The following is a 72,089-nucleotide window of genomic DNA, read 5'->3' as shown; positions in this document are numbered from 1 at the left end:
AGAATTTGTGATGGAAGTGGGTCTACTGTAGGCCAAGACAGTTCTTTATATAAGTACGAGATGCCCTTGCGGGTAGGGTCCTTTGTGGTGAAGTATGTAATCGTACTGTGCAGGATCCCGCGGTGGTTTTTCCATTCGAGTTTGTTGATTAAGGATCTGATCCTTAAGTAGATATAGAAGGATTTGGGAGAGATATTATAGGAGGCTTGGAGCTCCGCGAAAGATCTCAATTGTGAGCCAGAGAACAACTTTCCGACATCAGAGATGCCTGCGTCAATCCATGGCCGTATGGGGAGGTCAGGGAGAACAAGCGTGAGCGACTGAGTTGGGATAAAAGGCAGCATGGAGAGTGGTAGACCTTTCGACATTTGAGGAAGAGAGGTCCAAACTCTGAGGGAGGCAGAGATAGTGTCCAGAGGGTAATGTCGTATTCCAGGTGCGAGAAGTGAGGCAGATAGAAGTAGTTTAGGTTCGGTAGGCAATGTTGCTGCCTCTATCTGTGCCCAATTGGATGGGGTAGACGTATTCGACCAAAGTTTAAGTTGGTCCAGAAGGACTGCCTTGTAGTAAAGGGTAACGTTTGGGGCACCCAGACCTCCCATGCAGGTTGGAGCCATCAGATTCTGTTTTTTGATCCTAGGTTTTTTGTGATGCCAAATGAATGCGTGGAGGAGGGATTGAAGAGATCTCAGATGGACCGGAAGGAATGGTATCGGTAGAGTGCGGAAGACATATAAAATATGTGGTAGCAGAAACATTTTAACCAGAGCAATCCTGCCAGCCCATGATACAAATGGGTGGTTCATCTCAAGGGATAGCTTTTGAAGCTTCTCTACGAGGGCTGAAAAATTAGTGCGCAGAAGGTGTTTACTGGGAGAGGTCAGATGAATTCCTAAATAAGTCAGAGATGCGTTTTTAGACCAGAAAAAGGGGGAAGATGTAGATATTTGTTGGATAGTTAATTTATCTAGACCTAAAGCTAGCATCAAGGATTTGCTGTGATTTACTTTATATAAAGAAATCGCGCTAAATTGATCTAGGGTTCGTTGCACTGCAGTCAGTGACTGTTGTGGGTCAGAGAGCGAAATTATCACACCGCATATAAGCCTATTTTATGTTTCGATGTTCCGATGGGCCTATTGTGATGCCTTTAATTTTGGTATCAGAACGGATACGTTGGGCTAAGGGTTCCATGACCATGGCAAAAATCAGGGGGCTGCTGACTTGCTTTTAACCATTTGACCACCGGAAAATTTGACCCCCCCTCATGACCAGGCCATTTTTTGCTGTTTAGCACTGCGCTACTTTAGCTGGTAATTGTCATTTAAAGCGACGCAGTGCCGAATCGCAAAAAGTGCTCTGGTCTTTGGCCAGCCAAATGGTCCGGGGCTGAAGTGGTTATTAACCGGACACTTACCTGTCCTGGAGTCCAGCGATGTCGGCACCGCAGCTGTTGGGTGCATGTCACCTCCCATTGCGAATAAGGGAACCCTACTGAGCATGCGCGAGGCGCCGCTCTCCTCTCCTACTGGCCCGGCGGCTGGGGAAGGAGGAGGGAGGAGGAGGGAGCCCCGCGGCAACGTCAATACCGCGGGGCTCCCAGAAGTGGGAACAGCATGCCTGTGAAAGACAGGTATCTTGCTCCCCCCCCAAAGTCGCTAAATATGGCACCAGGGGGGGGGGGAGGAGTACAATGAGCAGAAGTTCCACTTTTGGGTGGAACTCCGCTTTAACTATTACTAGTTACAGTATTCAATTTATAAGTGTTGGAATTTCTTTTAAAATTTGGCTGTTAGTGAACGTAACGAATACGATGTATCCAAAGTTACAGATTATCCAAAATAACAATAACAAATCTAAACAAATGGAACGGAATTAATTAATAATAATAAATAATAATAATAAAACTTTTTTTTTTATTATTATTTATTATTAATTAATTCCATCCCTTTTGTTTAGATGCAGCATTTTGTAATTGTTAAAGAATACTTACAATAGTATAATGTTAGCTCAAATGATGACGCTCGTTCAATAAAGAGGTGCAAAAGATCATTGATGAAGTGCGAGTGGAGCAAAATCTAGCAATGAACAGATCTCAGTTAACAAACGATTTCAGGCGGGTTGCTATGAATTTCTGCTCTTGACATATCACCATTGCATTTTCTTTTACTGAATAAAGCCCTTTGTTTTTGTATTTGCCCGTGTTTTCTTTTTGCAGTTCAGTTTTCCTGGAAAGGTTCTTTCTATGTGCGTGAAAAAGTTGAAGGTTAAACACCGTGCTTTTTTATACACAAAGACTTAAAAAAAAAAAAAACTTTTGGAGCAAAAACTTTGATGGGTTTCATCTAAAATGACACCACCCGCTGTCAAGAGGTATACAGAATTGCAGAACTATTGTTAGGAATTATTATTATTATTATTATTAGAAAGGATTTTTGTAGTACCAACAGTTCACTCATCGCTTTAGAAAACAGTTACAATACGATTCAATACAGGAGGAATCAGATGGCCATCTATAGAGAGGGTCAAGTAGTAATATATAATAATAATATAGTATACTGTGTATATATATATATATATATATATATATATATAAATATATATACATACATAATAAAATAATATAGTAATACAGTCCAAGGTAGATATTTGCAGTACGTTTCGTTCCGAATAAATATTCAAACAACATTTTCGTTATCCGGAGATTCGGATATACAGTATCTCACAAAAGTGAGTACACCCCTCACATGTTTGTAAATGTTTTATTCTATCTTTTCATGTGACAACACTGAAGAAATGACACTTTTCTACAATGTAAAGTAGTGAGTGTACAACTTGTATAACAGTGTAAATTTGCTGCCCCCTCAAAATAACTCAACACACAGCCATTAATGTCTAAACCGCTGGCAACAAAAGTGAAAATTGTCCAAATTGGGCCCAATTAGCCATTTTTCCTGCCCGTGACTCGTTAGTGTTACAAGGTCTCAGGTGTGAATGGGGAGCAGGTGTGTTAAATTTGGTATTATCGTTCTAATGCCACGTACACCCGACCGGACTTTCCGGCAGAATAGGTCCGACGGAATCATTCCGATTGTGTGTGGGATAATCTGATAATTTTTCCTAGAAACCTAGACCTAGAAATAGAACATGTTTCAAATCTGTCCGACGGACTCAATTTCTATTGGGAAAACCGTTTGTCTGTATGCTGGTCCAACGGACCAAATACAACGCAAGTGCAGCTATTGGCTACTGGCTATTGAACTTCCTTGTTTAGTCCAGTCTTACGTCATCACGTTCAAAATGAACAGACTTTCAAAAAGACTTTAGTCCGTCGTAACTCAGTCGAAAGTCCATCGGGAAGACCGCCAGACCTTTTCTGCCGGAAAGTCCGGTTGTGTGTACGCGGCATAACTCTCTCATACTGGTCACTGGAAATTCAACATGGCACCTCAGGAAAAGAACTCTCTGAGGAAGATTGCCAAGACCCTGAAACTGAGCTGCACAGTGGATTAACAGGACAGGTTCCACTCAGAACAGGCCTCGTCATGGTTGACCAAAGAAGTTGAGTGCACATGCTCAGCGGTTGTCTTTGGAAAATAGATGTATGAGTGCTGCCAGCATTGCTGCAGAGATTAAAGGGGTGGGAGGTCAGCCTGTCAGTGCTCAGACCATATGCCGCACACTGCATCAAATTGGTCTGTATGGCTGTCATCCCAGAAGGAAGCCTCTTCTAAAGATGATGCACAAGAAAGACTGCAAACAGTTTGCTGAAGACAAGCAGGCTAAGGATATGAATTATTGGAACCATGTCCTGTGGTCTCATGAGACCAAGATAAACTTATTTGGTTCAGATGGTAACAAGCGTGTGTGGTTTGCAACCAGGTGAGGAGTACAAAGACAAGTCTGCCTTGCCTACAGTCAAGCATGGTGGTGGGAGTTTTTGTCCTCGAGGTAGTTTATGATGACACCCGCGGTGGCGACTGGGATAGGGAAATTTTAAAACGAGAAACCCTATGGATAGAACGTTTAGATGCCCTGGTCCCACCTGGCTTGAACGAAACAAAAACATACAAATATTTCCTTAAGTGAAACAGCCTCTTGTGTGTTTTTTTATATATATGTCCTTTACGGCAAACATGAACCAATTTCTCTCCCCCTTTTCTTCCTCCCTTCTTCATCCCTCTGTCCCCATGCTATCTGGTACCGTGTGAGCCCAATTTCTCGGTTTTTTTGATGCCACTGCGATTTCTAGGTACTAGCAAACAGTATATTCTGTGGACAGTAGTCCGTCTCTGACTTAGTACCCTAATTTATTTTTATTTGTTTCTTGTTTTGCTTTTTCTTCTAGATAAGCGCCACGTATGGTGAGAACTATAGATTAAAATATCTGTGAATAAATGTTGCCAAATTAAATGATTTAATATTTTATTTATTCTTGTTTACCCTTTTGCATGTATTGATGTTTGTAAAGTTAAGCGAAGTGTGAGACACTACACAGGCTTTTTGTTACCAGGCACTCTGACATCGCCATGGTGCTTAGATTGGAGTATGGGAGGAGACTCCCAGGGGCGGGCACGCGCCTCTCCGGCGGCCCTGTAAGCCTCTCATTTGTGGGCGGCATCAGGTCCGCTGTAGCAATGAGTCACCATGGGTTTCCATGGTGACTCAAGCTGATGTGCGTCGCGACGTTCTCGCGCATGCGCAGTAGGAGCGGCGGACCCGACGACGTCATAGCTCGGCGTCTGCGTCGGGCTTTTGACGTCGTCGGGCCGGAGGTTAAAGGTGCGCCAATATGGCGCATATTCACAGCAGCGGAACGGAGGACGAAGGACCTCCAGGCTAAGAGCGGTCGTGTTTGTATGTGGGGGGGATTCCGCCTACCGGTAAGTGCTTCCCTTCCCAAACGTCCCCTATGCTGGCTACCCAATATATATATATATTTTTCTGATCTATATCTATGCATATCTTTACTAGGTTAACTTTGCACATATAAATACCTATTGTGCATCTGGCAAAGATTTGGACCCCTCGCTGTACTCTCTATGGGCGCACTCCCTACTGTGCACCAGACCCATTACCACACCGTCCTGGGCATGTCTAATATCCTTATCTGGACCCCAGCGTTGATGAGTTGATGCATTTTTCCATGCTGCATTATTTAAAAAGCATCTGGTTATATCGGTATGTTTATGTTATACCCATAGTGAGATATAAATGATATGCTCCTTAATTAGATATATTTACCACTCAGATTCTCTGACTATTGTTTTATAGCTGACTCTGAACCTCCCGTGTCCGCCCCAAAGGGTGGTTAAAGCCTGGCTGGTTAGGACCACCCGAACTCCAAATGCTTTGTGACTTGATGCCTTTGTGGTGGTGAGCTGCACACTTCGTTTTCTACCCTCCCTTTTGTTTAGGGTCTTGTAAAATAATACATCAAATATGTTGAACTATGCTAATTCTGTTAAATAAACTGTTATAAACTTCGATTTCAGACAAACAAGGTCTCCTGAAGAAGCGACAGTAAAGTCGCGAAACTAGTAGAAACCAAAGACCGAATTGGACACCCAATATCGTTAGAATATCTCTTTTTGTCTATGTTATAGCTACATTGTGCAACCATTGAAATTTTATGTCTACACAATTTTTCTCTTTATTTTCTAAAAAAAACTTTTTATATATAATAATAAACATTTGTATTTTTTATAATATTGGTATCAAGACAGTCCGTTACTTTGCTGGGTGATCCTAAGGGAAACCATGGTTGTGATGTTCCATGTAAATCCCTTTTTTTCTCTCAAAACTTTCTTTGTAGTCATTATATAAGGATGAGGATACCATATACTTTTGTTTCATAACTTTAGGCACAACAATAGAACTATGGTGGTGGGAGTGTCATGGTCTGGGGCTGCATGAGTTCTGCCGGCACTGGGGGGCTACAGTTCATTGAGGGAACCATGAATGCCAACATGTACTGTGACATACTGAAGCAGAACATGATACCCTTCCGAAGACTGGGCCGCAGGGCAGTATTTCAACATGATAACGACACCAAACATACCTCCAAGATGACCACTGCCTTGCTAAAGAAGCTGAGGGTAAAGGTGATGGACTGGCCAAGCATGTCTCCAGACCTAAACCCTATTGAGCATCTGCGGGGCATCCTCAAATGGAGGATGGAGGAGCGTAAGGTCTCTGACATCCACTAGCTCTGTGATGTTATCATGGAGGAGGGGAAGAGGACTCCAGTGGCAACCTGTGAAGCTCTGGTGAACTCCATGCCCAAGAGGGTTAAGGTAGTACTGGAAAATAATGGTGGCCACACAAAATATTGACACTTTGGACCCAATTTGGACATTTTCACTTAGGGGTGTACTCACTTGTGTTTCCAGCGGTTTAGACATGAATGGCTGTGTGTTGAGATATTTTGAGGGGACAACAAATTTACACTGTTATACAAGCTGTACACTCACTACTTTACATTGTAGCAAAGTGTCATTTCTTCAGTGTTGTCACATAAAAAGATATAATAAAATAGTTACAAAAATGTGAGGGGTGTACTCACTTTTGTTAGATACTGTATATCCAAATCTCAGAATTACAGTACAAACAAATTTTACTGAATTCTCTCAAATTCAAACTGTATACATATTGCTGAAATCAAAGACTGTGTGTGTTATTAGAGTACCATTTTGGAATAATGCTATTTTTGTTAAGCTAAAGGTGATTTAACTAGTTCAATACAGGGCACTTACACCCCCTTCCTGCCCAGGCCATTTTTCGGCTTTCAGCACTGTCACACTTTGAATGACAAGTGCGCGGTCATGCAACGCTGTACCCATGTGAAATGTTGACCATTTCCTTCACACAAATAGAGCTTTCTTTTGGTGGTATTTAATCACTTCTGGGTTTTTCATTTTTTCCTAAAAAAAAAAATACAGAAAATTGTGAAAGAAATAAAAGTTTTTCTGAAGCCGCGTACACACGGGCGGATTGTATGGCCTACAATCCGACGGACAGTCCGTCCTACTTTCGAATGAACGGACTTGACCACACACGGATGCACAAACAGTCCGTCGAAAGCTTGCGCGATGACGTGTACAGCACGTACGACGGGACTAGAAATAGGAAGTCCAATACACAGCAATGCAACCTTTCGCCGTGTAAATCCTTTCTGAGCATGCGCCATTCTTAGTCCATCGAACTAGCCTACTGACGAGCGGATTGTCCGCTGAAACCAAAGTATGACGGACAGTATTTCGAAAAATCCGAAATACTTAGTACGCCAGACTGCATGCTGAAAAAGTCCACTGAAGCCCACACATGAGCGGACTGTCCGCTGAAATGTGTTTCGATGGACTAAGTTGGCCAGACAGTCCGCCCGTGTGTACGCGGCCTTAATTTCTGTCAGTAAATTTTGTAAATAAGTAATTTTTCCCCTTCACTGATGGACAATGATGAGGTGGCACTTATTAGGTGTCACTGATGAGGAGGCACGAATATGCCGCACTTATGGGCAATGATAGGTGGCCCTGATATGTGGCACCGATGAGTACCGATAGGCGGCACTGGTGGGCACTGATGGTTGGCACTGGTGGGCTGCACTGATGGGCACAGATAGGCGAGTTGGATAGGTGGCACTGATGGGCGGCACTGATAGGTATTGGTGGGCAGCAGTGATAGCCAGCACTGACTGGCATCATTAATGGGTACTGACTGCTGGTACTTGTGGGGACTCACTGCTGGCACTGGTGAGCACTCACTGCTGGCACTGGTGGGCGCACTGCTGGCACTGGTGGGCACTGAATTCTGGCACTTATTTTAATCAGGGCACTGATTATCAGTGCCCTAATTACAGTACATGCCTAAATGTCCTCTGTGAGGAGATGCCGCTGATCGGCTCTCCTCTCCTCACACGCTGTCAGTGCAAGGCGAGGAGAGCCGATTACCTGCATCTCTGTGTTTACATGTGACCAGCTGTGATTGGACACATGTTTATAGAGCTGCGGGGATGGTTAATGAGATCAGGTCGCACCGTGTTCTAGCAACACAGCGCGGCCACAATTTGTTTGTACCACTTGGTCCAGTTTGGTCCAATGTAACCATGAATATACCATACCTAACTGATGTTCCTGGAAGCTGGAAATCACTGAAGTAAAGGCCGCTACTCCAGTGATCTCAAAAAAATATTACTTGTGGGCACCTCAGTATGTTTTAACTGAATAGGTCTGAATTTAAGCAAATAAAATAAAAAAATACTCAGAGGCAGCATATAAGAATACAAATACACTTATTTGGGGGGGGGGGGGGGACACACAAGGTCCCCTTCTTGCTAGGGGTTCCCTAGAGTTGTGGGTAATTGAACTCCCATCTAATGGTGTCCACACCATTAGATGGGACCAACACTACTTGGAAGAATCAATAGCATAAGACCAATGATCTTTTTAATTACCTCTAATGCCGCGTACACATGACTGGACTTTTTGACAGCAAAGGTCCGACGGAACGAGTCTGTCTGACAATTCGATCGTGTGTGAGCTCCATCGGACCTTTGCTTGCCAAAAATCCAGCGGACTTTAGAAATAGAACATGTTTTAAATTTTTCCACCGGACCTCTGCCGGACCGAGAAATCCGTTCGTGTGTGTGCTAGTCCGACGGACAAAAAACGACGCTAGGGCAGCTATTGGCTACTGGCTATGAACTTCCTTATTCTAGTCCAGTCGTACGTCATCACCTTCGAATCCGTCGGACTTTGATGTGATTGTGTGTGGCCAAGTCCGTTTATTCGGAAAGTCCGTCGGAACTCAGCCGAAAGTCCGTCGGAAAGACCGTCGGACCTAGTCCCTCGAAAAGTCCGGTCGTGTGTACGCGGCATAAGAGTGGCATTCTGATCACCACCGTAAGGGGCATACTTTACACTAACCGCCAATGAATTAAGGTTAGTAGGGGTTCTGCAAGACCTGAAAGTTATTTCAAGTGGGCAGCACATTGGCTAAGTGGTTATGACTTCCACCCGGCAGCACTAGGGTTATTGGTTTGAATCCCAACCACGACACTACCTGTTTGTATGTTCTCCCTGTGCAGGTTTCCGCTGGGTCCTCCGGTTTCCTCCCACACGCCAAAGACATGCTGGTAGGTTAATTGGAGCCCACCTATTGTATATTGGCCCTAGTATGTGAATGTATAAATGCAATTTAGGGACCTTACATTGGAGAATGGTAAATAGGAGTGCTTCTGCTAGAAGGGTCCTCCAGGTGCTTAAATATATTTAAGATCATCTAGGATAACCGCTGAACAGGCACTCAAGCAGCACTTACAGGAGAGAATCAGGCTCTAGATAGACAAATATATGTAGAGAAGTGCAGTAAGTCAGCAATTTTATTGGGAAGCAACAGTTAAAAACACTTAGCCCTTGTACACACGATCGGAGATTCCGACGGAATGTGTCCGATCGGAGCGTTTTGTCGGATATTCCGACTGTGTGTGGTATGCATCGGACTGTTTTCGTCGGCATATCCATCGGACCAAATTTTCCAAGTTGCCGGAAATATTTTCTGACAAAATGCTCCGATCGGACATACTCCGATCATGTGTAGAGAATTCCGATCGGACAAAGTGCCACGCATGCTCAGATCAAATTCCTACATCAAAGCTATTGGCTACTAGCCTGAACATAGTCCCGTCGTATCGAATTAACGACATCACGTTCTGAACGATCATTTTTTCTGACAACTTTGTCCGACCGTGTGTATACAACAGTTTCGGACAAAATCCGTCGGACAAAATCTGACGGATTTGGTTGTCGGAATCTCTGACCGTGTGTACAAGGGCTTAGAGGATATTGAAGTAAAACAGGCTTATCAATCTGTGGTGGTATTCCCTGTCATTGTACCTGCAGCTGCAGGAATGATGGATCTGGAGGAGCAAGATGGCTGCCGCACTTCTGGGACAATCATGGAATGCAAGGGGATGCAAGTGACCTCAGCAAGGGGTTGCTGACTGGTTCAAATCATTTGAAGGAGGGGGGATTATGGTGTGGGGTTGTTTTTCATGGTTTGGGCTTGGCCCCTTAGTTCCAGTGAAGGGAACTCTTATGCCGCGTACACACGACCAGACTTATGTCCGACAGACTTTCGACGGAGTTCTGACGGAGTTCTGACAGAGTTCTGATGGACTTTCCGAATGAGTGGACTTGGCCACACACAATCACACCAAACTCCGACGGATTCGACCGTGATGACGTACGACTGGACTAGAATAAGGAAGTTCATAGCCAATAGCTGCCCTAGCGTCACTGTTTGTCCGTCGGACTAGCATACAGACGAGCGGATTTTTCGATAGGAACTGGATCCGGCGCAGTTCTGGCGGAAAAATTTGAAGCATGTTCCATTTCTAAAGTCTGTCAGACTTTTGTGAATCAAAAGTCCGTTGCAGCCCACACACGATCGAATAGTCTGCCGGAATCATTCCGTCAGACTTTTGATGTTGAAAAGTCCAGTCGTGTGTACGGGGCATAAAGGCATCCGCATACCAAGACATTTTGGACAATGTCATACTCCCAACTTTGTGGGAACAGTTTGGGGATGGCCCCTTCCTGTTCTAACATGACTGCACACCAGTGCACAAAGCAATGTCCATAAAGACATGGGTGAGCGAGTTTGGGGTGGAGAAATTTGACTGGCCTGCACCTCAACCCAATAGAACAACTTTGGGATGAATTAGAACGGAGACTGCGAGCCAGGCCTTCTCGTTCAACATCAGTGCCTGACCCCACAAATGCGCTTCTGGAAGAATGGTCAAACATTCCCATAGACACACTCCTAAACCCTGTGGACAGCCTTCCCAGAAGAGTTGAAGCTGTTATAGCTGCAAAGGGCGGGCCAACTCAATATTGAACCCTACGGACTAAGACTGGGATGCCATTAAAGTTCACGTGTGTGTAAAGGCAGGTGTACCAATACTTTTGGTAAAATAGTGTATGTGAAGCTCTGCGTAAATTAACAACCCTATAGAAGTACCAGTAATAAAAAGAATAATACAAGGGTTCCTCCATGGTTGTTCTGATGGTCTGCCCAATATACACATTATCAGCTCTTCCATTTTTTAGAAACTGAAAAAAAAAAACTGTAAACAGATCATCTTTAGAGATCTAAACGGTTGTCATTAAATTCTCCAAGAAAAAAATTAAAAAAATAAAATAGTTCAGACACAGAGCAGTCAGCAGGAACAACAGCAGAAATGAACCCGCGCTCCGTGATATTTAACATTTACAATATGTTCAACTGTTAACACTTGTGGTCCAGACTCGTCTCCCTGCTCGAGCTGCCGGAGACAAACTCCATCCGATTTCTGTTTAGATATTTGCTGCCCTACACATTCATTTTGTTATCATTGATATGTTGTCCTCCTGCAAAATGTCACAGAATGGCAAACGAGAGTTGTGCAGAAATTATGAGTGTTTAGATATGCAGGAAGGTAAGAGGATGGGTCTTCTCCGGGGTTATTATCAAGGATAAATAATACAGAGAAAAAACATTTGCTGTACTGTATCTGAGATCTGGTCAGTGAAAATTACATTAACCACTTCAACACTGGGCCAGTTCTGACATTTCTCACATATACACTATAATACCAAAAGTATTGGGACACCTGCCTTTACACACATGAACTTTAATGGCACCCAAGTCTTTGTCCGTAGGGTTCAATATTGAGTTGGCCCACCCTTTGCAGCTCTAACAGCTTCAACTCTTCTGGGAAGGCTGTCCGCAAGGTTTAGGAGTGTGTCTATGGGAATGTTTGACCATTCTTCTAGAAGTGCATTTGTGAGGTCAGGCACTGATGTAGACGAGAAGGCCTGGCTTGCAGTCTCCGCTCTAATTCATTCCAAAGGTGTTCTATCAGGTTGAGGTCAGGAGTCTGTGCAGGCCAGTCAAGTTCCTCCACCCCGAACTCTCTCATCCATGTCCAAGTCATGTTAGAACAGGAAGGAGCCATGCCCAAACTGTCCCCTCAAAGTTGGGAGCATTAAATTGTCCAATATGGTATGCTGATGCCTTAAGAGTTCTCTTCACTGAAACTAAGGGGCCAAACCCAGCCCCTGAAAAACAACCCACCACCATATTCCCCCCTTCACCAAATTATTTGAACCAATCAGCAACCCCTTGCTGATGTCACTTCCATCCCTTTGTTTTCCATGATGGTCCCAGAGGTGAGGCAGATCATCCATGTATTTATGGACCTTGCTTTGTGCACTGGTCCAAATCATTTGGTGGAGGGGGGATGATGGTGTGGGGTTGTTTTTCAGGGGTTGGGCTTGGCTCCTTAGTTCCAGTGAAAGGAACTCTTAAGGAGTCAGCATACCAAGACATTTTGGACAATTTCATGCAACCAACTTTGTAGGAACAGTTTGGGGGTGGGCCCCTTCCTGTTCCAGCATAACTGCACACAGTGGCGTAACTAGAACCTTCAGGGCCCCGATGCAAGAAACCATGAAGGGCCCCCCTGAACCCAAGCCAGGGCCCTTCCCTCCGAGTCCGGCGGTGGAACTCCAGGGCGTGGTCACAGGTATGACCTTTGTGAGCCCTCTAGTTCCACCACTAGCATCAGTAGTTTTTCTTTATTATTTTTATTTTTAGGTGCCCCATTGCGGGACTGTCCCTAGGCAGGATGGGGTCCCCGTCCCCAGAAGAGATGAGGTCCTTTTCTCCAGGGCAGATGAAGTTACTGCCCCCAGGTGAGAAGGGGTCCCTGTCCCCAGGGGAGATGAGGGTCCCTGTCCCCACGTGAGAGGGGGCCCCTGTCCCCATTGGGAGATGGAGGGGGTATGTAATGGTGTGTGGGGGATGGGGTCCTCTCACTCACCATGACCAAGCTGCAGGCCGCGCACTCATCCATGTTGGCCTGGGCTCCAATCCAGTGTGCTGGACGGGTGATCAGCATATCTCCCAGAAAGACCTTTCGTCATCTGTGTATGACGGGGAGAAGGGGGGCTGGCAGACAAGCCTGTAGTGTCCTCCGGGGGGCTCTCATAGGGCTGCACTGCATCTGGGTGCTTAAAGTTTGTTTACCCTGGAGAAGTATGCAGTGCAGTGTGGGCCGGACTCGGGGAGGGGAGGCGGGACTCTGGCTGGGGAGAACAGACATCGGACTGAGCGGCAATGCATGGAGCAGGAGAGGGGTACTCTGAGGAGCCAGCCGAGGACACAGGTCATGCGGGGAATGCACAACTAAAGAGCAGCCAGTGTGATAGTCGAGCATGGTGCTCTGCTAGTCACCCTCCACCCACCCGTGTGCATGGTGCACTGGTACCCCTAGCTGCCTGCCTATGCTGCTGCCGGCCATATGTAGAGGGGGTTGCATGGGCCCCGTGCAGCACAGGGCCCAGTTGGGGTCGCGACTGCTGCACCCCCTATAGTTACGCTCCTGACTGCACACCAGTGCACAAAGCATGGTCCATAAAAACATGGATAAGTGAGTTTCGGGTGACTGGCCTGCACAAAAGAGTCCTGACCTCAACCAAATAGAACACTGTTTTGATGAATTAGAGTGGAGATTCTGTAGCCAGGCTTTCTTGTCCACATACACTCCCCCTCCCCCCCCCCCCCCCCCCCAGTTCGGTTCGCAGCAGAACATGCGAACAGGCAAAACATTTGTTCGAACACGCAAAAGTCTATGGGACACGAACATGATAAATCAAAAGTGCTTATTTTAAAGGCTTATATGCAAGTTATTGTCATAAAAAGTGTTTGGGGACCTGGGTCCTGCCCCAGGGGACATGCATCAATACAAAAAAAGATTTAAAAACAGCCGTTTTTCAGGAGGAGTGATTTTAATAATGCTTAAAGTGAAACAATAAAAATGAAATATTCCTTTAAATATTGTGCTTGGGGGCGTGTCTATAGTATGCCTGTAAAGTGGCATTTTAGAACAGTGGCGCATATTAGACCACAGCAAAATTAAATTTCTAAAGGAAAAAATGTCATTTAAAACTACTCACGGCTCTAATGTATTGTGGGGTCCCGGCAATATAGATGAAAATCATTGAAAAAAACGGCATGGGTCTCCCCCCCCCCCCCCAGTCCATTACCTGGCCCTTTGGGTCTGGTATGAATATTAAGGGGAACTCTGCACCAAAATAAAAAAAAATTTAAACGACATGGGGGGCCCCCCAGGCACTATATGCTCTGAACAGAAGTATATATACTATACAGCCTGCCCTATATACTCTGCAGAAAATTGGGCATTAGGTGTTGGTGGTACTCTTGTTGGGCACAGTAACGGGCCCTGCTGTGAAATATTATATCAAGAATTGTAATTACATGCCCCTATTAATCATTTGCTGCAGCATTATACTGCGGTGGGTCGGTGCGATCCCGCAAACTGTTGTAGCTGTATTGGGGTGCTAATGATCGTGGCTGATGGTCACGCGTGAATGTGGGCATGAGAGGCAAAACAGGGACGTGTGTGTGTGAACACAAAAATCCCTGTTCTGTGAGGAGAGGTGAGGCAGATTGTGAGTTCATAATAGCTAGGAACCATGATCTGTCATCTCCTATAGTCAGTCACCTCCCCCCACAGTTAGAACACTCAGGGAACAGTTAATCCCTTGACCTGCCCCTAGTGTTAACCCATTCCCTGCCAGTGACATTTAAACAGTAATCAGTGCATTTTTATAGCATATAAAGAAGAATACATATCGACCTAAACTGAGGAAAAAATTAGCTTTTTGTAAATAAAAATTGGGGATATTTAGTATAGCAAAAAGTACAAAATATTATAAAATAAAAAATGCAGAGATGATCAAATACCGCCAAAAGAAAGCTCTATTTGTAGAAAAAAAGGACGACAATTTTGTTTGAATACAGCATCGTACAACTGTGCAATTGTCAGTTAAAGCAACTCAGTGCCGAATTGCAAAAAATGGCCTGGTCATTGAGCAGCCAAATCTTCCAGGGCTGAAGTGGTTAAACAGAGGCAGAAAAATTAGGCCATGGGTGGTGTTGCTGGTGGTGCCACAACACTGCAACTCCTCACAGATACTCTTGTTGGGCACAGGAATGATCCCTGCTGTAAAATATTAGTGCAAAAAGTGTAATGACATGCCCCTGTTAAACAGGGGCAGAAAAATTGGGCCTTGGGTGGTGGTGGTGGTGCCCTGAACCAAAAATATTGTTGGAAGCTAGCATCATCAAGATTGAGGAGGAATAGGATAGTCAGCATATGCAGTCTTCAAGGGATCCCACATCCATAGCAAATTCAATCAGTTACATCAGCATCGGGTGCTTGATAGCTGCTGACCCAAGGCTGATTCATTCTTTATGAATATCAGCGGAGTCTGTAGACAGGCGCACTCTTTGATCTGTTACAAACCCTCCAGCAGCACTGAATGTGCATTCGAAAAGCATTCTGGATGCAGGACAGCTAGTTCTGGCCAGTGGTTCGTTCTCAAGACCCAGTAACCCAGAGGATGCTCTGTTGAAAAGGTCTCCAAGTCTGCTCTTGCCCCTAGATATTCCTGCACCATGTAATGCAGACACTGGCAATGGTTCTTGAACCGATCAGACCTTGGCACTGAGGACTAAAAAATTGTTTAAAGGCATCGGTCAGCTGGCCACCTTCTCCACCGCACTTTCCTTGACTTAACGAAGCCTCAGCAACACGTTGTCCAGCACCAGGAAAATGTACAGGGTCTGGAAATGCTTTCTTCAAGGCCTCCTGAAGATGTTTCATCCTCTGTTCCTTCTGCGAAGGCAGGATGAGTTCTGCAACCTTACCCTTGTAACGTGGATCAAGAAAGGTTGCCAGCCAGTAATTATTCCTCTCCTTGATACCACGAATCCTAGGATCCTTTTGCAGGCATTGCAGAATCAGGAAGGACATGCAGAGTAAGTTTGCAAATGATTTTGCATACGATTTTGCGTCCTCTTGGTCACTAAGGATCACACGATCTGACCTTCACCCAGCCATGTACAACTCCTTTGGTTTCTGGGGACTGAAAACCATCCCTTAAAGACTGCTGTTGAGTGTTATCCTCTACATCCATGCTTACACAGTCCTCCACCTTATCTTCCTGTGTGCTTGGCGGGCCTGTAGGAATGCTATCTGGATAAAGGGAGCCTTGAGAGCAAACAATGTCCTCCTCTTCCTCAAGCTGTTCTGGCTCAAATTCCTTGTCCATGATTCCAAGAAGCATGTGCTCCAACAGGAAGACTAGAGGGACAGTGTCACTGATGCATGCATTGTCGCTACTCACCATCCTTGTGGCCTCCTCAAATAGTGACAGGACAGTGCATGCATCCTTGATCAGTGGCCACTGGTGTGGTGAAAAGTAGCCAAGCTCCTATGACCCTGTCCTGGTGCCATACTCGCTTTTGCTGTGTGTGCAGCCACTGCAGCATTGCCAACATTGAGTTCTACCTTGTGGACATGTCACAAAGGAGGCGATTGGTGGGCAGGTTGCATTCCCTTTGAATGTCAGCCAGCCGAGCACTGGTATTGTATGACAGGCGGAAATGACCACAGACTTTTCTGGTCTGCCTCCTGTAAGCAGAATGAGGCCAACAAAGAATAGAACACAGTACCTACAGTGAAATATGGTGGAGGTTCAATGATGTTTTGGGGTTCTATTGCTGCTTCTGGCACTGGGTGCCTTGAATGTGTGCAAGGCATCATGAAATCTGAGGATTACCAAAGGATTTTGGGTCACACTGTAGAGCTCAGTGTCAGAAAGCTGGGTTTGCGTTCCGAGATCTTGGGACTTCCAGCAGGACAATGACATCAAACATACGTCAAAAAGCACCCAGAAATGGATGGCAACAAAGCGCTGGACAGTTCTAAAGTGGCCAGCAATGAGTCTAGATCTAAACCCATTGAACACCTGTGGAGAGATCTTAAAATTGCTGCCCTTCCAATAAGAGAGACCTGGAGCAGTTTGCAAAGGAAGAGTGGTCCAAAATTCTGGGTGAGAGGTGTAAGAAACGTTTTACCGGCAAGTTGGAAAAATTGGTCCGTTTGATATTCCGATGCAGACCACACACAGTCGGAATATCTGACAAAACGGTCCGATAGGAAACATTCCGACAAAATTTCTGACCGTGTGTACAAGGGCTAAGGGAATAAATATGTGTATAGCAAAACATGTGTTCCTGCAATACTTTTCTGTGAGAAATACTTGATTTTCTGGAAAAATGTCTGGGGTGCCAACAAGTTCAGCCATGACTGTACCTTCATTCCTTTCAGTGCTAGTTTTTGAGAGGACTGGAGATAAAGTGGGGTTGGAGATCCCAGATGAGGAGCAAGGAGAAGTCTGCCTTTTTCCTTGTCTTTCAAGTGCTGTTGCCAACGGACTGCATGGCAGGTTGTCATATGTCTGGTCAAGCATGTGGTGCTCAAGCGGCTGCTGTTTTGGCCATGCTTGTTCCGCATAGGTTGGCATAGACATAGGTTGCAAACAGCAATGGTGCGATCTGCTGCACACGTGTCGAAAAAACAGCTCACACCAAGGAACTTATAAAAGTCAGCGGGGAGTCTGCAGCGCCCTGCACCTGCGGAACTCTGTGGTGTGATGCAATAGGGTGGCTGCCCTTAAGCTGCCCCCTAGAGGACATCCTGCCTCACTGGAGTTGTGCATCCTCTTCCTCCTCCTTTATTCTCTCAGGCACCCAAGTACAGTCAGTGACCTCATCATTCCCTCCTTCCTCATCACTGGAGCAAACTTGGCAGTATGCTGCAGCTGGGGGAACATGACTGCCAGTTTCTTGTCCTTCTTGGGCATCCCCTCTCTCTAGGCTCAGGCTCACGTTACTCCCCTCCCCAACCTGGAAACCAACATCGGAGCCTTCAAATCACCGCACATCCTTCAGCAGCATGCACCCAACACTTTGGTCGAATAATTCTGGGGACTTCTGCGTGCATGATGGTGCGGCTACAGAAGTGACTGTGGACAAGGAGCTGGTGGAACAGGCAGCTTTGGCAGCTGCATTGGAAGGCAAACTACTCTAAGCCTGGGTGACAGAGGATGAGGAGGATGAGGACGGCTTTGTTATCCACTCCACCAACTCTTCTGCATGTTCTTGCTCAATAACACAGCCAGCAGCAGCAAAAAAAGGACAAGCGTGCACCACAGCCACCTGCAGAGGATGCACCATGTCCACGACCAGCACTGTTGACTGTAGACACAGAGGCTGAACTGTATTAGCAACTGTACTATGGCTGCACTGTATTGTGTACTGTGTACACCACCAGAAGCGTAGTAGAAACTGTACACACTGTATTAGATACTGTGTACACCGCCTGTACTATTTTAGAAACTGTACACCACGGAATGCACTGAAGATATAGGCTACACTGGATGCAATTTTTAGGAAATACACTTACAGAAAAACACAATATAATACCAAATTGTTTGGTAATAAATAAAAGATGATGTTATGACGAGTAAATAGATACCTAATATGTCACACTTTAAAATTGCTCTCACTTGTGGTATGGCGCCAGACTACGTTACTTAAAAATTTCCATAGGTGATGCTTTATAAGCTTTTACAGGGCTCACTACCTGGTCGGAGGCCAGAGTGCTAAGAGGGCTTCCCTTGTGGCTGAGTGCAGAGCACCCCTGAAGGTGATAATAGAAGATGCAATGCCTAAAGAAGCACGTTGCCAGATGTGGTAGCCTGATGAGTCATGGAGATGATCACCAGATGATGGCAGGAACAAGCAGGATGCACTGCAGGGCCCCTCAGAAGTTCCAGGTGTACTTGGCAGCAGGGCGAGACAGGAAGCAGGATCAGGAGCCAGGCCAGTGGTCATGCATGGGTGATTAGTCAGGAGTAGGGTTGCCGCCACATCCCTTTAAACCCGAACAAATATTAATTACACAGGTTCTGTGGCTGATTAAGGTGGTAATTAAACTCACTTAGTGCCTTCAATTAGCCACAGAACCTATGTAATTAATATGTGTTTGGGTTTAAAGAGATGAGGTGGCAACTCTAGTCTGGAGCAGAGTGGTTAGCAGGAGCAGGAACAAGCCATGATCATACACAGAGAATCAGACAGCAGTGGAGTCAGTACTGCAAGCTGGGGTCATACACAGGTAATCAGGCAGCAGCAGAATCAGTAGCACAAGCCGGGTCAGAGCCAGGGATGGAGAGAAAACAGGACAAAGGCAAGGCATTTCAGTATTAGGAAATCCAATATCAGAATATACAGACGCACAGGAACACAGGGGGGCTGATGATCATCCAGCAAATAGTGGGCACCATCACACATGCACATTCACCAATTCGGGCTGCCGCACGCATGCTTGTGCCAGTGCGCCAATGCACATGGCAGTGCACAGGATGCGGCCATGCCTAGTATTGGTGACATCAACAGGCTACCAGTTTAGAGTTCCACAGGAGGTCTGGTGCTAGAATAATTGCTCTCATTAGGGATGAGCTTCGTGTTCGAGTCGAACGTACGTTCGACTCGAACATTGGCCGTTCGGCCGTTCGGCGAATTCCGAACGTTTTGGCCGTTCGCGTCAAAATTCGAGTGACGCGCGCGCGGACCACAATGCACTGCGTTGACGCAGTGCATTGCTGCCCGATGATTGGCCAAGCATGCACTGTGACCCCGCATGCTTGGCCAATCGCAGCGCCGGCAGCGAGGAGAGCCATGATTGGCCACAGGCATCCTGCCTGTGGCCAATCATAGCTCAGGCTGTGTAGTGCACGCCCCACACTATATAAGGCCGCCTTTAAGGCGGCCTCCTGTAGTGTGTTACTTTGCATCTGAAGCAGTGGGTGTTCTGTGTACCTTCAACACAGTACACACCAATCGTTTTTGGCTGATTTCCTATCTTGCTGCTGTGTAGTGGTTGTTGTCTGTGCCCTGACTGCAGTATACACCACTATATTCACCTCACCTATATAGCTAGTGATCTAGCTTTAACCACTTAACAACTGCCCATTGCCGATTAACGGCTTCAGGGCGGTTGTTTAACTCAGAGAGGCCGTTAATTAACGGCCTCCCAGAATTCTGCTCTCGCGTGCCCCGAGGTGTGCGCACTCGAGAGCATCCGTGACCGCCGGGTCCATAGGACCCGGCGCATCACGGTAAACGGCCGCTCATAGCGGCCGTTTACCACGTGATTGCTCCGTCAAATGACGGAGTGATCACTTGAAAACAAACCGGCGTCATGTTATGACGCCTGTTCCTACCTCCCCTTTCTGTACCGATCGGTACAGCGGAGGGGAAAGAGATCGGTGTCAGCAGCGATGTGGGCTGCATCTGCAGTGCCCACATCGCTGCTCACCGAATTTAACCCCTCAATTCCCTGCCAATACTCTGCAATACCAGTGCATACTCTGCAGTACCCTGCCATTACTCTGCAGTACCCCGCCATTACTCTGCAGTACCCCGCCATTACTCTGCAGTGCAGTACCCCGCCATTACTCTGCAGTGCAGTACCCTGCCATTACTCTGCAGTGCAGTACCCTGCCATTACTCTGTAGTACCCCGCCATTACTCTGCAGTGCAGTACCCCGCCATTACTCTGCAGTGCAGTACCCTGCCATTACTCTGCAGTGCAGTACCCCGCCATTACTCTGCAGTACCCCGCCATTACTCTGCAGTGCAGTACCCCGCCATTACTCTGCAGTGCAGTACCCCGCCATTACTCTGCAGTGCAGTACCCTGCCATTACTCTGCAGTGCAGTACCCTGCTATTACTCTGTAGTACCCCGCCAATACCCCGCCAATACTCTGTAATACCCTGCCATAAATTGCCATACCCAGCCATACTCAGAGATACCCAGCCATACTCGGTGATACCCTGAAATACCCAGCCATAGACGCCCCCCACCCCTCACCGCCCTCCGGTGCTTCTACCAACTCGCCAGTACGATCAAAGCCAGAATCTTTTTTTTATTTTTTATTTCAGGCTTCCCAGCCTAGAGGTGAGATGTGGGGTCATATTGACCCCCCAGATTTCACTGTAAAGAGGACCTGTCACCCCATATTCCTATTACAAGGGATGTTTACATTTCTTGTAATAGGAATAAAAGTGATCAAAAATATATTTTTGGGAAAAAAAATGTCAAACTAAAATAAATAAAGTAAAATGAACAATAAAAAAATAAAATAAAAATTAAAGCGCCCATGTCCCCATGTGCTCGCATGTGCCACACATGTGAGGTATCGCCGAGAATGTTAGAGCGAGAGCAATAATTCTAGTCCTAGACCTCCTCTGCAACTCAAAACATGTAACCAGTAAAAAAATATTTAAAGCGTCGCCTATGGGGATTTTTTAAGTAGCGACGTTTGGCGCCATTCCACGGGCATGTGCAATTTTGAAGAGTGACATGTTTGATATCTATTTACTCAGCATAACTTCATCTTTCACTTTATGCAAACATTGGGCTAACAAGTGGTTAATAATAGAGCTTGCAGTCAGTAGTGTTAGGAGTGCGTGCTGTCTGCGTGCTCTGTACCCAGTACATACCGCTATAATATAGGGCAGGCCCCTACTTTCAAACATCCAACTTACAAACATCTCCTACTTGCAAACGCAAGGAGACAGCAGCAAGTGAGATGAAAAAAGATGGACGACAAAACAAATTATACAGGGGTGATAACCCTTCCCTATGTTTTCCAAAAAGCTTAAAGATAGTTTTTTTGACTGGAGCTACACTTTAAAAATGTACCGGTTGAAAATGACAAACAGATTCAACTTAACACAACAAACCTACACAGTCCCTGTCTTGTTTGCACCGCCTGTATACTGCTGTTCTGAGTATATAGGGCCTGGGGGCCACACGCATTTCCTTTTTTTAATATGGGTACGGGGTTCCCCTTAATATGCGTACAAGACCCAAATAGGCTGGTAATGGGCAGGGAGGGCTACCCATGCCATGTTTCTCAATGATTTTCAACCATATTGCAGGAACCAGATATAACATTAAAACCGCAAGCAGTTTTAAATGGTGTTATTTCCGTTTAATGTCATTTTGTGCAGGGACTGTTCTAAACACGGGAAACACGTGGCACTTCACAGGCATACTACAGACACCCCGCAGGCACCATATTTAAAGGAATATTTCACTTTTTTTTTTTCACTTTAATCGTCATTAAAATCAGTGCTCCCGCCAAAACGGTAGTTTTTAAAACTTTTTTTTGCAGTGACCCATGTCCCCTGAGGCAGGAGGCAGGTCCCCAAACCCTTTTTAGGACACTATCTTGCATATTAGCCGTTAAAATGAGCACTTTCCAATTCGAACGTTCGAGTCCCATAGACTTCAATGGGGTTCTAACGTTCGTACCGAACGCGGGGGTCGTTCGCAAGTTCTGGTGCGAACCGAACCGGGGGGGTGTTCGGCTCATCCCTAGCTCTCATTATAACATTTGCAGGGATACCTCACATGTGTGGTGCGAACACCGTTTACATATGCATGCACAATCTACATTTCATTACTTTATTTATTTTTTATCTTTTTAAAAAAATAATAAAATATATATTCAGTGTGCATCTTTATGTGTAGTTAAATAAGATAAAAATAATAATGATAATTGCAAGCTGAACACTATAAGCTCAACACACAATACATCGATAAGATTAAAAGACAGGAACAGTGCAACGCAAAAACCAAATCAATAATATATAATTAAAAAGGCCATTTATCAGAAAAGTTCATAATTGTCAGAATCCACATGATATCTGCCACTGTGAGGAAGCGCGTCCAAATACAGGCATGCAGGTGTCAGAGTGAATCCAATCCCTCCATCAAAGACATTAGCAGCTGCTCACCTCCTTTATGTGATCAGAATGGTCTCAATGCACTTTCCTCAATGTGGGGAAACAAATCCTCCCATGGACAATCAGCAGCAAAGATAATGATCCCTCCATATATTTAAAGGATAAAATAAGACAACATCTAGTGCTCTGTGCTAGATTCAGATTTTTTTTTAAAAAGGTTAAAAAAAAATGTACAAGTTAAGCACTTATATCAAGTGCATATAAGGAGTACTTGAGATACAAATGGTCAACCAAAAATATGACCGTCGTATTCTGTTTTAAGAGCTGTGCGATATGATGTTAACCTGTTATTTGAAATGTAATAAAAAATAAAAATGAAAAAAATAAAAAATATATGATCATCGGTGACATCATACATCGTCCCCCATACGCATTACGTCCTGGGCAGGACTTCATCAGAGGAAACCTTTTTTTTAAATCAACTTTATTGCTATAATAGCATGGGCAGTGACAGGTACTTTTTACTTAGTCATCTTTTAGACACCAGATCTCTCCTCTGCCCTTAACAGCATCTGATCAAAACGAGATTGGTTTATCAGATGTTTTGACAGGCTGGTAACGGCTTGTTTACAATAAACCAAAAACAGAAGTAGCCAAATACTCATCGCTTCTGGTTTCTTTGACCATAGAGATGATTGGAGAAACAAAATGATACCCCAGCTCCACTGCCAATATGAAAGTCCATGAGCTGTGATCTGGTGCTATAGCCAGGACGTTCAGGACCCCAAATACAATACTTGAATCAAAAAGGGCCGGCAAATACAGATGATTGGGGACATTATGTTCCTCGGTCATATCTCTGGCTTCAGTCCTGGACTACTTGGTGGGACAAGAGAGCACCAGAAAGGCAGGAAGGGACCTCTAATGCCACGTACACATGACCGGACTTTCCGGCAGACTAGGTCCGACAGTCTTCCCGATGGACATGGCCACACACAAACGGAGTAAGCCCTTGTACACATGATCGGAGATTCCAACGGAATGTGTCCAATCGGATAATTTTGTCGGATATTCCGACTGTGTGTGGTCTGCATCCGACTGTTTCCGTTGGAATATCTGTCGGACCAAATTTTCCAACTTGCCGGAAATATTTTCCGACAAAATGCTCCGATAGGACATACTCCGATCAAGTGTAGAGAATTTAGATCGGACAAAGTGCCACGCATGCTCAGATCAAATTCCTACATCAAAGCTATTGGCTACTAGCCTGAATGTAGTCCCATCGTAACGAAATTACGTCATCACGTTCTGAAAGATCGGATTCTCCGACAACTTTGTCCGACCGTGTGTATGCAACAGTTTTGGACAAGATCCGTCGGACAAAATCCAATGGATTTGGTTGTCGGAATCTCCAATCGTGTGTACAAGGGCTAAGTCTGTTCAAAAGTCCGTTCATTTTGAACGTGATGACATAAGACGGGACTAAGAAAGGAAGTTCAATAGCCAGTAGCCAATAGCTTCCCTTGCGTCATATTTGATCCATCGGACCAGCATACAGACAAACGGTTTTCCCAATAGCGATTGAGTCAGTAGGACAGATTTGAAACATGTTCTATTTCTAGTTCCGTCTGATTTTTTTTTTTACGAAAAATCCAAAAAAAAAGCAATCCAGCAGCTTTTTAGGCATTCTCCTGCCCCCTCATTCATCGGTACCATAATAATACAAACACATAGGTAAATATAAAGAAAATATAAAAATATAAAATGTAAGGAAAAAAATATAGTTAAATCCAAATGGAAAAATAATTTATAATTACAATTCATCTTGTGGTGAAAAACACGTCTTGTGGATGAAGTTTAAACATTTGCTACCCCCAAGTACGTGTGAGTGACGGCATGTTTTGAAGAGGCTTTACTAAGTAGCCGGATTATTATTTTAACAGATTTACCCAAATATGTCCAGACGTGGCCTGGAAAGGTACACAAACTAGGAAAAAAGCAACCACAATGTATACATCTTGTCTTTTGATGCTGCCACCTCTAACCCCTGCCGCCTTAGGCAGCCTGTCACTTCTACATTTGCCGGGAGCTATTCTAATGTGTATCATGTGCAACCTAGAATCCACTTCCAGTTTGAACTTCTTTGTTTTTATAGTTGTTGCTCTTTGACAAGTTTTTTCGTGAGCTTAAAAAAAAAAAAAATCACAGTCACACTGACCTTGGATATTTACTTGAAAACATGGCTAAAAAGAACCCTTTAACCTCCATGCATAGTACAAAAGCTGGAGATGCTTACAGGGACAACTTTGAACAGCGACAAACAAACTCTATAAAAATACCAAAAAATGAAAGTAAAAGATGTATAAACAAGGTCAAGCACCCACTTTTCTAAAAATACCCGTCTTCAAATATTTCTAGAATTCTTTTTTTTTTTTTTTTTCAAAATGTTATGAATGCTCATGAGATCATATACTATGAGAAGAAAACACAAGATATAGTAGCGTTAACCTTGTAGCTCTCCTTTAAATGACAGTTTTTTATTGAAGTCACAACAAATAACCAAACGGATCAAATTGGAAGTGAGTCTTGAGAACAGACAGGGTCCTTTTTTTTCTTCTTTTTCTCAGTGGATATGGCTGTAGGAAGAGAAAACAAAAATTAAGAAAGAACGGTTTTCATCTTTTTGCCCCCAAAAAGCTGGCAAAATATCATGTTGCCGTTAATAGGTTTGTACAGATGGGTGCTGGATTTTTCAATTGTTCTACCAAATGACAAATTATACTCCATAAAATGCCTTTAAAAACCAGACATACACCCGTGATTTGGTGATTAGCTTGGACAGGAGGCTTGATGCCTAGCAGATAAATTTGGCCTTGAGATCTCCAGAGTTTGTTTTACAACATTACTGTATGTGTTAGTGTAACATATAGCATAGATGGAATTTTCAAAAATAGGAATTGTTATATTAGTTTACATAAATAAATGACGTAAGGAAACACCGGGACCTGGCTTGGGTTTCAAAATGGGCAGCCCAGTCTTTTAATAGCTTTGGTTGTTGAGCATCCTTTCTACCTTCTGAATTAGAAACAAGAGTGATGGTAGAAAAAAGCCCAAGTTGTCCATCAAGCCTGCTTCTTTTTTATTTTATTTTTTTGAGTTATATATATTACCAAAAGTTTTGGAACATCTGCCTTTACCCGCACATGAACATTCATGGCATCCCAGTCTTAGTCCATAGCAGTGGCAGCTGGTGCTTTTTTTGGGGGGGGGGGGGGGGGGGCACAAACAAAAAGAATTCTGAAAAAAAAAAACATCAATTGCAGCCTCACTGTACCATCAATCACCGCCACTGTACCATCAAACGCAGCCACTGTACCATCAATTGCCACCACTGTACCATCAAACGCAACCACTGTGCCATCAATTGCCGCCACTGTGCCATCAAACGCAGGCACTGTGCTCATCAATTGCCGCCACTGTGCCATCAAATGCAGGCACTGTGCCCATCAATTCCCACCACTGTATCATCAAACGCAGGCACTGTACCCATCAATTGCCACCACTGAACCATCAAACGCAGCCACTGTGCCATCAATTTCCGCCACTGTGCCATCAAACACAGGCACTGTGCCCATTAATTGCCACCACTGTGCCATCAAACGCAGGCACAGTGCCCATCAATTGCCACCACTGTACCATCAAATGCAGGCACTGTGCCCATCAATTGCCACAACTGTACCATCAAACACAGCCACTGTGCCATCAAATGCTGCCACTGTGCCCATCAAATGCAGCCACTGTGCCCATTAAATGCAGCCACTGGGCCCATTAAACGCAGCCACTGGGCCCATCAAACGCAGCCACTGGGCCCATCAAACGCAGCCACTGTGCCCATCAAATGCTCTCACTGTGCCCCATCAAATGCTGCCAGTGTGCCCCCCGCCCAGAGGCAGACTGACCATTTGGCTACTTGGGCACTGCCTGCGAGCCCCGGGCCACTAGGGGGCCCCATCAGGGTTCCCAGCCTCAGTAAAAGCAGGGACAGTATGTAAAAATCTGCATTACTTTTTACTCTTTTTGACTCTGAAATGTCCCTTACCGACATCCTTTTGGTCTGAAAATCCAGAGATTATAGCTGCCCCAACTCTCCAGTACCTTCTCAGCCAATAGAAACATGTCTGTGTATACTGTGTGATTGTATACTGTGTGTGTATACTGTGTGGCCCCATATTCTCTGATTGCCTGGGGGGCCCATAATCTCCTATTGCCCAGGGGCCCCATAATCTCCTATTGCCCGGGGGCCCCATGAGTTGTCAGTCCGCCCCTGCCCCCGCCCACTGCCTGCACTTACCATGTCTTGGTGGGACAACTCCTCGATGCTCCACGATGTCTTCTCCTATCCTCTGTTCCTGTCCTCTGCTATGATTGAACACCTGATAGGCGTCCAATCACAGCACTTGTTGTTTCAGCCAATCAGGTGATGGGTAACAGATCCCAGCAGGCAATGAGCAGTAGCTCTTATGTGTCCTCTTCTCCATCACGATGGCTTCCGCCGTGCGTCTCCTCTCTCCTCCTCATAGGTGCAAGGCATCAAATAGGATCGCTTGTCCTTTCAGCCAATCACAATATTCATTTGCTATTCTCACACAACTGGGTGGACTTGGAGCACAGTGCTCTGCGTCCCAAGCCCACCCTTTTTTGCGGCCTATTAGAGCCTCTGGCTCTAATCATGTGCTTAAAGAAAAAAACACCCTCCTCCCATTGTTATTGGATGGGGGGGGGGCAGCACCCGTGCGCCTCTAATGGATGGGCCGCCACTGTTTACCACATTAATTAAAGCGGTTCTAAAGTCACAAGTTTTTTTTATCTTAATACCTGCATTAGTGTAAAAAACAAACAAAAAAAAAAACTCTCATTATCTGTCTGTATCCCCTCTCCCTAAATACTTATCTGAGTCCTGTATCAACCAAGAGCTGTGCCTGTCTGAAGCAGCGCTGTTCTTTCTTCCTGGTCTCTCAGTTCAAATTGGCTTCCGCCACTGTCCATCAAATCCAAGGTGGAGGGAGTGGGGGATGGGACCGAGCCACGGTGTGTGTGTCTATAGATAAACACAGCCCAGCATGGGATCAAGCCTACACCTCTGCCCCCATGGCAAGAGGCTTGCAATGGGGCAGACACAGAAGAGGAGGAGCCAATCTCTATTTTTTAATTTAAGTAAAAATCTTTGGAACCTTTACAATCACTTTAAAGGGTTTGTAAATGCAGAAGGTTTTTCACCTTAATGCATTCTATGCATTAATGTAAAAAACCTTCTGGGTGCAGCTTACTTACAGGACTTAAACCCCATCTCGATTCAGCGATGTGCATGAGAGCAGCAGCTTTCCTGGGTCTTGCTTTCCTCATTGGTTCACACAGTGCTGTCATGCACAGCCAGTGAGCCAATGAGGAGCGAGCAGGGTCAGGGGAGCGAACCTGTTTGAGTGCCCCCATAGCAAGAGGCCTGCTATTGGGGACACTCGGCGAGGGGGGAGGAGCATAGACCTCTGTCAGGGGACCCAAAAAGAGGAGGATCAGGGTTGCTCTGTACAATACCATTACACAGAGCAAGTACGTATAACATGTTTGTTATTCAAAAAAAAAGAAAAAAAAAATAGAACTTTTAGAATCACTTTAAGCTCTGAGGAAAATTTCCTTGCAAAGTGCAATTTTTCTTGCAAAGAAGTCTATTTGCCTTCAGCAAGTCAGCAGGTTTGTTATCTTAATGCATTCTATGCATTAAGATAAAAAGCCTTCTGTGTGGAGCAGCCCCCCATATCACCCCTAATACTTACCTGAGGTTCATCTAGATCCAGTGATGTTGTAGGAGCTGCCTGGGACTCCCTCCCTCATTGCCTGAGACAGCAGTGCGGTCATTATCTTCCTGGCCAATCGTCCTAAGACTCCCTGGCCAATCGGGTCTCAGGACCTGCTTCCTGATTGGCCCGGGAGGATAATCAGGAAGACAATAGCAAATATAAATTTCCTATTGTCACACAACTGAGTGGGCTCCAGGCACAGTGCTCTGCGCCCCGAGCCAACCCTTTTTTGAAGCCAATTAGATCCTCAGGCCCTAATCATGTGCTTCAAGAAACAAAAAACCCTATTGGAATCAATGCGTGTAGATTAGGGGCCGGGTGCATGGATTAGGGAGGGCGGCACCCCTGTGCACACATGCAAAAGAGATATTTACCTCCTACAAGGCTATTTAAAACACCTAAACATTTTCAAAATATATGGATTTGGTCACACCATATTGTTATATGGTGCTTAAGCCCACTTACTGTGAAAAAGTACCGCATAGTTAGTGGGTCCTATTCTATCCATAGAATTGGAGATCCTGCTTCTCTGAACCATGGGAGACATACACTCCTCTATATTTGAGAACTAAAGGACTCCATCTATGACACAGGTGGACACTAGGGATGAGCCGAACACCCCCCGTTCGGTTCGCACCAGAACCTTAGAACGGACCAAAAATTCGTACAAACTTTAGAACCCTTTTAAAATCTATGGGACTCGAACGTTCAAAATCAAAAGTGCTAATTTTAAAGGCTAATATGCAAGATATGCAACAGACAACACCAGCAATAAGGGGTATCTTCAGGTGTATACTGTGCTGGAGGCACACAACACCCACTTTAACTCCTGCAGATATTTGTATTAGAGAATACCAGCAATAAAGGGTAGATACAGGTGTATACTTTGCTGTGCTGGAGGCACACAACACCCACTAACTCCTGCAGATGCCTGTATTAGAGAACACCAGCATAAAACGGTAGATACAGGTGTATACTGTGCTGGAGGCACACAACACCCACTTTAACTCCTGCAGATGCCTGAACACTGTCCCTGCCTATCTTGCTATTTCCCTGCACGCCAGAACACACTACACAAGGCCGCCGCGCTGGCAGCCTTATATAGTGTGGGGCGTGTACTAAACCCCTTGAGCTATAATTGGCCACAGGCATCCTGCCTGTGGCCAATTATGGCTTTCCTCGCTGCTGGCACTGTGATTGGCCAAGCATGCGGGGTCACAGTGCATGCTTGGCCAATCATGAGCCAGCAATGCACTGCGATGGCGTAGTGCATTGTGGGCCGTTCGTGCCACACAAATTTGGTACGAATGGTCCACAAAGTTCTGAATTCGCCGAACAGACGAACGGCCGATGTTCGAGTCGAACACCGAGCTCATTCCTAGTGGACACTAATGAGAGGCAATGATGAGGGAGTGGGGTGGATGGGCCACCACTATAATCCACTATGACCAAAAAAAAAGGCCAAACAATTCTGGAGGAGAGTTAAAGCAAAGATTGTTATAGAACCTCCATTCTGGAACGCCTCTTGCGATTCATTAAGCACTAACACCTAAACAATGCTCTTTGTTAAGGCCACATTGAGAACATTCACCAGATTTAATCCTAGTGTTTCCATTACAATGAAGCTCATAGAACAAAGCAGATTTTTAATTCTTTACAGATCATTTTATAGATTTTCTTTTTAAGTTTTTGTATTTTAAACAATAAAAGACAACTAGCGCGATTATCTTAGTTTTACGTTCTTAGTTTTTCCTTCCATCTCACTTTGGCATTCAGAAGCTCCTGAATACATCTCGAACTCATCTAAACAAATCCATCCCACTTTCATGTTCCCTAACCAAATTATTTGCTTTCTACTGATGACAAAAGACAAGCACTTTGTCATTGTTTGCCTGTTGAGCATTGATGGATCTACTGTTGAATGGGTATTGGGTTTTAGTTAAACACGACAGAGCAAAAGATTTATAGCCAATGGTCACAGGAGTTGTCTGAATGGCCCAAGAACGGTTGGGTGGTCAAATGTGTAAGCGCTATTCTCCACTGGTAAATAACCAGTCAGTGTTTCACCTTCATTACACAGCTCTGAAAGCAGAGTATTGGGAGGTCTATAATGACTTTCTATGTAAATAACAAGCAGTGTGGATCTGTCCTCTGTCAGGGATACAACTCTAATGAGGATAAATTGTATTCTAATCAAGGTATGTCATTACTTTTTAATTTGCTGCTTTCAAAGGGGGGCTCTTCTCTCTGCAAAAGGATTTTCGGTTGAGAAACGGGGATAGCATATTCATGTGCATAGCACTGCCTAGAATACGTTTCTCTTTTTTAATATGTTTTCCCCTTAAACAATAAAAAAAAGAAAAAACTTGTCATAATTAATATTACTACACTTCTTTTTTTATATAAAACTTTGGCGGGGGGATTGAAGGAGTGCAACTGGATTCCATAGGTAACCTTCAAACTTGTCCTCTTGTTCATTCACTCCTAATGCCCCGTACACACGAGCGGATCTTCTGTCTGAAAAAACTTGGATGGTTTTTCCGACGGAATTCCACTCAATCTTGGCTTACATACACACGGTCACACAAAAGTTCTCTGAACTTTTGACCGTCAAGAACGCGGTGACTAGGGATGAGCTTGGTGTTTGACTCGAATGCACGTTCAACTCGAACATCGGCCATTCGTCTGTTTGGCAAATTCAGAACTTTATGGACCGTTCGCACCAAATTCATGTGGCAACGGCCCACAATGCACTATGCCATAGCAGTGCATTGCTGGCTCATGATTGGCCAAGCATGTACTGTGACCCCGCATGCTTGGCCAATCACAGCGCCGGCAGCGAGGAGAGGCATAATTGGCTACAGGCAGGATGCCTGTGGCCAATCATAGCTCAGGCTGTGTAGTACACTGTGGCTGTGTAGTACACGCCCGCTGTGTAGTACACAGGGGGTTTAGTACACGCCTCACACTATATAAGGCTGCCAGCACGGCGGCCTTGTGTAGTGTGTTCCGGCGTGCAGGGAAAGTGTGTTCTTTTCTCAGGCATCTTAAAGTTAAAGTGGTGTTGTGTGCCACCAGCACAGTATACACCTGTATCTACCCTTTATTGCTGGTGTTCTCTAATACAGGCATATGCAGGAGTTAGTGGGTGTTGTGTGCCTCCAGCACAGCACAGTATACACCTGTATCTACCCTTTATTGCTGGTGTTCTCTAATACAGGCATCTGCAGGAGTTAAAGTGGGTGTTGTGTGCCTCCAGCACAGTATACACCTGAAGATACCCCTTATTGCTGGTGTTGTCAGTTGCTGGCGGAATTTCCGATTGTGTGTACGTGGCATAAGACTGATAAAATTAGGAAATCTTATGCCCCTGAGGTTATACCTCTTCTGAGGGGGGAGATGTGGTACTTGTCTTTTAGTACAACAATCGGTAATTTAAAAAATAAATAAATAATAATGGGTAATCCTCTATATAGTATCATACCTCCCAACATTTTGAGATGGGAACGAGGGACACCTACTATCAAATGTATGTAGGCATAAGACATAATAATACCACCAAAAGAAAGCTCTATTTGTGGGGAAAAAAACAGGATGCAAATTTTGTTTGGGTACAACTTCGCACAACTGCGCAATTGTCAGTTAACCACTTGAGACCCGCGCTATAGCCGAATGACGGCTACAGCGCGGATCTCCTTTGCCGGGACTACGTCTATTGACGTCGTCCCGTGCACGAGCGGCCTGCGCGCCCCCTGAGGGTGCTCTGTCTATGAGACTCGCCTGATCACTGATCCGATCAGTCCTGATCACGGCCAGCCCTGCCAGTGCCCACCTGCCCCCTGCCAGTGCCCATATGCCCCCTGCTTTGCCACATCAATAAAAAATGTGTCCCCCCCTGTCAGTGCCACCCAGCAGTGCCCACAGTGCCACCCATCAGTGCCCACAGTGCCACCCATCAGTGCCCACAGTGCCACCCAGCAGTGCCCACAGTGCCACCCAGCAGTGCCACCCATCAGTGCCCACAGTGCCACCCAGCAGTGCCCACAGTGCCACCCAGCAGTGCCACCCAGCAGTGCCACCCAGCAGTGCCCACAGTGCCACCCAGCAGTGCCACCCAGCAGTGCCCACAGTGCCACCCAGCAGTGCCCACAATCTGCCTCAACATAGGTGCTGCACCCCAGTGCCACATATCTGTGCCCATCAGTGTCATCTACCAGTGCCCATCAGTGCCCAGCAGTGCCGCCCATCAGTGCCCAGCAGTGCCACCTATCAGAGCCACCTATCAGTGCCACCTATCAGTGCCCATCAGTCCCATCTATCAGTGATACCTATCAGTGCCCCTTAGTGCCACCCATCCGTGCCACCCATCTGTGCCACCCATCCGTGCCATCTTATCTGTGCCCATAGAACAATATGGTAACCGGGGCAATTGGCGCTACCTACAAATAAAACTCCTTACATGTATGTATGTAAATATATAATCCCGAATATATCATGTATTCATCCTAAAGAATATATATATAATAAAAAGGGGTATAACCCAAAAAATCCTGCTATTCTGCGATTTTTAATTTGCAAGCAAAATCGCAGAATAGCAGGATTTTTTGGGTTATACCCCTTTTTATTATATATATATTCTTTAGGATGAATACATGATATATTCGGGATTATATATTTACATACATACATGTAAGGAGTTTTATTTGTAGGTAGTGCCAATTGCCCCGGTTACCATATTGTTCTATTTTTTGGAGGAAACACCTATTGGAGTTTCTTTCCTTGTGGGTGGCAGCAACCTAATGATATAACTAGTATTTGGCTGTAGCCACTGTTATTGCTAACCTTTCTTACTTCCCACCGTTGTTGAGCGCGGTTTTCCTTAATTTTATACTTATCTGTGCCCATGTTTGCCCATCAGTGCCGCCTTATCTGTGCCCATCGGTGCCGCCTTATCTGTGCCTATTAGTGCCGCCTTAACTATGCCTATCAGTGCCCACCAATGCAGCCTATCAGTGCCGCCTCATCAGCGCACTTCAATGAAGGAGAAAAATGACCTGTTTGCAAAATTTTATAACAAACTATTAAACATGATTTTTTTTTTTTGCATCTTTTTTTGTTTGTTTAGCAAAAAATAAAACTCCCAGCTGTAATTAAATACCACCAAAAGAAAGCTCTATTTGTGGGAAAAAAAATGATAAAAATTTCATTTGGGTACAGTGTTGTATGCCCGCGCAATTGTCATTCAAAGTGCATCAGCGCTGAAAGCTGAAAATTGGTCTGGGCATGAGGGGGGTTTAAGTGCCCAGTAAGCAAGTGGTTAAAGCGACGAAGGGCCGTTTCACAAAAAATGGCCTGGTCTTTAGGGGGGAAATCTTCCGGTCTGTAAGTGGTTAAATAAAGAATTGGGGAAAAAAATAGGAGAATGATTGGTGAGAGTGATTGGCTGTCATGGTGATCACATGATCCAAAAACTCCCAATCGCAAGCAGAGATCGGGAGCTTTAAGTTAGATGGCGGTAAATGTGTCCGTAGCACTCACCTCTCTGCACAGCTGTTACGACAGCAATTCACACAAATATGTGGCCCCTTGGGGCCAAGGACCAAGCACCAAAAGGCTGCATATTTGTGTGCAGCTTGCGCCAAGTCTTGAACTCATACCCATACATGTAAAACTATTTTTCTGTGCATTTGCTTTGTGGCTAATTGCAGCCTTTTGTGATGAGCCATCGTAGGCTTACCAGAGATTTCCTACATTGTTCTATCTTAAAGGTTATTTTGTGATGAGTTGAACAATATGACACTACTGAGTTATTTTAGAAGTGTGAGCTTCAAGACTTTAAGCCTAATTGCTTTACTTTCTAGTGAGTCACTGAGGTTGATTTACCAAAGGCAAACAGGCGGTTCACTTTGCAGGGGAAGTTGCACCGTGCAAGGTCATTTTCCCCAGAGCTTAGTGAATGAGATGAAGCTTTACTGACCTCTATCATACAAACATGTGCAAGAAAAAATTGAAAAATTGTGGGATTTTACATTTTTTCCTTACACATGATTGGATATTCCTTGCATAAAACCTGGGGAAAATTCCCATGCAAAGTGCAACTTCCCTTTCAAATTGAATAGCCCAGTAGCGGCCTGTCCATTAAGGGTCGTACGGGCACTGCCCCCTCTATCGCGCCACACCCCTATATGAGTAATGGATAGATTCATGCATAGCATGAATTTATCCTTGGCCACCTCGAGCACCCCCACCGTGGCCACCGCGGGCACCCCATAGGCTCTAATAGGCTTCAAAATAGGGTGGTCTCGGAGCGCAGAACATTGCGCTCAGAGCCCGCCCAGATGTGTTAGAAAAGCAAATGAATATTCACTTTGCTAAGCCTGACCCGCTGCCCGTCCCACAGCTCGCCTCCGTCACCCGCTGCCTGACCCGCCACCAAGATGGGGTATGTGCCAGTCAGACAACGAGTGAGTTAGTGGGTGGCCACATGGAGGGGTGCTGGTTAAATGCCACGGGGGGTCACAGTGGCTACAATTGATGGCACACTGACTGCATTTGATGGCACAGTGACTGCATTTGATGGCACAGTGGCTGCATTTGATGGAACACTGGCTGCAATTGATGGGCACAGTGGCTGCAATTGATTGGCACGGTGGCTGCAATTGATGGGCACGGTGGCTGCAATGGATGGGTACAGTGGCTGCATTTCATGGCACAGTGGCTGCAATTGATGGCACAGTGGCTGCATTTGATGGCACAGTGGCTGTAATTGATGGGTACAGTGGCTGCAATTGATGGGCACAGTGGCTGCAATTGATGGGCACAGTGGCTGCAATTGATGGGTACAGTGGCTGCAATGGATGGGTACAGTGACTGCATTTGATGGCACAGTGGCTGCAATTGATAACACAGTGGCTGCAATTGATGGCACAGTGGCTACATTTGATGGGTGCAGTGAGGCTGCATTTGATGGGCGCAGTGAGGATGCACTTCATGGGCAAAGTGAGGCTGTATTTGATGGGCGCAGTGAGGCTGCATTTGATGGGCGCAGTGAGACTGCATTTGATGGGTGCAGTGAGGCTGCATTTGATGGGCGCAGTGAGGCTGCATTTGATTGGCGCAGTGAGGCTGCATTTGATGGGCACAGTGAGGCTGCATATGATGGCACAGGGGTTGAATTTGATGGGCACAGTGAGGCTGCAATTGATGATTTTTTTTTCAGTTGTTTGCTCCCCTCCACCCCCCCAAAAAAAAAATTTCAGCACCAGCCGCCACTGGAACAACCTATATGCTTTTAGTAACTCAACCCCACTGTGTGTGGTTGGAAGTTGGAACCAATGTTTGCATGTGGAGTGGGGCAGAGAGGGAAGGGAAAGGCTCTGCAGCCAACAGGCAGGGCTGACACCACTGCTTGGGAATTCAGACCAGAAAGTTCACTGTGATGTCAGATGAAACAGGAAGTTAGGAGTACAGTTGCAGAACAACAGTTATTTTCTGTACTTTTTTCTGTAGCATTTCTAAAAGAATAAAACACAGAAAAATGTGCACTTATAGCAGAGCTGTACTGTACGTGTTTTCTTTTTTTTCTTTTTTTTTTACGTTTGTTAAGATTTTAATACCTTAACATATCCTGTTAAAGATGTTGTGTAATGATATGGAAAGCTATGTCTTCTCCATGGCAAATTGGTGACCAAATATTGTTAGATACCTGAAAGTCGCAAGGGCAGGATATACAGACAGACGGAGAATCTCATTCTCACTGTCATTTTCACATTATGAGAACACTTGTAAATTCCACACTTTATAAATTTGCAGGCAACGATTCTCACATGGAAAGTAAAAAAAATGGTATGACGTGCCGTGAATACCGCAGCAATGTATTATCACCACCCTTTCACCACTGGACCAAAGTATAGCTCATACCGCTGGTCACCCCAAATGGACAAGTTATATTGTTTTTATATCAAATAAAAAATTCATTAAGATCTTCTTGTTTAAATGTTTTTATTAAAGTGATTGTAAAGTCTATTTTTTTTCCCTGTAAAAATAACAATACTTACCTGCTCTGTGCAGTTGGTTCTGCACAGAGAAGCCCCCCGATGCACTTTTTCTCGAGTTCCTCTTTGCAGCTCCTGGCCCCTCCCTCCTGTTGAGTGCCCCCACAGCAAGCAGCTTGATATTGGGGGCACTCAAGCCGCTGAACACAGAAGGCTTTTTATCTTAATGCAAAGAACACATTAAAGTGGGGAGCCCCCCCCTCAAAAAAAATTTAAAAGTCAGCAGCTACAAATACTACAGCTGCTGACTTTTAATAATCAGACACTTACCTGTCCCAGGGTCCAGCGATACGGGGGAACGAAGCCCCCCCTCGTTCCCCGCTACGCTTTCGGTGCCTGCATTCTTACTGTGGGCACCCGGCTGTGGCTTCACAGCCGGGCACCCACTGCGCATGTGCGTGTGGCGCAGCGCGCCGTGATACGCCGCACAGTCATCTGGGACACGTGACAGGTCCCAGATTACTGTGCGGCGCGAGGGGAAGTGATGTCACCAGCCCGGGCAATGAAGGAGGCAGACTACGAGGGACCCCCTAGCAACAGGCATTTAGAAGTGAGTAATTATTTTATTTTTTTTTTCATTTTATTTTTTTTCATGAATTTTAACCAATTTTTTTTTTTGGTGGCAACACCACTTTAAGATAAAAAACCTTCTGACTTTACAACCCCTTTAAGTTATTACAAGAACAGGGTATAGGGCATACCCTGAAAACAGGTACATGGTAGTTCTACACAGGTAAAACAACAGTACATTAACCACTTCAGCTCCGGACCAATAAACACCTTAAGGACCAGAGGTCTTTTTGCAATTTCGCACTGCGCTGCTTTAACTGGTAATTGCGCGGTCATGCAATATTGCACCCAAACGAAATTTGCGTCCTTTTCTTCCCACAAATAGAGCTTTCTTTTGATGGTATTTGATTGCCTCTGCGATTTTTTTTTTTTGCGATATAAATGGAAAAAGAGCGAACATTTTGAAAAAAAAAGATATTTTCTTCTTTTTGTTATAAGAAAAATCGAATAAACTAAATTTTAGTCATACATTGAGGGCAAAATTTATTCAGCCACATGTCTTTAGTAAAAAAAATGTCAATAAGCGTATATTTTTTGGTTTGCGCAAAAATTATAGCGTCTACAAACTAGAGTACATTTTCTGGAATTTACACAGCATTTAATTTATGACTGCCGATCTCATTTCTTGAGGTGCTAAAATGGCAGGGCAGTACAAATCCCCCCCAAATGACCCCATTTTGGAAAGTAGACACCCCAAGGAAATTGCTGATGGGTATGTTGAGCCCATTGAATATTTATTTTTTTTGTCCTAAAGGATTGAATAATGACAAAAAAAAAAAAAATTTTTACAAAAAGTTGTCACTAAATGATATATTGCTCACACATGCCATGGTTATATGTGGAATTGCACCCCAAAATATATTCCGCTACTTCTCCCGAGTATGGGGATACCACATGTGTGGGACTTTTTGGGAGTCTAGTCGCGCACGGCACCCCGAAAACCAATCACCACCTTCAGGATTTCTAAGGGTGCAAATTTTTGATTTAACTCCTCACTACCTATCACAGTTTCGAAGGCCATAAAATGCCAAAATAGCACAAAACCCCCCAAAATGACCCCATTTTGGAAAGTAGACACCCCAAGCTATTTACTGAGAGGCATGTTGAGTCCATGGAATATTTTATATTTTGCCACAAGTTGCGGGAATATTACAAACTTTTTTTTTTTTGCACAAAGTTGTCACTAAATGATATATTGCTCACACATGCTATGGGCATATGTGAAATGACACCCCAAAATACATTCTGCTGCTTCTCCCGAGTACGGGGATACCACATGTGGGGGACTTTTTGGGAGCCTAGCCACGTACGGAACCCCGAAAACCAAGCACTGCCTTCCGGATTTAAATATAAAATGCTACCAAAAAACCTGTTAGCGATGGCAGGGATCAGGCCTGACTCTGCGATCGCTGCAGTTATGTGTTTAGTGTTTTGTAAGTGACAGTGATCGATCGATACTGCACTTGGGTGGGCTGGGCAGAGGGGCAAAACGCAGGTGCTAGCAGGTATCTGGGCTGATCCCGCTAACAATGCGTTTTTTTGGAACCCTAAACTGCTGGGGACGCTAGTATAGATCTGATCAGATCAGATATTGATCTGTTCAGATTCTATAGCACTACGGGAGGTGTATGCTTTGCGTGTGGGTGTTAGCGGTACTGGCACTAACCTAGCGCTGCCTGGGGCGACGCAGACCCTGACCCTAAAACCTAATTGATATCACCCGCCGGGTGATCAGGGGGTTAAACCTTTATTGGGTAATAAATGGTGGGTGCCCTGATGCTATAAAAAACAAACTAACCAGAGTCACCCGTAACACTTATACGGTGATCAGTGGTGAAAGGGTTAACTAGGGGCAATCAGGGGGTTCAAATTTTTATTAGGTAGTATATGGGGGTCCCTGGCGCTATATAAAAACCTGACGGGGAACCTAAATAACTAACTGGCTAACCAGCGTCACCAGTGACACTTATACTGTGATCGCTGGTGAAAGGGGGTGAAAGGGTTAACTAGCAGCAATCAGGGGGTTAAAACCATTATTGGGTAGTATATCGGGGTACCTAGCGCTATAAAAACCTGGCGGTGAACCTAAAAAAATAACTAGCTACCTAGCGACACATGCAGCGATCAGAAAAATGATCGCTTAGTGACACTGGCAAAAGGGGGGGAAAGGGTTAACTAGCGGCAATCAGGGGGTTAAAACCATTATTGGGTAGTATATCGGGGTACCTAGCGCTATAAAAACCTGGCGGTGAACCTAAAAAAATAACTAGTTACCTAGCGACACATGCAGCGATCAGAAAAATGATCGCTTAGTGACACTGGCAAAAGGGGGTGAAAGGGTTAACTAGCGGCAATCAGGGGGTTAAAACCATTATTGGGTAGTATATCGGGGTACCTAGCGCTATAAAAACCTGGCGGTGAACCTAAAAAAATAACTAGCTACCTAGCGACTGTAGCGACACTAATGCAGCGATCAGAAAAACGATCGCTTAGTGACACTGGCAAAGGGGGTGAAAGGGTTAACTAGCGGCAATCAGGGGGTTAAAACCATTATTGGGTAGTATATCGGGGTACCTAGCGATATAAAAACCTGGCGGTGAACCTAAAAAAATAACTAGCTACCTAGCGACACATGCAGCGATCAGAAAAATGATCGCTTAGTGACACTGGCAAAAGGGGGTGAAAGGGTTAACTCTAGGGGCAATCAGGGGGTTAAATCTTTATTGGGGGGGTGATAGGGGGCTACCCTGGACCTAACACTAACTATCCGGACAGTTTTTACTGTCACAACTGACACTGAATGCATTGATCAGTAAAGAAATGATCAATGCAATCAGTGACACTGTGACTGGGGGGGGGGGGGCGGAGGGGGATCGGGGGGGGGGGGGGTTTGTGTGCCTGTGTGTACCTACATGTCAGTGTAGTGTTGGTGCACACTTACTATTAGTCTTCTCCTCGTAGTCCGGTCAAAAAGACCGCCCGAGGAGAATGACATCACTTCCTCCTTCCTGTGTAAACAATACACAGTGGGAGGAAGTTCGTCATTGGCCAGGAGCGATCCAGAGGGGGTGGCCGAAAACCAACGGCCATCCCCTCATCATGGAGCGCTCCTGGACCGAACCGGACCGTCGTATCCAGCGGGAGGGGGTCCGATCGGACCCCCCACCCGCTGGAAGGCAGGCACGTACATCTACATGATTGTGCCTGCCTGTGCCATTGTGTTGACGTACATTGGCAATACGGCGGTCCTGAAGTGGTTAAGCATGTAAATAGGGATCAAATCCGTTTAAGCAATGAGTGGTACAGATAAACGCAAAGTAAGAACCAGTCACTTGAAATAGGGTGAATTTCTATTTAAGGGTGCTTACTGTAGGAGCATAGTAGTCCAAACTCTACATTTCCAGTGATCTGGTGGTTTGACCAGTAGTATACCTAGGGCAGTCTTCCTCAACCTTTTTACCCCAGAGGAGCCCTTTAAATCTTGTTCAGGTCTACAGGAACCCTTACTACTTGGGTGTCATTGAAAAAGAAAATGCCCTTTACATTTGCGGTCATGCAGAATAAGGCAGCCCTTACAGTGGTTGTCAAAATGCAATCCCTATGGATGGCTTAAAACATTGTTAGCTTCATGCAACTGGCTCTACCAAGTGGTGATGACCCCAGAACTATGCAGACATCTTAAGATAGGAGGTCAATCAGCCACAGCTCAAGGAACCCCTAGCAATCTTTGGAGGAACCCCAGGGTTCCAAGGAACCCTGGTTGAGAATGGCTGACCTATGGTATAGTCAGGATTGGAGCAACAGGGCTTAAAGGGGAATCAAGGGGCATTGTGGTAGGAAATTGAATGGAGACTAGGAAACGGGGCTAGCGCCTTGGCCTGCCATGAGAATATGGGGGCTCAATGTAGAGAAGTTACCATAATTATAGGGTGCCTGTCTATATGGAATAGAATAGACAATAGCCGAGCCTGAGACTAGGGATCTTGAGAAAGTGGAGAGGAAGAGAAAGTAGGAGGAAGATGAAAGAGAGAGTGGGGAAAGTCCCCAAGTGTGACCTGACCGCTAATGTGAGATCAGAAATGGAAAACGAAGAAACATAATAGTTAGCTACCAAGACAAGACTCCTCAAAGTCTGGTGGCAAGTGGCGTTTAATCCAGGGTTGCTAGATTTTGTCAAATTTGGCGATCTAGTTTTGGTCGATAGCTTCCATTTTTGCATGTATGAGTGTGCAATTTAATCTATCTTTGTTTCGGCAACAGCCAAGGACGGAGACTTCCAAGCCTTTGCTATAGTTTGCTTTGCTGGTTGTGAGGAGCTGGTTTATAAGTTTGAATTGTTCACGCGTCATGGCGTCTGGCTTCAGATTGAAGAGGGCCATTGAGGGTTCCGGGGGTATATGCGCTTCAAACATGTTAGAGGCAAGCGTAAATGTGACCTTCCAGAAATCTTGTGCCGTGTACACAAGATCGGAATTTTGGCCAGTAAAGAAACGATGAGAGCTTTTCATCGAAAAATGCGACTCCATCGGAATTTAGCTGGCCGAATTTTCCGCCAGCAAAAATCTGATAGCAGGTTCTCAATTTTCCAAAGGACAAAACTTTCTATCGGAAATTCCTATCGTGTGTATGCAATTCCTACGTAGAAAAACTCACGCATGCTCAGATTCAACTACGAGACGGAAGCTATTGACTACTGGCTATTGAACTTCCTTTTTCTAGTCCTGTCGTACGTGTTGTTGTACGTCGCCGCATTCTTAGCGGTTTTGAATTTAATGTGACCGTGTGTAAGCAAGACAGCTTGAGTGGAATTCCGTCGGGAAAACCATCAGACTTTTTCCAACCATAATTCCGATCGTGTGTACGCGGCATTGGACCACGGAGCAGGTCCACCAGATATGCATATAAGCATCCGGTTTCGGAGAGCTGCGGAAGCAGGGGGGCTGAATAGTTGGGTATAAACCTGGCAATCCTTGATGAGACAAGGTATCATCGGGTTGGTACTTTATAACTGGTTTCTGTCACAAGCACGTTGGGCGAAGGCGCTTTGGTCACCAACACAGACGCACTAAGATCTCAAGCAATCTCCGTTAGCAGAAATGAGGAAACATTCATGTTCATTTGTGAAAACAGATTTGCTCACAATACTAAATATTGGCCAAATTTTGTGACCATTTGCACCCACCATGGACACTTGTTAAGAAGCCATTGCTGGAACAATGTGTGACATAATAGTAGGCTTTGTAAGGTTTTTTTTATGATAGAATATGACAAAAATTACATTCTGTATGTAACTTTGTGCATCCTAAATAAGATTATACACTCATATGCAGAAAAGGTTTATCTACTTGACTGAAGACTTAACCCCCTTCATGATCAGGCCATTTTTTGCCAAACAGCATTGCATTACTGACAATTGCGACACTGTACCCAAATAAAATTAATGTTCTTTTTTTTTAGCATTTTCTTTTGGTTGTATTTGATCATCACTGTATTTTTTTTTTTTTTGCTCTATAAACAAATAATAACAATAATTTTGAAAAAAAAATTTTTTTTTTTACTAAAAAAAAAAAAAAAATCAAATTTCTTCATCAATTTAGGCTAATATGTATTCTGCTACATACTTTTGGGGGGAAAAAATCACAATAATCATACATTGATTGGTTTGTGCAAAATGTATAACGCCTACAAACTTTGGGACATATACTGGAATTTTTATTTATTTAGATTTGTTTTTTTTTTTACTAATAATGGTGGAGATTAGTGACTTTTAGTGGGACTGCAATATTGCGGCCTGAAATCGTACACTAACTGCCACTTTTGACACTTTTTGTGGATCAGTGACACCAATACAGTGATCGGTGCTAAAAATATGCACTGTCACTGTACTAATGTGAGGTTTGGCTGTACTTCTCCTTTAACGAATGAATCCAAAACAAAACAACATTTTCTATTGTGCCCATCTCTACCAGCATCCTTTCCACTCTTTGGACTGCCAGTGAGTATTGGTATACTAATGCAGATCTACCCTTGTTGTCAGACATATGGATGCTACTTTTTGGCACTGAGAACCAGGCACCGGTTTCTAATATGTAAGCTGACTGTACATAAAATGGAATACCAGTTTATAATCGAACTAGCCTTAAAACTGTCCCATCCCTCCTTAAAGTTTTTGTTAATATTTTGCATACTGTACCTGATATTTGCCTGCTGTACCATGTACTTGTATGAGAAAGTATCCTGTTCTCATTGTATTGCTTACTTTGTATGAAGTCCCTGGTGTTCCTGCCAGTCCCTCTGATTTCCTATTAAAAACTGAACACACTAAGCAGGGGAACAAATTGTGGTCAGTTCTCTAGCTGTTCTGGAAACTCAGCCTGCTCTCTTCCAATTATCACACTTGCCCTGACACTCCCCTCCCCTGCACAGCCATTCACTGGGAAGCTCAGTGTGCTGCTGCTTCTCCTCACCCAGCTCTTATGCAGCTAAGAACAGAGAGAATGTAATCACTTATAAAAAAAAATGAGAAGAAAGGTATTTATAATTGTTATTTCTTTTTTAATATCTATACACAAATTTGTATTAGTTCTGACCTAGTTAGACACATAATGTCCTTCACCTAATCCATGGAATTAAGAATCAACCAGAGGACATGGAAAACCAACTTCTGGTTGATTCTTAAAACCCCTGATGAAGCCAACACTGACGAAACATGTCGGGCGAACATATGAACCTTAACCATCATATAACTGGAATCAGACCTGTTTGATCACCCTAATAGATTTTTACACCAAAATTTCTAATAAATCCAATGCTTTAATTATCCTCTGTTTCTACTACCCATCTAAACTGCTAAAGAACAAGGGAGAACGGTTCCCCCAAAATGGGGTTTTTAGGCAGCAAAGCAAAAGAATTAAAGTGGTTGTAAACCCTTACAAACCACTTTGGCCTACAGGTAAACCTAGATTAAGGCTTACCTGTAGGTCCAAGAAATATCTCCTAAACCTATACGGTTTAGGAGATATTTACCTGACGACAGCCACCGCTGTCTACGGCGCATGCGCCGTAGAGAGCGGTGCGCAGACGCACTGGGTAAGCCGCAGATCGCGGCGACATGCCACAAGTGTCGGCTCCCATGCGCATGAGCGGGAGTGACGTCATCGCTGCTCCGGCGAATCACAGCGCCGGAGCAGCGAGACCCATGGACGCTCAGGAACTACAGGGGACAGCGGTGACTTCGCTGGCTCCTGTGTCAGGTAAGTGACACATAATGGACTACTATGCGATGCACAGTAGCCCATTATGCTTTACCTTTGCAGGGAATCAAAGAGGAAGTAAACCCATTAGGGTTTACTTCCCCTTTAAGTCAGTATTATATGAAAAAATAGTTGTTTATTAGTAGTACCAGAGGCCATAGCATGATGGTTAAAACATGAGCTCCAGTAGGAAGATTAAATCTAAACCAAATATACACTTGCAGACAGGAATTTCATAGCAACAGTAGTAATAAAATGTCGACGATATGAAAAAATTACTGACGCGTTTCAACCCATATACCAAGGGTCTTCTTCAGAGGTCGGTCTGCTAAAAAAAATCTTATAGGTATACATGTCAAAATTAGTTTCGCACAATGGAAAAACAATAAATGCCATACAGTGCAGACATGTAATATAGTTACCCAATAGTGTATGTTCAGCAAAGAAAGGGCTTCCTACATGGAGATGCTTAAAAACTTTTTTCCTCTCCCCAGGTGGTCCCAAAGCACTCCACAGTCCCAGAAACCGAGCCGGGGCAGTAATCCAGTGATATGGCTTATGAGAAGTCACACTGAAAATGACCCCCCAATAAACAGACGGTGGTCGGGCAGGGGGTGGGTCACACCTATGGTAGAAATCCAGGGTAAATTAAATGACCTGCCCACAGTGTACGTGAGCAGTCAGACAGAAAATTCAGATGGTGACAGCACCAAATTACTTAACTCCTTCCCGACCGGCGCACGCCGATGTACATCGTCAGAATGGCATGGGCAGGCATATTGGCGTACAGGTACGTCCATTTCTATATGCCGCCCTGCCATCGCATGCCTGCCGCCAGGGGCGCGCTCGCGTGCCGGTCAGGGCCCCCGTGAGACCGGTCGCAGGTCCCGCAGACTCGATCGCCTCGGGGATACCTGCAATCGTCTCATGGGGCGGCTGAACGAGGAAATGCTGTTGTAAATAGCATCTCCCTTCTGCCTAGCAACAAGTATCACTGATCTCTGCTCCATGTGATTGGAGCAGAGATCAGTGTTCACTAACACAAATCCCAGCCCCCCACAATTAGTAACACACCCATAGAAACACTTAACCCCTACACTGCCACCCTTGGTTAACCCCTTCAAAGCCAGTGTCATTTACACAGGAATTGGTGCATTTGTATAGCACCGGTTGCTGTATAAATGACAATGGTCCCAAAAATGTGTCAAAAATGTCCGATGTGTCCGCCATAATGTCAGTCACAATAAAAATCGCTAATCGCCACCCGTAAAAAAAAAATTATTAATAAAAATGCCATAAAACTATCCCCTATTTTGTAAACGCTATAATTTTTGCGCAAAACCAATCAATAATCGCTTATTGCGATTTTTTTTTACCAAAAATATGTAGGAGAATACGTATCGGCCTAAACTGAGGGAAATAAATTTTTTTAGATATTTTTGGGGGATATTTATTAGAATAAAAAGTAAAAAAATAATATGTTTTTTCAAAATTGTCGCTCTATTTTTGTTTATAGCGCAAAAAATAAAAACCGCAAAGGTGATCAAAAACCACCAAAAGAAAGCTCTATTTGTGGGAAAAAAGACGCCAATTTTGTTTGGGAGCCACGTCACACGACTGCGCAATTGTCAGTTAAAGCGACGCAGTGCCGAATCACAAAAAGTGGTCTGGTCTTAAGCCAGCAAAATGGTCCGGTCTGAAAGTGGTTAAGATAGCGGATGCGACAGCATAAGCGCATATATACATATATATATATATATATATATATATATATATATAATACCCATGCATATATAGGACTCTGGATGTTCAAACAATATGTGCATAAAAATAAACAAAACAAATGAATAAAATAAATAAACGGAGGGTCAGAATAACACTGACTGATCAGCTTTCAAAAGCTCTGTACTAACAATCCGATTATCGTACGATCGATTCGAAAACTGCATTTTTCATATGATTTTTGGATCGTGTGTACGGGGCTTAGGTGTCTTATCCCAAAGGTGAGTTCACAAGAGCATCATATACATTTGGAGGGATCAAACTTTGTCATAGCACATTTTTTAAAAGAAGGAAACGGGTGGGAGGCCCTGCAAGTGATGGAACTGGATGGAACATCATGACTAATTGAGGGGGAAAAGAAAACATAGGGGAATAAGAGGGGCACTCCAGCCCCCCCATTTTACTTACCTGAACCCTCGAACTTGACCCACGGGGACGTGCTGTCTCTCTGCCCGGGGTTCTGGGCTCTTGATTGGATAGATTGATAGCAGCGCAGCCATTGGCTCCAGCTGCTGTCAATCAAATCCAATGACGCGAGTGCCGGGGGGCGGGGCCGAGTCCTGCATTTGGCCTCTATGGACGCCGAAGCTGGACTCGGGAGCGCTCCTGCAAGGTAACCCCCTCGGGGAAGCGCTTCTCCGAGGGGATTATCAGATGCGGGGATGAGCCGCGAGAGCTGCCGGGGGACCCCGGAAGACAAGGTTTGGGGCCACTCTGTGCAAAACAAGCTGCACAGTGGAGGTAAGTATGATATGTTTGTTATTTTTTTTTTTTTTTTTTTTTTTTTTTTTTATGTTTACCTTTACAATCACTTTAAACCTTTAAAACATGTAAAATCATAGAAGTAGAAACTAAACTAGACAAGCTTATGGTGATGCTAAGTAAGATGCCAGATATAAAAACCTGAGAAAGGGAATTCTTCTTATAGCAGATAGGCAGGAATTCCTTTTTTTTAAATTCATGGAACAGTTTTAATAAAAATAAAAAATGAAAAGCAGTTTGAAAAATTGCTGCGCAAATGCCGTCTGATATAAAAAGTTGCAACGACCGCCATTTTATTCCCGAAGGTCTCTGCTAAAAAAAAAACAAAAAAACATATAATGTTTGGAGGTCTTGAGTAATTTTCTAGCAAAAAAAAATATATATATATATTTTTTACATGTAGGAGAGGAGTGCCAGAATTGTCTCGGGCTGGAAGTGGTTAACGACATTACCGCTTGGAAAATGGAATACTAAATCGAGGATAAACAGTTTGTATTTACAGCGAGTCTGAAAACATCAGGTTACCCGCTATAACATTTGTGTTCTCCTTGGCCTGTGCTGTAAAGTGTTTTTCTGCATATTAATACACAATGAAGTTCCACGTAGGCTGCATTCATTGATTTACACACCTGTGCTATAGACCTTGAGAGGAAGCACCTTTATGGCTAACAGTGAATAGCTGATGAGAAAAAACACAAGGCGGTGACAGTTATCTACAGAAGAACAACATCCAACTCTATAGGGCTCTATACAGCCAATTCACCTGAATGGTATGTATTTCCAACAATAAAGTGACTTTTATGGAAAAAAAAAATGAATAGCAAATATAACTAAGCACTTACTTAACTGATGAAAGTTCGGAAACCAGGCAACAACTTGTTTGTTATCTAGCATACTTGTATTTTTACATAGGGTCATGAAAAGTATACATCCTTCTATCCCTATGTAATTGTACTGTACCTATTGTACCTAATGTACCTATTGTACCTATACTTTACCTATTAGGATGCATACAAGCAGGTTTATTAGCGATTGCCTTTCACTATAATGAGCCTTACTCAGGGCTTTTTTTTCAGCGGGAACACGGAGGGAACAGTTTCCAGACCCTCCAGCACTGTATGTATGCAATGACAAGGGGTGTGGGGTGTGCTGGTGGGTCTATTCATGCTGGCTGCTCAGGCATCTATTGTCACCGGTGGGGATCTGTTTTTGTGTGAGGGTCTATTGTTGCTGGTGGGGGATGTATTCTTCCTGGTGGGTGTCTTATAATGCTGACAAGGATCTACTGTTGAGAGAGTGGTGTATTGTTGCTGGCTGCTTGTAGATCTGTTGTTGCTGCTGGGGGGTGGAATGTTGCTGGGATGGATCTTTTGTTTCTGGGGGGTGGTATTTTGGTTGTAAGTATAAACATAGCAGAGCTCCCGGGTGAACGATCCATAGTCGCTGGCTGAGTAGAGTAATGTGGAAAAAATGATCGGCACTTCGGTTGTTGCTCTTAAAATGTCTTAATTTTATTGAATAGCCACAGTGAACAAACGCAGATTAAATCAGTTGACGCGTTTCAGCCTATAAGGCCTTAATCTTAACCAATTTTGTTGTAAGTGGTCCATTGGATGCTGTGGGGGGGGGGGGGGGTTATTGTTGTGTGAGGGAACTATTGTTGCTGAGGTGAGGTCTATTGTTGTTGGGGTGAGGTCTATTGTTGTTGGGGTGAGGTCTATTGTTGTTGGGGTGGGGTCTATTGTTATTGGGTTGGGGTCTATTGTTGCTGAGGTGAGGTCTATTGTTGTTGGGGTGGGGTCTATGATTGCTGAGCTGAGGTCTATTTTGTTGGGGTGGGGTTTATTGTTGCTGAGGTGAGGTCTATTGTTGTTGGGGTGGGGTCTATTGTTGTTGAGGTGGGATCTATTATTGCAAAGTTGAAGTCTATTGTTGTTGGGGTGGGGTCTATTGTTGCTGAGGTGAGGTCTATTGTTGCTGAGGTGAGGTCTATTGTTGTTGGGGTGGGGTCTATTGTTGCTGAGGTGGGGTCTATTTTTGTTGGGGTGGGGTCTATTGTTGCTGAGAGGGATCTATCGTTGGCTCTAGGGGATCTATATTTCTGCTTTTCTTGTTATTAGACAAAAACATATTCCATACAAATTATTCAGCACCAGAAAACAATACTTAGTACTGGGAGGTGAGTAAGGGGGTGGAACCAAGGGACGGTGCTCAGGGGAGGAGACAAGGAAGGACTCATAGGGGGGGGGGGGGTTCCTGCACCTATTCTATAAGAAAAACAGCCCTGGCCTTACTAATAAAATTGCCTGAAGGGCAAATTGTCTGAAGGGCCATACACACGGGCTGAATATCAATAGCAACCGGCCGACACTCAGCCCCTGGGTATGGCAGCCGGTCTGACAGAAGCCGGCCGTTTAGCAGGCTTCTGTTAAAGAAGCATGACCGAAAAAGGTCTGTCGATTGGTATCGGTATCCGATCAGCACTCTCAGCCAATGGCTAAAAGCGCTGACCGGTGTGTTCTGACGGGGGGGGGGGTCTCCCTGTAAGAACACAATAGCTCAGTGGGCGAGATCGCTGTACTAACATTGCATAGTTAGTACTAGATATGTGCAATTTGTTTTGGTCCAAATATGAATTTGGACTAACTTTTTGTTATTCTGAGATCCGGATGTGGTTGAATCTCCGAATGAAATAGTAAGGAATTTCATTGAAATTAGTTTAAATCGTGTCTAGGGTAAGAAGAGGAAGAAGATGTTCTCCGTGCTGAGGTCCGTGCTGCACGTCTCCGGTCGTGGTGTCCAGAGAAAGATCAGCAGACGATCCCATCACAAAGCTGAAGCCAACTTCCATGACAAGTACGGGAACGCCATCCTGGCCTCTGGGACCACTTTCTGTATCGGCATCTGGACTTATGTGATCACCTCCACAGGGATTTGCTGGAACGTTTCTCCGGTCGGTAAAGTGACACCGAAGGAATGGCGGGAGAAGTAGTATCTGTTTTCTAACCAATTCTCAAATTTTCATAACAATTCAAATTCGGATCGGTTGAAAAATGATCGACCGATCCGCATTCTGTGTGAAGAAAAGCTGGTTGTTAAGGAGAGGGCTGGTAAGAAGGCCACAGCATCCTTAACAACCGATGACTCATCAGCCGTCAGCGGGCTTCCCCACTGACAGCTAACAGCTAAAATGTAAACAAAACAATACAAGAAACAAAAATTCAGGAAAAAAAACAGGCGAGCGCCCCCTGAACCATAGCAGGCCACATGCCCTCAACATGGGGGGGTGCTTTTGGTAACAAGGTGCTTTAGGGCACCCCAAAGTACCCCCCCATGTTGAGGACATGCGGCCTGGTATGGTTCAGGAGGGGCGGGGGGCACTCGCTCATCACTCCCTCCTTTCCTGGTCTTCCGGGTGCATGCTCGAAAAAGGGTCTGGTATGGATTTGGGGGGGCACGTTGTTTTTTTTTCAGAATTTTTCATAGCCAGCATTTATTTGTTTACATTTCAGCTGTCAGTGGGGAAGCCCGCTGACAGCTGATGAGTCATTGGTTGTTAAAGATGCAGTCGGCCAACTTCCAGCTCCACACCTTTGCGACCAGCAGTTCTTCACACAGAAATAAGAGAAGAACTTACAGTTAAATGTTAGACATGGGCACACTAAAATATTTGTTTCGGAATTTTTTTTTCATCCGAAAAATACATTTATTTAGTCACTCCCGAAATTATTATTATTATTTTTTTTATTGCATTCGTCCGAAAATCTGAAATAATTAAGGTCGAATCTGTCATTGAAGGCTCATGGTGTCTGTCGAATGTTCTAAGAAGATTTGACGGAGCAGCTAAACTGTACAGCACCGCAATCGTACATTTCCGGTCGAATGTTCCGCCTACAAGCTATAGTAGAATTCTAATGTTGTATGACACTAGTAATAATTATATTTATTAATTATTATTACTAGTCAACCAACATTAGAATTCTTCTATAGCTTATGAGAGGAGCATTTGACCATAAATGTCCGCTCGCGGTGACTGCTTTGTCGAATCTTCATGTCGCTTCTTTTCTCTCAATGTTGAATAATCTTGTACTAATAGAGTTAGGTTAGGCACATTCGACCTTTTTTGCTATTGTGTCTCTATGTCGAATCTTTTCTCTCTATGTCGAATCTTTTCTTTCTATGTCGAATAATCTTGGACTAATAGAGTTAGGTTAGGCACATTCGACCTTTTTGCTATTGTCTCTATAATGTCGAATCTTTTCTCTCTATGTCGAATCTTTTCTCTTTATGTAGAATAATCTTGGACTAATAGAGCTAAGGTTAGGCACATTCGACCACAGGTTCGATGTACACAGATCGCCATTGTCAGCATCATGTCGAATATCCTATCTGTATCGAACTGTTGTCTCAACGAAAACGAACATAAAGCATTTGTTTATGTCGGATCTTTTGGTTTTCGGATTCTGCATGTTCGTTATTGTTTGTTAAAACGTAAACGAAAATACCCAAAATTCGAATGAAAATGCATTCAGACGAAAATGAATGCACATGTCTATTAAATGTAGCAAAAACAAAGAAGATTATTATTGATTATAGGAAAGGGGGAGTTAGCTATGAGCCAGTGGTGATTAATGGGATGAAGGTTGAGAGGGTAGAGGAGTTCTGCTTCCTGGATACAATAATTAGGAAGGACCTATGTTGAGCTATGACTAAACGCTAAGGAATTGTGAAGCGCGTTAGCTGGTGATGCTGTTCCCCTCTATTTGTGTTTTTGGACATGTTTTTTATGGACTTGCTGAAATAAAGGTGATTTTACTGGATGTGAGGCCAACCAGAATTATTTTTTGCTCAATTTGGAAGGACCTGTCATATATCCCATCTGGTGGGCAAGGCTCTTCAGAGACTGTACTTTTTGTTTCAATGATTTTTATTGAAATTATGTTTTGTTTTTTTTATCAGTAACAAGGGTCCACTTTGATACATATTTCGTTCACAATCATGTTACAGTTGTGGGTCTCAGATTAGTACAAAAGAAACCATAAGTACTTATAGTAAAATACATATCAACAAACTGGTAAATCATAGAATAACCACCCTTCTCTTTCCAAGACTGTTCATTATATATCTGACAATACTATCAATAGCCTTTGTAGTTTACTATAGAAACCTTTCGTGAGTTAGAATCCGGTAACCCAGCTTGGAGTTGTAGCAGTTCTCTAATAGTAAACGTGTGCTGGTTTGGATGTTCCATAGAGCCCACTATCACACATATGGGAACCCAACCATGGGAACAAAATAACCCTTTGCGCAAAAGAAGGGGTGAAGGAAGAAAAGAGACAAAAGAGAAAAGGAAGAAGGTAGGGCAGAAGAAGAAAGAGAAAGAAAAGGGAAAAAAGGGGAGAAAAGAGAGGGTGTATAGACGATCTCCACGCTCCAGCCTACTAATCCCCCCCCCCCCTCACGGCAACTGAAGATATCTAACAGAGGGATTCCATATCTTTTCAAATCGGTTTTGTTGGTCTCGGAGAATACTAGTTAGTTTTTCATTTATCATGATCCAGGAAATTTTGTTTTTAACTAGCACCAGGTTTATTTGAGAGGTTTTCCACGCACGCGCTATGGCAATTTTAGCTGCCAAAAAAATGAAAGAAATTAGGGATCTGAGATGTTTAGGCAGGTCATTCGAGAGATCAGAGAATAGAGCTGTTTTAACATTTTTTGGTATATTCACTCCGGTCACCGAATACACCAAGTTAAAAATTCTTATCCAGAATCTGTTGACTTTTGGACATGTCCACCAGGTGTGGAACATTGTTCCCACTTGACCGCACCCTCTAAAGCAGAGGGGCGAAGCCTCTGGATGCATTTTAGCTATCCGTGCCGGAACCAGGTACCACCGCGACAGTACTTTGTAATTGGCTTCCACGAGGGAGGTGTTCAAAATTCCCCTGTGCACCACGGCCGACCACCTGGACCAAACATCCTCATCAATCGTCTCCCCCAAGTCCGCTTCCCAAGCTATTTGGTAAGGAAGCTTAGAGTTCCGGTCTGATAGCAAGGCCTACAACTCTGAGATGCTTCCCCGCGCCCCAGGTGCTTTGAGGCACTTATTTTCATAAAGTGTTCTAGTGTTAATATCTCCCTGGCCTTGACCAAGCTATTGAATATAGTGGATAATTTGAGAGAATCGAAATGTCTCCGTCAAAGGCATTTCAAATGTGTCCCGAAAGTAAGAAAGTTTTCTGATACCTCTATGATCTATGAAATGTGCTATCCTAAGCAGGCCTTTATTGGTCCACCAAGCAGAGACTGTACTTTTTGAGAAAGCTATGGAGGGCAGGCTTTTCAGAGTGGGTCCTTTTTAGCTTTTATAAAGCTGCCATTGAAAGTGTGCTAATGTATCACATACTGTATCTTTGTGGCAAGGACCGTGCACAGTCCATGACAGAGATGCCCCCACCATGACCACGCCATGGCACTTAGAAATGCGCGGTCATACAACACTGTACCCAAATGAAATTTATATCATTTTTGTCACACAAATAGAGCTTTCTTTTGGTGGTATTTAATAACCTCTGGGTTTCTTATGTTTTATTATATAACTCAAAAAAGACTGACATTTAAAAAAAAATGAAAAAACTATATTTTTTAATTTCTGCTATAAAACATATTCAATATTTTCAATAAAAGAATTTTCTTGGAGTGTGGCTATTCAGATCCTAATCTGTTCATATGGAGGGGGGGGAGGGGGTGCATTAACTGACTAAGTGACACTGACATCAATAGTGAAACTTATACAGTGATCAGTGCTGATACTATATTGTCACTGTATTGACACTGGCTGGGAAGGGGTTAACATCTAGGGGTGGTCAAGGGGTTAACTGTGTGGCTCCTTCCTCCTGCTGATGATCCCTCTAGTGATATAAAGATCTATATAGAGGAATCGGAATCTCCTTCCTCCAGCTGGAGATCCCTCTAGTGATATGAAGATCTATGTAAAGGAATTGGGACCTCCTTCCTTCTGCTGGTGACGCCTCTAGTGATATAAACATCTATATGGAAGAATCAGGACCTCCTTCCTTTTCCCGGTGATCCCTCTAGTGATAACTAAAGATCTATATAGACAAATCAGGATCTCCTTCCTTCTGCTGGAGAGCCCTCTAGTGATATAAAGATCTATATGGAGGAATCAGGATCTCCTTCCTCCTGCTGGTGTCCCCTCTAGTGATAACTAAAGCTCTTTATAGAAGAATCAGGATCTCCTCCCTCCTGCTAGTGATCCCTCTATTGATAACTAAAGATCTACATGTATATAGAGGAATCAGGATCCCCTTCCTCCTGTTGGTGATCCCTCTAGTGATGTAAAGATCTATATAGAGGAATCAGGATCTCCTCCCTCCTGCTGATGATCACTCTAGTGATATAAAGATCTATATAGAGGACTCAGGACCTCCTTCCTCCTGTTGGTGATCCCTCTAGTGATATAAAGATCTATATAGAGAAATTGGGATCTCCTCCTTCCCGCTGGTGAAAACTCTAGTGATATAAAGATCTATATAGAAGTATTAGGATCTCCTCCCTCCTGCTAGTGATCCCTCTAGTGATATAAAGATACATATAGAGGAATCAGGACCTCCTTCCTCCTGTTGGTGATCCCTCTTGTGATAACTAAAGATCTATATAGAGGAATCAGGACCTCCTTCCTCCTGTTGGTGATCCCTCTTGTGATAACTAAAGATCTATATAGAGGAATCAGGACCTCCTTCCTCCTGTTGGTGATCCCTCTATTGATAACTAAAGATCTATATAGAGGAATCAGGATCCCCTTCCTCCTGTTGGTGATCCCTCTAGTGATAACTAAAGATCTATATAGAGGAATCAGGACCTCCTTCCTCCTGGTGATCCTTCTAGTGATACACCCCAGAATTCTATCTTCCTTTTCCACTGCCTAGCTTGTGAACTTTAATTTCTTGTAGATCAATGAAAACTGGCTGGTGACAGATGCTTTGGAATCCTGAATTACATTCATAGCATTCTAATTTTAGTTTTTTATGGCCCACTGCAGTTCAAGCACAATATATAGCCCCAGCCATATGCCTATAGGCTAGACATAGGCAAGTATTCAATTTGACATATCTTATGCTTAATCCTTGGCCATGTGCTTCTAAAATAGCAATAGAAGCACATCAGCAGGATCACAAATTATGCCTGAACCATGGAAGTCCCTCTGCCATCCCCAGTTTATTGCATGGAGGGTTGAGTGTTAATTGCCCTCTGTGAAATAACCTTCCATGAGCATCATTATCACTGCGGAATTTTCAAAGGCTGCGGCTTTGACGTTCATAGGAACAAAGTTCTTCCCCTCTGTGTCAGTTTTACGGTGAAGTCGCCTTGATACATATCCACCCTGCAGTTTCCTCCTCACTTCATCTCCCAATAAATAAAAGTTTAACTTGCCTATTGAATTGTACAAGAAACCAGACATCTCCCTCCTGCTGCTCTGGTGAAGCATTGCAAAACCTCCCCAAAGATTTACCTCCGTTTTTTCCAGCTGTATGTTAGTACCTTTTTATATGCAATTTTTACTTCATTTAGTCTTTAAGGTTGTGCCTGGGGTTAGTTTAAAAGGTTAGTTAAATGTTAATGGATGTTAATGCTGCAATTAAATTGTTAAATCAATTGAAAACTGTGGCTCTATCTCTGTCTCTGTTAGTGCCGGCCTGAGCTACATCGGCGTATAAATTAAAAGCTGTAAATCTACTGAAGTCTAATTAGAGACCAAATTTCTCATTTATCTTATTTTCACAGGACTGTAAGCACTGATAGATAATCAACGGAGGGCTAAAAGTTTTTAACATTAAAAAACTATTTTATCTATTTCAGGATTCAGGTGACTGATTAGAATTCAGATCCAATTACTGTGAAAGGTCACATGTGCTGGGATATTCCTAGACACGCAAGTTTTATTCTAGTTTGTATACACTTTGTTATTGCCTTTGTATAGAGAATGGATCTTCTGCTTTGCTTAAGAACAAAGGAGATGCGGAGCTAATCTTACTGAACTGAGTGACATGTTTGGGGTGCTCTGATTATTGCATTTATTAACCTTAAAGTTATTGTAAAGTCTCCTTTTTTTTCCTCTCCTTAAAAATAACAAACATGTTATACTTACTTGCTCTGTGCAGTTGGTTTTGCACAGAGCAGCCCTGATTCTCCTCTTCTTGGGTCCCCCTTCAGCTTTCCTGGGCCCTCCCTCCTGTTGAGTTCCCCAACCGCAAGCAGCTTGCTACTGGGGCACTGAGCCACAGCTCCCTGTGTCCATTCAGGCACAGAGACGAGACCTGGCCTGCCCCCTTTCTCTCCTGATTGGCTGATGGACTTTGTTTACCAATGACACTGCACTGCTGTCTCAACCAATGAGAAGGGGAGTCCCGGCCAGCCAAATTGTTTCATAGTTAGTTTGAATAAAGACACCAGTCCATCCTGAGTGAGTGTCTACAATTGACCCTATCTCTGTACATTGCACACTCATGTCAGTCCCTACCCTCAAGGAGCCCACAATCCAAGGTCCCCATTCATATACTAGGGCCAATTTACCTACCTGCATGTCTTTGGATTGTGGGAGGAAACTGGAGTACCCAGAGGAAACCCACGCAGACACAGGGAGAACATGCAAACTCCAGGCAGATAGTGTCATGGTTGGGATTTGAACCAGCGACCCTCTACTACACCACTGTGCTGCCCATATCTTGTGCAACATCGCCGGAAATAGAGAGGGCTCAGGTAAGTATTAAGGGAGGGGGGCTGTGAAGGCTTTTTATCTTAATTCATTGAATGCATTAACCACTTAAAGAAGAAGGAAACCCTGGTGGGTTTTACTTCCTCTTTATTTCCCTGCAAAGGTAAAGCATAATGGGCTACTGTACATAATAGCCCATTATGTGTCACTTACCCGAAACCGAAGCCTGCGATGCCAACGCTGTCCCCACTAGTAGCCAGCATCCATCTTCACCCCTCTTCCTTCTGGGGCCACAAGCTCCAGCTTTGTGACTATGAGGAGCTGCATGACGTCACTCCCGCACATGCGTGCAGGAGCCACCAGTCACAGCATGAACCCTATTAGAAACGACACAATGTGTCCTTTCTAAAGTGTGCATGCGCCATAGACATCGGCGCATGGCATTCTTGTAAATATCTCCTAAACCGCGGAGGTTTAGGAGATATTTCCAGCACCTACAGGTAAGCCTTAATACAGACTTACCTGTAGGTAAAAGTGGTTGTACAGGGTGTACAACCAGTACGCGCCGACGCCCGCCAGTGTGAACACACGGAGGCTCAGTTTGAGAAGAAGTGCACGCGAATGTGCCTGTCCATAGCTGGTAAGTCCCTGACATTGCCCCCTCCCAAGGGGCAGCCTCCGGATGCCCAGCAAGTCCCTCTTTTCCGGATGGGCAGATAAGTAGGCGCAAATTAATCACCTGGCATGGATATTGCTGTCAGGTTCCCAGGAATTGTTTTCTGGACCAAACCCTTTCCACTTAATCAAAAATTGAATACGTCCCTGTCTTCTTCTGCAATCAAGGATGGCTTCCACCTCATACTCCTCGTTTCCATCCACTAAGATGGGTTCTGGAGGTCTAGTTCCTCTATCAGGGAAAGAATTAGGGATGGCAGGTTTCAGCAGTGACACATGAAACACAGGGTGAATCCTAAGCGACTCGGGCAGGGCTAACTCATAGGAAACTTCATTGATTTTCCTCTTTACCGGAAATGGTCCTATAAATTTAGGTGCAAGGTTCCTGGAAGGACAAGCCAATTTAATGTTATCGGTAGAAAGCCATACCTGATCGCCAAGCTGTAGGGTCAGTTCCCCTCTTCTTTTCCGGTCAAAGGCTCTCTTGCTGTCTGCCTGGGCTTTAGACACTGCCACCTGCAACACCCGGTTATTATGGCTGAGGAACTCCACTGTCTCCTGGACCGTCGGAACTGAGGTTTCTCAAAGAAAGTCAGGCAGAAAAGTTAAATGAAAGCCATAATTGGCGAAAAAAGGGGACTGACCGGTGGCTGAATGAGAAGCATTATTGTAGGCAAATTCTGCTAAGGGCAGCAGGGACACCCAATCATTCTGTACAAAAGATGTGAAACACCTAATGTACTTTTCAAGAGTCTGGTTGGTCCTTTCCGTTTGCCCGTTGGTTTGGGGATGATAGGCCGAGGACAGGGCCAGCTCAATTTTCAGGATCTCACACAGGGCCCTCCAAAAACGTGAGGTGAACTGAACTCCTCTGTCGGAAACTATATTTGCTGGAATTCCATGTAACCTCCCAATTTCTTTAATGAATATGCGGGCAGTCTCCACAGCAGATGGGGTCCCTTTTAGGGGTAAAAAATGGGCCATTTTGGACAGCCGGTCTACAACCACAAAAATAGCTGAGCACCCCTTAGAACATGGACGCTCGACTATAAAGTCCATGGAAATGATTCTCCAGGGTCTGTCGGGCACAGGTAAGGGTTTCAGCAGTCCCCAAGTCTGATTTCTTGGCGTCTTGTTCTGGATACAAACAGGGCAGGAGCTGACGTACTTCTCACAGAAGTCCTTCAAGTTGGGCCACGAGAACGTGCGTCGTACAAGCTCAAGGGTCTTACGGACCCCAAAATGGCCTGCCAGCGGATGATCGTGAAGAAGGGACAACACTTTGACTCGAACATCCTTGGGAACAAAGATTTGACTTCCCCTCCAGAACAAGCCATCCCTGGACGTTAAAGTGATCCCGGGGGGTTTTGAGGAGTCAGAGGACGCTTCTTTGATCAGAGAGAGAAGATCTGTCTGTAAGAGTAAAAAATTTCCGGCAGGCAGGATGGTATCAGGGACAGAAGAGTCCTTTGGATTGTCATACATGCGTGACAGCGCATCCGGTTTCACGTTCTTCGATCCAGGCCGGTATGTTATATGGAAGGAAAAGCGTGAGAAGAACAGGGCCCAGCGAGCTTGTTGGGGTCTCAGTTGTTTGGCAGACCTTAGGTACCCTAAGTTCTTATGATCGGTATATATTAGTACCGGATGAGCAGCGCCCTCCAACAGATACCTCCACTCCTCCAAGGCAGCTTTAATAGCGAGCAGTTCTCAGTCGCCAACGTCATAATTCCTCTCTGCAGGAGAGAGTTTCCTAGAGAAGAACCCCACGGAGTGCATAAGGTCCTTGTTACCTCGACGTTGAGAGATGACTGCTCCTACGGCTCTTCAGAAGCGTCTACTTCAAGAATGAAGGGTAAGGATGGGTCCGGATGACTGAGGATTGGGGCAGACGTGAAAAATCTTTTAAGCTCTTTAAAGGCACTCTGGGCCTCCTGAGTCCAGCAGAAACGAGAGCTTTGTTTGATTAATTGCGTGATGGGCGCAATTATAGCTGAAAAGCCTCTTATGAATTTTCTATAGAAGTTTGCAAAGCCAATGAAGCGTTGTATGCCCTTCTTATCCAGAGTAACACGGCCAGTCTAACACAGCAGACACTTTTTGGGGATCCATCTTAATGCCCATTGGGGAGATTACTAGCCCCAAGAATTAGATGCTCTGTAATTCGAATTCGCATTTCTCAGCCTTTGCGTAAAGTCTGTGCTGACGAAGACGGCTTAGGACCTTGCGGACATGCTCCTGATGCTGATCGAGTGATCCAGAAAATATTACGATGTCGTCCAGGTAGACAATCACGAATACATCAAGAAAGTCTCTGAATACATCGTTAATGAGATGTTGGAAAGTGGCTGGAGCGTTGCAGAGCCCGAAGGGCATTACCAAGTATTCATAATGCCCGAATCGGGTCCGGAAGGCTGTCTTCCATTCATGCCCGGCCTGGATGCGGACTAGATTGTACGCCCCTCTTAGGTCAAGCTTAGAAAATATGATAGCAGACCTCAGTCTCTGGAAGAGTTTGGGTATCAAAGGTAAGGGGTAGTGGTTCTTAACTGTAATCTTGTTTAGCTCTCTATAGTCCACACATGGTCGGAGGGTCTGATCTTTTTGAAGTTGAAGGGTGAATTAACCCATTTTCCAGGTTCTCATCTAAGTAGATCTTAAGTGCCTCCTGCTCCTTTTCTGACAGCGGAAAGATGCGTCCAAAAGGAATCTCGGCCCCAGGGAGCAGTTCAATCGGACAATCGTAGGGGCGATGAGGTGGTAGAGAGTCCGCTCCTTTCTTGCTGAAGACATCAATAAACTCGTGATAATGCTTTGGTACCGTCTGGAGTAGATTCTGGTCAGAGTCTAGACATAAAAGGGTGGCAGAAGACTTGGCGGAGTCTGTTAGACAGTGCTTCAGACAATAGGGAGAAGGAAACTTGACTTCTCTAGTAACCCAATTGATGTGAGGGTTATGGGCTTGGAGCCAGGGTATGCCCAGGATGATCGGAAACATCGGAGAGGAGAGTATATCAAGGGTCAGGAATTCTTTATGCTGAGAGGAGATGATGACAGGCAGGGGAAGAGTCTCTTGAGTTACCTTCCCAGAACTGATGCTAGATCCATCAGCCAGGAAAACTGAAAGTCCATGAATCTTGTCTTGTAACGGGATACCCTGTTGGCCAGCAAAGATGGAATCAATAAAGCGGCTGCATGCCCCGGAGTCAATGATAGCATTGACTGTCACTGTCCTTCCTTGGAGCTGTAGCAAAAGAGGAATAGCAAGGTGGGTTGAGTTGGCAGACAAGGCAGAGAGACTGGTAGAAGCAGAAGATAGGCTATTACTTGTCTTGACTGGGCAGTTATAGACATAGTGACCTGTACCACCACAGTAGAGGCAGAGATTCTGCTGCCGGCAATGTGCACGTTCTTCTGGAGGTAAAGTAGAGCGCCTTCGTCTCAATTGCATGGGCTCTGAGGTGTCAGGAGCCAAGCCGGCCGGATTAAAGCTGGGCGGAGGTAAGTAGCAGGAAGCAGGAGTTGGGGCCTTCGCTGTCATCCAAACCAGACGGGTTTGCTGAGCAGAGCGTTCTGATCGCCGCTCCCGGAGATGACGGTCAATCTGGATTGCCAAGGAGATCAAGGCCTCCGGGGTTTCTGGTATGCCGACTCGAGCAAGTTCATCCTTAACCCCTTTGGATAACCCCATGCGGAACTGATGCCTCAAAGCTGCATCATTCCACTAAGTGTCTGCTTTACAGCCTCTAAAGTCTGTGACATAGTCCTCGGCCAGTCTGCGGCCCTGCTGGAGCGCAAACAGGGCAGATTCATCTGTGGCAGTCCTTTGGGGGTCTTCATAAAGCTGAGCCATGGCTTCAAAGAAAGATTGCAGAGAGTGAGTCAGGACTGAGTCTCCTTCAAGTAATCGGTGGGCCCAGGTCTGGGGTTCTCCTTGTAAAAGGGAGATCACGAATCCTACTTTAGTGGCTTCCAGGGAGAAAGTCTGTGGTTGTAGGGCAAAATAGAGCTGACAGGCGTTCTGAAATGCCTGAAATTTGGTTCGATCCCCAGAGAACCTCTCTGGAACGAGCACCCTTGGCTCAGGTGGAAGCATGACAACAGATGGGGAGGCAACAGACTGTACTGGTGTGGAGGATGGAGCGGAAGCTGCGTGACCAGCATCAGTAAGGTTCTGGACCTGTCCTTCAAGTCTGGTGTAGCCATCCTGCAGCGACTTTACAGCTTGGGTAAGGGCCGCCAGATGCGTGCAGATCTCCTTCATGGGAGAGGTCTCTCCTGCGGGTTCAGTCATGGCTGTTTCATACTGTTAGGTACCTGGTGTAGAAGCCCGACTTGTAGAAGGAGACCTCTCTTACAACGCTGGTTCAGGAGCCACTGGAATGGGAACAGCGGTCTCGAGAGCACAGTGGGTAGGAGTGCCTGCTGGAATAGTGCTTCTGTAACTGTTATAGGAGAAGAGATCCCTCTGGATGGCTGGACGGCTGGCGGACCAGGGCTGGAAGTTGATAGAAGAGCTGAGGAATGCAAGCAGCAGCTACTGGAGCCGATGAGAGGAACCACAGGCACAGCAGAACACTGAACAGGCAGCAGGCTGGAGCAGGGTCAGACGGTCCGGGTCAGTAGGCGAGCAGACAGGTGATAGCAGCAGGCAAAGGCAGCGTCGGTAAAACTGGCAGAGGTCGGCAACGGAATCACAGGCAGAAGTGGTAGCAAGGTCAGGCGGGCCAGGTCGGGTTTGGAGAAGGCAGAGAGGTCAGACGAAGCCGGGTTTGTAACAGTAGCGGGTGATCAGGTTTAGGTTTAGGTAGTCAGATGCACAGGAGCTGAGACGAAACAGCGCCGCACCAGCGCACTAGGAGAAACTTTAAGCGTTCAGTGGCGGCAAACAGTGCTATCACGCACACACGTGCACCTAGCACCCACGCACGCCCGCGTGCACACCGTGCACCACTCACACACGCGCCGGCAGTACGCGCTGACGCCCGCCAGTGTGAACACGCAGAGGCTCAGTTCTAGAAGAAGCGTGTGTGCGCATGCGCACACGCGGCTGGTCCTGTCCATTGCTGGTAAGTCCCTGACAGATACCACATGTGTGGGACTTGTTTACTACCTGGCCCCATACAGAGGCCCAACATGCAGGGAGCACCATCAGGTGTTCAAGGATTACACATTTAACTTGTTGACTACCTATTACACTTTTAAAGGCCCTGGAGCACCAGGACAATGGAAATGCCGACAAATTGACCTCATTTTGGAAATCTATGATGAATGGTTCATTTTTTTCCAGAAGTTTTTGGAAAATGTGGAAAAAAATGAAAACTTTTTTTTTACACAAAGTTATTGGTTTATAAGATATTTCCAACACATAGCATTTACATAATAAAAATAACACCCCAAAATACATTCTGCTACTCCTCCTGAGTATAATGATACCACATGTGTGAGACTTTTACACAGCCTGACCACAAAGAGAGGCCTAACATTGAAGTAGCATCTTCAATTGTTCTAGGAGCATAAATTACACATTTCATTTCTCGAACACCTATTAGCCCTTGTACACACGGTCGGAGATTCCGTCGAAACGTTTCCTATCGGACCGTTTTGTCGGCTATTCCGACTGTGTGTGGTCTGCATCGGACTGTTTCCGTCGGAATATCCGACAGACCAATTTTTCCAACTTGCCGGTAAAATTTTCCGCCAAAATGCTCCGATCGGACATACTCCGATCATGTGTAGCTTACTCCGATGGACAAGGTGCCACGCATGCTCACAATCAAATTTGAACACGGAAGCGCTCGCTCAGGTAAAACTACGGCTCGTAATCGATATAGCACATTCGTCACACTGCAATGTTAAAACTTCTTTCATGAAGTGCATTCTCTTGTTCTTTACAATGCTGCAAGAATGAACTTCTTTTAATGCTCATAGTCACACACACTTCTCCCGAACGTAATTCTTTAGTCTTTTTTACTCATTTCAGCAATACAATATTTTAAATCGTCACATCTACACATTTTTTTTTTGTTTTTGTTTTTTTGGGGGAAATTTGTTTTTTATTTAATAAACATCTCCTTTTTTGACAGTTTGCTCATCTTTGAATTTTTTGGGGTGTGTTTTGTGTGTCAACTTACCACAACAACATTTTTATATTTTTTGTATTTTCATTTTCTTTTTTAATCTACAGGAGGTTGTTTAGTGTTGTTATTCATTTCACTTTGTATTTTTGAAATGTACCTGCCTGCTCACAAATAAACTGTCCTTTTTAAAGTCAAACACATACGCAAGTATTTCTTCAAACAAAAAAAACCTTTATTTAGGTCTCAAACAAATAAAAAGAGGGAGGCAGCCCAGGGCAGACATGAACTAATTCGAAAAAGAAAAATTGGTGGCCTGAGGAGTACATATCTCAGGGAGAGAAGTCTGGTCCAGAAGTCCTAGAGATCAGGAAAAACAGATGCCATCTATGTCCCCAGGATGTGGTTCTTCAAGAGCCTGCATCTTCTGTCAGACCAGACAGAACCCAGGCCATCACTCTCTCGTCTTCCTTAGGCACTTCCCGCCAGGCATCCTTCAAGGCTGTGGCTGGGCTCCTGTAGTTGTGGCAGGAGGAGGAGAAGGAGGGCGTTGGTCGACCTCCTGGCTGCCACTTGCCACAGCCTCCCCCCGGCTGAGGTCTTCCTGTACATGAAAATGGGACATACTTTTATTTTTTTGCTCATCAATCACACCATTTTGTGCTCATGACTGTTGCAAATGGAATGTTACCAAATAGAACAGACTATCATTCTGAGCCCAGCATTTTTCATTCTGGTCCCAAACATTTTTGCTCACTACTGTCTATTGAAATGTAAACCACTTTGTTAAATCACAACTCAATAATAACATCTATATGAAATATGTTCAACAATGCAATACCTGTCTCAAGCTGGGCCCCACCACATGTTGCTGCCTGGAAGGCCCAGGTTGGACGTTGGAAGCCTCAGCTGGGGGTGAAGGAAGCCTTGAAGGAAGACGGTCGAGTGGTGGCCTGGGTTCCCCCTGGTCTAACAAAAAATTTAGCCTCTCAAAGTAAACCATCCTGGGGTAATAAATGGCATCTGAATCTCCTGATCTCAGGGACTCAGGTGCTTCTTTCTCTCCCTGAGATATGTAATCTTCATGTCACCAATTTTCAACTTCACATAGGCCATGTCTGCTGTGGGGACCATGAGCACCAAAGAAAGAAGTTTCTCCAGGGCTGCCTTCCTCTTTCTTCGGTCCTGATAAAAGGGGTTGTTGATCTGCCACAAGCAGGGCAGCTCTCTGAACAGTTGAATGAATAGCTCCATAAAATTGGCGTTTTTAAAGGGATTCATCTTGTCTGCAAGACACAACACAAGACAAACCCTAAAATACTAATAATGCCATGATAAACCCTCCTAATCTTGTCCCAACATAGGCCTAGATAGAAGAAGTCTAGTCTAGTGATGTACCAATTTCAAAATTTTACCTTCGTTTGCACGATCGTCGCGTCAGCTCCTCACTCTGTTCACAGATCGTACGGACGACACACGCGTGTTTCGTTTTATATACAGTGCGCATGCGTGAAACTCCGCCCACCCCTGACATTCTTTCTAGACTATTCCCCGCCCCTTCGCTTTCGGTGCAGTGGGGAGAGCACATGGCGGAGAGAACGCAGGTGCGCAATCAGAGTTCCACTAACGAGGAGGAGGGCGAGGAAAGCACGGAGCCTGAAACATCCCGATCCAGGAAGAGAAGATTTAAGGCCTCAAATATGTATTTTGGAGAGATGTTGGAGATGGTGGACATATTGAAGAGGACCGACTATGATGGGAAGTATGGACCTTACCCAAACCCAAATATCAGAAAGGCCAAGATCATGACTAAAGTTGTGAAGAGTCTTCAGAATAATTTTGGGGTACGCCGATCCAAGAATCAACTGAGAAAACGATGGTCAGACCTGAAACTGAGGGAGCACGATCAGTACAGAAGGATCAAGCGTGTTCTTCAAAAAAGTAAGTAGTTGTCGTGTGTTCATATGATTATTCTTGCTTGCATACTGCTCCATGTGCTTGGATTTCATGTTGTACAGTTTAAAATGGCCACTTTCAAGTTCATGGTTTCATTCGTTCGTAAGAAACATCGTTCTGCAGGTAAGTATCCCAGCTTAACAAAGTGTCCACAATAATGTTCTCACCTTTGAACTCGGCCAAAAAACACAATTGTACAACACTTCCAAGCAATGTTTCATATTCCTTTTTCTGCCCTCTGTGTGCTAATAATTCCTTTTTTACATTCTCATAGGGGAGAGAAGACTCTGGAAGTCTGAGGATACCAGGGACCCCACCCCTCCCAAAGAAGTCAAAATTCCAACACCAGAAGTAGAGGAGCAGGAGGAGGAGGAAGGAGAGATCATTGAAGTTGGACAAATTGTCACCAAAACAGGTGAGTGTCGGAGACCACAGCTTCCAGTAAGCTAATCAATGTATGTCGGCATATTTATAATACATGGTGTGTTTTTTTGCTTTTTTGTAGGTGATGTGGAAGAAGAATCACATTTTACCAGTGAAAGTGCCCAGATCCTGATTTGGGAGATAATGGTATGCATTAACATTAAATAGGGGTGTGTATCTATGACAGGGTGGTGTCTGCGGATACACTCAAAAAAATCAAAAAACCAATTGCCACGTCCTAGTCATAACTTCAAATTGTATAAAGATTGCGGGGAAAAGGGGAAGAAGAGGGAAAAGAGAAACGAACCTTCACACGAAAGACCTCAGAGAACAGTGTTGGTTCTATTGGACTTTTTAGGCAGAATTAAAAATAAATAACCATATATTCAAAAATATTATTTATTTTAAAAAGCTAAAAAAAAAAATTTTTAGAACAGAAAAAGAGGGGATTATAAAAACATATCAAGTACTGCTTTATATCCTGTCAATGTTAGCATAGTCTAAACAAAATCCATATTCATTTTCAAACAATCACATTTTACCAGTGAAAGTGCCCAGATCCTGATTGGGGAGATAATGGTGTGCAATCGGGATTTAGAAAATATACAGCAAAACATCAATGATGTTAAAAATAAAATGAAGAACATCATTGATGTTTTGGGGAGAGTGTGAAACACCCCAAACTAGCTAGGGTTTTATTTTTTTTGCTTTTAAACAACAACTTTTGTCTTTTACAAAAATCCAAAATTGGAAGATGCACACAGTGTGTCAACATGCGCTATCTCCCATCATGGGGGATCAATGTACGTGTTTTGTGGAAAGTGGGAGAGTTGAAGGGGTTGCAGCCCCAAAACATGTACATTGATCCCCCATGATGGGAGATAGCACATGTTGACACACTGTGTGCATCTTCCAAATTTGGCTTTTGCAGGGGTGACACCCCATGTGATGAAGGCAATATCAGCCCAGTTTGTACATACTCATGTCTGATATTGTCTTCACTTTTCAAAGTTGAACTTTGTAAGTTCCTGTGTTCTGTATGTTACGCTTTGATTCATGCCTGTTTACACAAAAACACCAAGTTACCCAAAAATGACCTTAAATAATGTTTTTGATACACCCAATATCTTGGTTTGTTGTAAAACCCTTTTCTAAACGCACATGTGAATGTGCTTTGATTAAAAAGTGAAATTAGCAACAATGTGTGGCTTCCTTTTTCAATGCGCAAAAGCAGTATTTGTAGTAAAATTGTTGTTTGAGTGCAGTTTCAGGTGTACTTTTGCAGTGCACTTGTGGTGCATAGTGGATGTGCCTTTAGTAAATAACACCCATAGTGATGTGTTAATTTTCACAATCATGCCATTTTCCTGACCCCACATATTTCTGCCATGGTGCTGAAAATTAGCAAGATTTTTGTCAGTAATGCACTACATACATTAGTTAACAAAAAGAAGGTGTGTGTGTAGCAGACCCACAACATAACAAGATTATCTGAAGAAGAGACTGTCCCCTCATCTCGTTCAGAACTTGGGTTTGCACTGTTGGAGAAAAAGGCACAACAACACAAAACATACATTTACCTAGGAGACACCTAAAACCAAGCCAAGCAGTAAATGAAAACAAAGATTATTGGAGTTTCATAGGAAAATGTATTTAAAAAATGCCGCTCAGACATTGTCTGGCATATCAATGGCCCCCCTACCCACAAAGTACTCCATGTATTGGATTCGGACCTCATGGGCGCTTTGGGGGGGGGGGGGGGCAAGCCAGGATGAGCAGCTTCAAGGGCCGTGAGGTTCTAATTTTCAAGCAAGTCTGCATCTTGTCCAACTGAGACCGCATAGTTAGCTAAATGTCTTTTTAAGAAATTGTGCAGAACACAGCAGGCAAGCACTATCTGATTTATTTTATATTCCGCCATGTGGATAGGCGTTAAAAAAAGCGGAACTGGCTGGCCAGGATTCCAAAAGTGTTCTCCGCCACTCTTCTGGCTCTGGCCAGCCGGAAATTAAAGATCCTCTGGTCCGGGGTGAGGGTCCTCATCGGGAAAGGCCGCATCAGATGGTTTGCCAGGGCAAACGCCTCATCCGCAACGAAGACGAACGGGAGTCCTTCCTGATTCTCTTCTGGGGGTGGCAAGCCCAGACTGCCACTCTGGAGACACCAGTAGAACTCCGTCCGTGCGAACACTCCACCATCCGACATCCGTCCATTTTGCCCCACGTCCACATACAAGAAGTCATAGGTCGCAGACACCACCGCCAACATCACGATACTATTAAACCCCTTGTAGTTAAAATAGTACGACCCCGAGTTGGGTGGTGGGACGATGCGGACATGTTTCCCATCAATTGCACCTCCACAATTGGGAAAGTTCCAACGACTGGCAAAGTGGGAGGCCACAGTCTGCCATTCCTGTGGCGTTGAAGGACACTGTGGAGTGAAACAAGACCAAAAATTTGTAATTTTGCAAATCAACATTGCAAGCAGATTAGACACCAACATTTTGGGCCAAGATCAGTATAACATTTTGGGAACTGTGTATTTAAAGCCTAAAGTATAAGGTCCCCTTATCAGAGTCATCACCCCCCCCCCCCACCCCACCCATCTGATGGGCCCTTGCTACAAATGAGGGGGGGGATGTTTTGGACAGGTAACCATCTCCACTTGATTGAAAGCTGAATGCCTAAATAATGTGTGATACTTTGGGAAGCCCCTCCTTACTTACACTATTGGCAGCCCACCGGACAGGTAAGAAGTGTCATAATACCAAAAATTTTAAAAAATGGAAGCACATTTTGACATTCTGCTATTACATATCAAGATAATAATAGGGGGAAAAAATGATAGCATTTGAAAGTATTGAGGCAGGCCCTTGCACTACATGCTTTGGTGAACTCGTCCATAAATGTGACCATCAAAAGGTAGATATAGTGTGTATTGGGTTTGGTAAAGTCATCAGAATCTGAATGATGGCAGAACAGGTCTCTGGAATAATGATCCCCAGAGCCTGGGGGGAGATGCCTGTGGAAAACTTGAGGTCCTGAAGGCTTCTCCCTGTCGCCAAGTAGCGCAACGTGGCAATGAGCCTCTGCTCCGGAGTGATGGCTTGCCGCATGCAGGTATCCTGCCTGGTGATATAAGGAGACAGCAAAGCCAGCAGACAGTGAAAAACGGGGTCCGTCATCCGGAGATAATTCCTGAAATCATCAGGATTATTCTCCCGGATCTCACAGAGCAAAGGCATTTGCGAGAACTGGTCACGCTGGCGCAACCAATTCTTGGTCCACAAACGCCTCCCCTCCCTGTTCATGGACCGGGCTTGTGTCAAAGTAAGAATCCCAACACGAAGCCCCTGCACAGCACAAACTCTACGATGAGTACGTAGACGAAACATGGTTTGAAAACGGTCAGCTGGTCAGAACGGACAACAGAAAGCACCGATAAACAGCAATGCCTGAAAGAACGACCTGAATAGCAGAAGCAAGCAGACAACAAGCAATGCAAATCAAAGCGTACTATACCAAGATATAGTCCACAATGGGAAACAAATGCTTACTGACTACACACACTGATTATCAGATACGCAAAGACAAGTAGAAACTGAAGAGCAGTAGCGAACTTAAACACAAATCTGAAAAGCACGAATCGTCTCTCACCAAACTTCTACTAACACGCGATAGACACGAGATCAGCAGAAGGAGCCCAAAGGGTGCCGGACATGGTGCTGAACTTCCTTTTTCTAGTGCCGCCATACGCGGCTTACGTCACCGCGTTCTTGGCAACCGGAAATTCCGACAACTTGGTCCGACCGTGTGTATGCAACATCACTTCCGGACCTCTTCCGGAATTAATCCGTCGGAAATTACTCCGACGGATTTGGTTGTCGGAATCTCCGACCGTGTGTACAAGGGCTTACACTTTTGAAGGCCCTGGATCACCAGGACAATGTAAACGCCCATAAAATGATCCCATTTTGGAAAGCTAAAACACCAACGTATAATCTATGAGGCATAGTGAGTTTTTTGAACGGTTCATTTTTTCCAGATGTTTTGGAAAATGTGGGAACAAAATGAAAATGCATTTTTTTTTTTTTACACAAAGTTGTCAGTTTATAAGATATTTCCAGCACATAGCATTTACATAGCAAAAATGGCACCCCAAAATACATTCTGCCACTCCGAGTATGGAGATACCAAATGTGTGAGACTTTTATACAGCCTGGCCTCATACAGAGATCCAACATGCAAGGAACACTGTCAGGTGTTCTAGGGACACATAGCATGCACATACCAAGAATTACATCCCAAAATACATTATGCTGAGCAAAGGGTAAACAAAAGATTACCTGTGGTTTTAGTAGCGCAGTTGTCCACAGGAGGATAGCACTGGTCCAGGCCGCAGGCAGGGACTTGGTCAGCAACAGAAAACACAATTGTTCAGGCAGCAGGCAGGGATATTGTCCATATACAGTCCAGGGTCAGTGCAGCCAGAGATATTGTCAGCAGTGTCAAAAATATTGGTCCTGGTAGTAGGCAATATTGTCTATGTGCTGTGGTCAGTGCGAGACAGAGACATGATGGCAGTAAGTCCTATAGGCAGCAGGCAGAAGTAGGGACTCATTCAGGACAGAATGGTGATAGGGGTAGAGGTTTCTCCCACCCAAATCTCTTTGAAGCTACAGAGTCTCCAGACCCTAATTTAGGAATGAGAAAACAAGAAAAAAAAATTTTTTCATCCAAAAAAACTATTCTTGAGCCCTCACATATGTGTAGAATCGCACTAGTTCAGTTGCAGAGTACAAGATCAGTCCAAGAGGCAGGCAAATAACATGGTCAAACAGTCCAAGGTCAGTTCCAGATCAGGCAGAGGTATGTACAGAATTGTTAGGCAGAAGCATGGTCAAATAACAGTCCAGTGTCAGTTCCAGATCAGGTAGAGGTATGTACAGAATCGATAGGCAGAAACATGGTCGAATAACAGTCCAGGGTCAGTTTCAGATCAGGCAGAAGTATGTACAAAATCAGCAGGCAGAAGCGTGGTCAAAAAACAAGCCAGGGTCAGTTACAGAGCAAGCAGTGGCATAAGGGGTGTGAGGGTAAATGGCAGGAACTGAGGCTTACGTTTACCATACTTCACCAATAATTTACTAAAGTATGGTAACGGCGAAAACAGTCACCTATGCAGAGGCCTGGTTGGGAAGGACAATGGGGACAATAATAAGATGTGTCTCTTCTGACTAATGAACTGGTACACACCCTACATCTTTTTTGACATCTTTGGCCTGTTGGTTTGGGAAGGATTTTATCGGGAAAGTGGCATTCAGAGAGTTGACTAAGAACAACTGATCAGATGTTTCCTGGTGGGCCGTTCAGGAATATAAGGGCAGTGTAACTTTCCTACTGATAGCCAAGGAACGGTTGGGGGTTTTGGTTGGAGTTGCAGTAAATGATATAGGAATTGAATATGGCCAATTGAAAAAAAATAAATTGCTACTTTTTTATATCGATGGTATGTCCGTCTTGTGGCAAGTATGGTTCGAGCATTTGGTCGTTGAAGTCGATTCCCCCCATAAACAAATTGTATTCATGGATGCATTTTGGTTTTTGGATGGGGCCATTCCTTCTGGGGATTTCCACATAGGTATTATTGTGGATCAAAGACAACATGTAGACATCCCTTCTGTCCCTCCACTTCACTGCCAGAATCTCCTTGTTTCGCAGAATTGCCACCCTCTTCTCAACTTCATACTGACAAGTCTTTGAGGAAAGCCTTTCCGGTTCTTTCTTATGGTGCCACATGCTGGCGTCTTCTTCCGGTGAAGGTTGTGCAACAGGGGCAGACTTGTGTAGAAGTTGTCTAGGTACAAGTGGTATCCTTTGTTGGATAGGGGGTATATGTGGCCCCAAACAACTTTCACGCTGGATCCCAAGTAGTCCAGGCAATTAGGGGACCGCAGCTGGGTGTCCTTCCCTTTGTACACTATGAAGGAATATGCGTACCCTTTGGCTCGGTCACATCATTTGTACACCTTCACCCCATAGCAGGCCCTTTTGCTGGGGATAAATAGCTTAATTTTAAGCCTGCCACTAAATCTAACAATGGACTCATCCACACATATGTGTTGGTCTGGGAACTGGGTATTATAACTGAAATGTAGGAACCTCATGATCATAAGATACCTGGTTCTGGGCATTACAGCGAAGAAGAA

At 44.6% G+C, this 72,089-nt stretch overlaps 1 protein-coding gene across 1 annotated transcript; it reads left to right on the top strand.

The window, feature by feature from the left end:
• Positions 1 to 49,760: 49,760 nt before the first annotated feature.
• Positions 49,761 to 50,000, top strand: LOC143959317 (cytochrome c oxidase subunit 7B, mitochondrial-like). Its single transcript, XM_077468005.1, has one exon. The coding sequence runs from the start codon at positions 49,761 to 49,763 to the stop codon at positions 49,998 to 50,000; it is 240 nt and encodes a 79-aa protein (XP_077324131.1).
• Positions 50,001 to 72,089: the final 22,089 nt, after the last annotated feature.

Source organism: Lithobates pipiens, unplaced genomic scaffold (assembly GCF_037356315.1).
Source record: "Lithobates pipiens isolate NorthernLeopardFrog02 unplaced genomic scaffold, aLitPip1_a1.2 Scaffold_7, whole genome shotgun sequence".
NCBI classification, from domain to species: Eukaryota; Metazoa; Chordata; class Amphibia; order Anura; family Ranidae; genus Lithobates; species Lithobates pipiens.
This window is presented reverse-complemented; position numbering and strand designations above follow the sequence as displayed.

What these genes read in the sequence shown, in the direction of transcription:
- LOC143959317 (XM_077468005.1), top strand. Translation starts at nt 49,761, where the DNA reads ATGTTCTCCGTGCTGAGGTCCGTGCTGCACGTCTCCGGTCGTGGTGTC.